The 72,089-nt window shown below is 36.0% G+C and overlaps 2 protein-coding genes and 1 pseudogene across 2 annotated transcripts; 1 reads left to right on the top strand and 2 right to left on the bottom strand.

The window, feature by feature from the left end:
• Positions 1-14,825: 14,825 nt before the first annotated feature.
• On the top strand, positions 14,826-15,779 carry LOC124225811 (olfactory receptor 10G9-like). Its single transcript, XM_046638492.1, has one exon. It carries the CDS (start codon positions 14,844-14,846, stop codon positions 15,777-15,779), a length of 936 nt encoding a protein of 311 aa, XP_046494448.1. The 5' UTR covers positions 14,826-14,843.
• An 11,641-nt stretch (positions 15,780-27,420) lies between these two features.
• Positions 27,421-28,412, bottom strand: LOC124225585 (olfactory receptor 10G7-like; annotated as a pseudogene).
• A 39,204-nt stretch (positions 28,413-67,616) lies between these two features.
• LOC124251687 (putative olfactory receptor 10D4) lies at positions 67,617-68,542 on the bottom strand. Its single transcript, XM_046684479.1, is given in 2 exon segments — positions 67,617-68,125; positions 68,128-68,542. Coding segments are annotated over 2 exon segments (924 nt in total).
• Positions 68,543-72,089: the final 3,547 nt, after the last annotated feature.

Genomic DNA, 72,089 nt, shown 5'->3' with positions numbered 1-72,089 from the left:
CTTCACTCTGAGCCTTTTTATGTTTAGAGCTGTGATGTGTTTCCTGGAGGCAGCATATTGTTGGGTCTTGTTTATTAATCCATCTAGCCATTTCATGTCTTTTTATTGGAGAATTTAATCTATTTATATTTATAACGATTATTGATATTTGAGATCTTAATGCTGCCATTCTATCTCTTGTTTTATGGTTGTTCTATATTTCGATTTTTTCTTTTACCTTGTATTTCTGACTGTCATTTCAGTTTGATGGTTTTCTATGGTAGTTTTCTCTGTTTTCTCTTTATTATGATTTGTGGCTCTGCTTTGACTTTTTGTCTAGTGGTTACCATGAAGTTTTTATAAAAGAGCTTATTGATGAGATAATCCATTTTCTGATAGCCTCTTATGTCCATTAGCCTAAACAGGTTCCATCCCTTTCCTCTTCCCTTTCAGAGTTATTCTTGTCAAAAATTATTCTGTTTTCTGTTGTGGGTTTGTAACTAAATTGAAGTCTTTATAGTTATTTTTGATGCTTTCTTTCCCTTTATCTTTTATTTTATAATTAAGTGTTTGCTAATCTAATCTGATGGATAACTACAATTTTCTCATTCTATCTGTCTATTTATCTCCTTGCTCAAGGTTTTGTAAATCTTTGCTTTTTAGTTTCAGATGGAAGAGCTCCTTTCAATGTTTTTTGTTAGGTTGGCTCAGTGGCAATGAAATCCCTCAGCTTTTGTTTATCTTGGAAAAATTTTATTTCTCCATCGTACCTGAAGGATACCTTCACTGGATAGAGAATTCTTGGCTGAAAATGTTTGTCTTTCGGTATTTTTAGTATATCATTCCATTCTCTCATAATCTCCAAGGTTTCTGCTGAGAAATCTGCTGAGAGCCTGATAGAGGTTCCTTTGTACGTTATTTTCTTCTGCCTTGCTGCCCTTAATATTTTTTCTTTGTCATTGACTTTTGCTTGTTTTTTGTTTTTCTTTTTAAAGATTGGCACCTGGGCTAACAACTTTTGCCAATCTTCCACTTTTTTTTTTTCCAAGGATTGGCGCCTGGGCTAACAACTGTTGCTAATCTTCCTTTTTTTTTTTCCTGCTTTGTCTCCCCAACCCTCCCCCGCCCCATACACAGCTGTATATCTTAGCTGCTGTTCCCTCTAGTTGTGCGATGTGAGATGTCACCTCAATGTGGCCTGATGAGCAGTGCCATGTCCGCGCCCAGGATCTGAACCCTGGGCCACTGCAGTGGAGCGCGCGAACTTAACCACTTGGCCATGGACCCGGCCCCTGCTCATTTTAATATTATGTGCCTTGGAGAAGGTCTTTTTGCATTAATATCATTAGGAGTTCCATTTTCTTTATGTACTTATATGACTGTTGCTTCCCCAGGTTTGGGAATTTCTCAGCTATTATTTATTTGAACAAGCTCTCTATTCCTTTCTCTCTCTTTTCTCCCTCTGGAATACCTGTAATCCCTATATTGCTTTTCCTAATTGAATCAGATATTTCTTGAAGAATTTCTTCATTTAAAAACAAATCTTAGTTCTCTCTCCTCCTCCACCTGAAGCATTTCTAGATGTTTATCTTCTAGGTCACCTATTCTCTCCTCAATAAGATCAGCTCTATTTTTTATGGTTTCAAAATTATTTTTTTCTCATTGATTGTGTTCATTTCCCAAATTTTTGTATATTTTTTAAGGGTTTCAATCTCTTTGGCTAAGTATTCCTTCTGCTCATTAATTTTATTCCTAAACTCATTTAACCATCTCTCTGAGTTTTCTTGTAACTCATTGAATTTCTTTATGACAATCATTTTGAATTCTTTGTCATATAGATTGTAAATTTCTGTGACTTCAGGATTGGTTTCTGGAGACTTGTCATTTTCTTTCTATTCTGAAGTGTTAGTGTAGCTCTTCATGGTGTCTGGTGAATTAATCCTTTGCTGGCACAATTGTGGTAGTATCAGGTTGCAGATTCCATCTGCCACTGCAGGGAGGGGACAGGAGCTGTGGTTTATGATCCCACTTTATCTGCTGGAAGTTGTGTTTTTATGGCTACTCTGCACTTGCATTGGGCTGGTAACAGCCACTTGGAGACATCAGAAATGCAGGTGCAATGAAGCCTCTGTGCTCTGCCAGTGGATCACTGTCATGTGGGGGGGGGGGTGCATGCTGCACTCAACAGGGGACTGGCTAATCTACTCTGCTAGATGGGAGGTGTGCTTTCTTTCATGTGGGCTGGCCTTGTGATTGTGGGTGGTTCAACTGAGCCGCTGTGGTTGGTGGGTAGGGCTTCTTTGTGGGAGCTGAGCTGCCCCCACACCATGGGGAGCATTCTCATGATTGGGGCTACCACATCACAGTGGGTGCTCATGGCCTGGGCTACCACTATGAAAGTATTCACATGCAGCCCAGGCTGCCTCTGCCTCCTCTTACATTCATGCCAGCTGCTGTGTGAAGACCCATGACCTGGATTGCTGCTGCCATGGAGGTAGAAGCATCTGCTCACCTAGTTCACCTAGTTCCAGCCCACTGAACTTCAGATGTATGGCTATGTGGATCTCTCAGTCATTCTGCTGTGCTGTATCAGGAATCTTCTGTTTGTTAATGAATGTCCATTTAGTTGTAACTTAGAGAGGAGAGACAAAGTGAACAACTCACTATGCCATGGTGCTGACATCACCCTACTCACTTTCTCCCCTTTTTAAATCCGTGGTTGCACATAAAAATAGACTATTATATTTCTTATATTTCATTTGTTAAAATATTTCCTACACTTTTCATTTCTAATATTCAAGTTTTAAGGTTCTCTTCATGATGACATTAAATTCTAGAGATTAGTCTTGAAAATTTAGCCTCTTCTATTAGCAATCACTAGAAAAAAGGAATCTCAGAAAATTGAAAACAAGAAAAGTTTCCTTACAGGGAAAGATCCCTACAACCATAGCAACAGTACTATTCCGTATTGTCAAATCCCTCTTGGTAATGATAAATGAAAACATTCACAAAACTGAGTCTTGACAAATTTATAAATTTGCCTTTGTAAATGTTACTTTAGCAATGGAAACTTTTAGGACATTCACCTGGACTGGAGAAATTTGTATATGTCCTTTAAAATGTAACTTTTAGTGCTTAAAATGTCTGGCTTTCTGTTTGGTTGGTTTAGCTGATAATTTGTTGCATTGGTTTTTATATTCAAATTTGAATTTTTCTGAAAATATACTTTAAGTGCTTATTGTTAGTCAGAATTATTTTCCTTTTCTCCCTGTATTTATAAAGGTATAATATAAACCTATTAGAAAATAGTACTATAGTAATATAATTTAGTCATAAACATTAAATTTATTACATGTATAGTTCTCAGTGTTAAACATTATCCACAACCACCTTCTCAAGAATATTTGTTTCACTAATTCTTCCGAGGAATTTAAAAAATCATATTAGATTTTTTTAACGTGAGATTCCAGTTTATTAATTTAGCAAAACCAAAAGTTATATGTCTTAATATCTTATGTTGGCAAAGTTCTTTGTGATATAATTTGGTTTGATTTTTTATTCAAGTATAATTGCCATATATTATATTACTTTCAGCTGTAAAATATAGTGATTGACATATGTACATATTATGAAATGGTCACCACAATAAGTCTAATTAACTTCCATCAGCTTACATAGTACAAAAATTTATATTTTCTTATAATGAACCTTTTAATATTTACTCTTTAACAACTTTCAAATATGCATTAGAGTATTGTTAACTAAAGTCATCATGCTGCACATTTTATGCCCTATTTGTTTTATTAATAGAATTTTATACCTTTTGACCTCCTTCACCCATTTTGCACACCCTCCACCACTTGCCACTAACAACTATCAATGTTTTCCATATCTATGAATTCCATTTTTGTTTTATTGTTCTTGTTGTTTTAGATTCTATGGAAAAGTGAGATCACAAGATATTTGTCTTTCTCCATCTGATTTATTTTACTTAGCAAAATGCCCGCAAGTTCTGTCCATGTTTTTTCAAATGGAAGGAGTTTCTTATTTTTCATGGCTGAATAATATTCCATTTTCTCTATCCATTCATCCATTGATGGGCACTTAGGTCGTTTCCACATCTTGGCTATTGTAAATAATGCTGCAATGAACACAGAGGTTCATATATATTTTCAAGTTAATGTTTTTGTTTTCTTCAGTTAAATATCCAGAAGTGGAATTGCTATATCCAGAAGTGGAATTGCTAGATCATATAATAGTTCTATTTTTAATATTTCATGAATAAATATTTTTAATATTTTAGGAATATCATACTGTTTTCCATGGTGGCTGCAGCAATTTACATTCCCACCAACAGTGCACAAGGGTTCCTTTTTCTCCACATTCTCGTCAGCATGTATTTCTTGTCTTTTTTATAATAGTCTATCTAACAGGTGTGAGGTGATATCTCACTGTGGTTTTGGTTTGAATTTTCCTGATGATTACTAACAGTGAGGACATTTTCATATGCCTGTCGGCCATCCATATGTCTTCTTTAGAAAGATATTTTTTCACATCCTCTGCCCATTTTTTAATGGGGTTGTGCTTTTTCTTTGCTATTGAGTTGCATAAGTTCTTTATTTATTTTGGATATAAAGCCCATGATTTGCAAATGTTTTCTCATATTTTGTAGGTTGCTTTTTCACTTTGTTTCCTATGCTGTGCAGAAACTCTTTAGTTTAATCCAGTCCCACTCGTTTATCTTTCCTTTTGTTTGCCTTTATTTTCAATGTCAAATCCAATAAACACATATTTTGAATATGTATTATTAATTACAATATCAGATAAACTTCTCATTTTGCCAGAGTCCTCATGAAAATTAGGGAATAAATAGAAAAGATCAGAGCTCTAAGAAGTGGAATGGGGACAATTGCCAAGATTTGGATGATGCAGTGCCTGAATTCCCAACCCCACACTGAATTTCTGTACCCAGAAAAATCAGACCCTCCTGCCCTGTCTGATGAGGCTGTTCTTTCCATGCTTTGGGATTCAAATGGCCTCTCATTCAAAGAGGAAGATAGATTTCCTCAGTCACACAGCTCGTGTCATTCCTCCCTCCTCCCTTGCTCCCCACATTAGTCTTATCAGATGAAAATCATTTCTAAAAATGTTTGCCAGGGAGAAAAGACAGTTTATTGATAGCAATAAAGATTTGGATAAATTATCGAGAGGAACATGCTTGTCAGGAGTTCTGCATTCATTCTGCTACATGACCAGATAATAGTAGTCTTATACTGTTAACTTACTGATTGGTTGACTGATGCTTGGACTCAGCAGTGGCTTATGCTAAATAAAGATATAGGGAGGAATCTAATGACTTGACAAATTGGAATGTGGAAGTGAATTTAACATGTGCAACCTATCCACTCATGCACAAACCCTCTGCCTGAAAGGGCCAAGAATTTATTCTTTTGACCAAAGCTCTAAAAATTACATGGAGGAAGCAAAACATAAGCAGCCAAGAATGTTGGTTGGAATTGATGCAGTTGAAATGAGCTTTTAATTTAACAATATTTTAAAGCCTATAAGCGATGGGGTTTAACTATCAGACATGAGGTGGGAAAGTTATCAGAGTGGGTAGTAAGAGCAATGTGGTAGTAAATAGGCCAACCAGCAAGAATTTTTCCAAACCAGGAAGTCCTTCCTTCTTGAATAATATGACAAAATTCTACCACATCTCAAAAATAGAGGCCAAAATTGAGCCACCATGAGTATCATTGGCCTTACCCACTTCCCTGGTTGAGTCAGTGTTCCTTCCACTGAGTAACTAGTCAAGGAAAATATCCAGACCACTTGTAATGTAATGAACACTGGCTTTGTTTGGTGATAAATGGAGCCCTGAATGAAGTCCACCTTGGTAGAATGTCACATTATCCTAAAATTATTTCCCAGTTCATGAGTGTGGAGTTGGGATTTATGTTCTCAGCAATTAAGGGAATCTCCACATTGGCTTTCTGACCCTAAGAAACTAGGAAATATGCTGATAGCAAGTGCTATATGGAAGCCCCAGGTCTCCCCATTTTCAATAAAAGAGTCATAAAAACTTTCATGGCTTTTGGGAGATTCCCGAAGATTAATTCCACTCTCGAAGATTTGAAAGATTCAGGGTGGAAATTTCTATCACTAGCCCATTTAACTCCGCAGTTTGACAGGTGCAGAATGACAGAGAATCGTGGCTTTAATGAAGTAGTGATTAATAGCATAGCTCCTGATCTAGATGTGGTCTTATTAGGATATGTCAGTAGAATCATTTTCATAGTGATCTCCAACTGATAAATGCTTTTAATTTGTAAAAGTTTCCAAATACAAACTGTCATACATAAAATTTTCCACATACGAAACAAACACATATACATATATCCATATATACATACACACATGAATGCAAGCACAGATACATACACATATGTAATCATGATAAGATGAATAAATGTAAGGACAATCCACGTTAAGAATAAAATTACGTAGGAACCACTGCAGCGTCCTCTGTGCTTTTCTCCCACGACATCCTCTTCTCTCCCTATGAGATAATACCTACCCTGAAATACCTGTTAACTTTTCCCTTGATTTCCTTTTATACGTTTACCAGCTAAGTGTTCATTCCTGCTTTGAACTAATATAAACGGAATCACACAGCAGTATTCTTACCTAAAGTTTGTATTTTTGAAACATTGATTTTTGATGGCTGTAGTTTACTCATTTTTTGACTTTCTTAGTTTCTATTTTTTGAATAGAAGTCATTTTTCTCATTTACCTCTCTTCTTTCACATTGAACAACAATGTGAAAACATTTTCCAAACAACATTTGAGTTGCTGTTTTCTGCTATATCTAAGCAGAGCTGTTAAGCATATTTTTATATATGGAGTGAACTATGTCTGTGCAAAATTTATGTAGGTTCCTGGAAAAGAACTGCTGACCTAATGATTTTTACATATTTGTATTTGTATTGATGTTCTAGTGTTTGTACAATTTTCACACTAACTAGGAGGTAAGAGCGCTCTGTGGTACACATCTTTACTAGTACTTGGTATATTCAGATTTTACAATTTTTTTCTTGAAAGTATGAAGTCACATCTTATTGTAGATTTAATATGCATTTCCATGATTACTAATGAAGTTGAGCATGCTTTCTTTGGCTTTCAACCTTTCTTGTTTTCTCTTCTCTGAAAAGTCTGTATGTGACTTTTGCCTGTTACTTTCATTTGTTTTTATTTTGCTTTTGGATGTATATAGCTTTTTCCACGTTACAAATACTAATATTTTTATTTTCTGTTTAGGTTAAGTGATAAATATCTTATCTCAGTGTTTAACTTTTCTCTATCTTTATAATATCTTTTGATAATTCAACTGTATTAAAATTAAGAATTTCTATTTACTGTTTTTTGTGTCTTTTAAAGAAAAATCCTTTCATGCATTCTGCATTCATATACTCAAAACCAACCTTTTATCACCTGTGTGCCAGCAACTGTTTTGGGTCAAGTTTTGCCCTTGTGGTTTTTGTGTAACAATTTAATCTGTGGTGATATTTCCAGTCACAGAATCTAATGATGGTTGAAAATTTGGTAGTATCATGCTAATAGGATGTGGTGGGTGGGAAATAGAAGATATTCCAGATGCCTTGAAAATTCATATGTGTAACATATCATTGGGGAAAAAACTATGAAAATGGACTGTCACCTCAGTGACATTTCTGGAAATCTAGCTGCCTTGGGGTGAACTAGGTTAGTCCACAAAATCTGGTAAAGTTTTGATAATGTTCAAAAATGTCAGCTTATACCATGCTGAAGGTTCTTTTGTTTCATTTACTCTTGAAGCACCAAATAAGTAGTTCAAAGGATCTATATGAGGCATTTACATAGAAGGAAGGACGTGACTTCCCATGGCGTTCCTGTTTTCCATGAAGGGATTCTCCAAGGTTTCATTTTCTGGGCACACTGTACCACAAGAAATATCCATCCTGTTACATGAACACAAATTGTGGAATTACTGGCTTTTATCCCTCTACTGAAGAAAAAATATTTGTACAACACATAAGGTAATAATTTCACTACTTTGCCCTCTTCCTTATCCAGACAGTGAATCTAGGTAATTCCAGGGGTTGCCTCTGCATATAACTATATCCAGAGGTAAAAAGTAATTGTAAATAACTGCAACCTAAATTGGAAATATCAAAACGTGCTTGTGTCTGGCAGAAATAACGGTTTGATTTACCCTATTTGGCAACATCAACATGCTGAGTTTCCTGATAAGAAAAAGCAGAAGTCATTAATGTGAGCTATTACTTCATAACCACTTGCAAAATAAGTGTTGTACCTCCTATATGTATTTTCTACTTTGCTTTGACATGTATGTATTTACATGTCTTAATTTTCTCCCCTCCATTCACTCTATTATTATAGATACGATGTGTTCATGATAACTTTATTATTTTGTCCTTAGATCACACAACGTTAAGTTAGAATTACCTCAGAACCAGAAGTGCAATTGACATCACTCAGAGATTCCAGATTTGGATCTGGATGAAACGAATGGTGATATATTGTAATGGCTCCCTCTGTGAAGGGAGTGACATAAGGAATAAAGTTGCGTTTTATTAGGTGCTGACATTATGTGTGTGTAAATATGAGGGAAAAGATTTATACAAATGGTGTGCATTCAATGTGGTGGACTGTCATGGGTCTTTATTGGTGTACTTCTTTATTCATATATTTTGGCTGTGTATCTTTTAAACTCTTTTTCTGTAAGTGAGATTGCTTTCTTCTATAAAAATACCGGATGCTTTCCTACTCTCGCTAACAAATAAGGAACACGGGCATGGGATCTAGGCTTGACCAATAACATATATCAACCTAGACTTTGAATCTGAAGCAAGGGGCAATACAGGGCACATACAGGAAAGAATTAATTTAGATGATGGGAGTGACAGCATTAGCAACACAGAGTTTTGAAAGGCAGAGCTGTCAGCATGCCAGCAGTGTGTTTAGTGATTTATGCCTGTGGTGATCATGGGCACTCTGTGGAGCTAAGCAGTGAATGGAAACAGTAGTGGGACTCTCACCAGATATTTATTAGGCATGATTTTGCAATAGTTCTGCCTGGCCTTCATGTTTCCTGTTTCTCTTACAAGTTTAATTCTTTGGTTTTTCTGAGTTGTTTCTTGTGTTGTGTGTAAATGTAAGAGTATCTTTTAATTGGTATATACTTGTTTGTTTAGCTTGCTTTTTTCACTTAAAATATATACTATGGACCTCCCTGCAGGTGAGGAGATCACTATCCAATTCTTTTGTTTTCTGGTTTCTTTATGCATACAATGATGATTGTAATTATAAAGAAATTAGATTATATCATATATGCCATATTATTATTTTATTATTTCTAAAACTTTATTGTCTGTTTTCATCACCACCACTCCTCAACCTCAGATTAATAACCTAATTTATTTTCCTTCTACTACTTCTTCTGTGCTCACATAAGATAACAAATTTTCTTAGTTTGCTTTACAAAAGTGGCACAATGCTAACCACGCTTCTGTGCATCGTGTTCCCACCCATCCCCTCACTGAAAATATCTCAAGAAAACCCCTCCAAGTTAACTGGTGTGGTTATAATTCAGTCTTTTAATAGCTCCTTAACATTTCATGATGTAGCAATACCATGACTTATTCAAACATTTCTCTTTAGGAATATTCACTTGGTTTCCAGTGGTTTTGCAACTATAGATTACGTATCAACACACAGGCTTGAATAAATACTTATGTGGTGGTGCTTTTATTTTTATGAAATAGATTTCCGGAGTGGAGTTATTGAATTTAACTCCTAAATTCAATAACTATTTTGGAAGTGCTTTTCCAAAGAAGGCATTGTAACTGTTCACATTTATACCAGCAATATGTGAGATGACGTTTTTCCCTTTATCCAAGCCAGCAATATGTTTTCACTATTTGTCAATTAGATGAGTATGAATTAGCAACTTATTATATTATTTTTCATTTCACTAGCTAGTAATGAGCTTAAACATCTTTTCAAGTCTTTTTAATTAGTCTTCTGTGTAGCGATGATCCATATTCTATGTCCAATTTTTTCATTTGAGAGGGGCTTTCTATTTTTTATTGGTTTGTAGGCATAATTTATTTTTAATCTAACTTCTGAGTCAAATATATGTGCATTGCAAATATTATCTCCCACTCTGCAGCTTTCCTTTTACTTCTTACTGTTGCTTTGTAAAAACAGAAATGATAAATTTAAAGAATAAAAAATAAGAATGAAATTTTTTAAAGATAACATTCACATTAGCACCCAAACCGTTAAGTAATTAAAAGATGTTCAACTTCATTTTTCATCAGGACAATACAAATGACACCACAGTAAGATATCACTTCACACCCATTAAAAGGGCTAAAATTAAAAAGGCAGATGATGCCAAATGATGGTCATACGTGGAACAACTGGAAATTTCAAGCACTGTTCCTGGGAGAATAAATTAGTCCTGTAAAACCGTGTGGCAGTATCTACTGAAGCTGATCATATGCATTTCCTATGACACAGCAATTCTACTCCTAGGTGTATATCTGAGAGAAATGTACATATGTGTGCATATATAAATCCAAAGGTGTATCCAAAAGAAAGGCATATAATATACAATATATAGATTGGCTGAAGAAAATTCCATATATATGTATATATATATATAATATATGGCATATGTATCTATAAACAAAACATGTATTTTAGTTTTTTGAAGCACTATTTGGAAATTATTCAAATGCCTATTAACAATTGAATGAAAAATAAATTGTGGGATATTCACACACAGTGGATTACTATATAGCAATGAGAATGTATAATCTACAACTACACGTAAAAGTGGCTTATGCACTTATAATTTATGCTTGTTTGTTCATGCATATTTAGGCTCAAAATAAAAAACCAAGTATCTATTAAGTATCTAGGTCAGTAGGTCTCAACTATGATTTGGAAATGTCTGGAGAAATTGTTGATTGTCACAGGTACTGCCATCTAGTGGTTAGAGGTCAGGGGTGCTGCCAAACATCTCACAAAGCACAGGAAACCACCCCCAAGACTTGTCTTGCCTCTAATGTCAATAGTGCTGAGGTAGAGAAACCCTGATCTGGATACAAATGTAAGTAAAGAGGTATAAGACCACAACAGAATAAATTACAAAATATTTTTGAGGAATATATAAGTGCTGTTGAATAAATGGAGTATTATAATGTGCTCATAGATTGAAACTCAATATTTTAAAGATTCTAATTCTCCTCAAATTGTTTATAGATTCAATGCAATTCTAAATAAAATTCCAACATTTACTCTGTGTATATGGATACATGGACCTTAAAGTGAATATCAAAACGGAATGCACCCTCTAAATGGCCAGATAATCTTGAAGAAACAAAAACTTGAAGATTCATAATACCTGATATCAAAAGTTGTTATGAAGGTTTTCCCTACACCCAAGGTTACCAGGTTATACTTACATAATATTTTAGTGCTTTCAGTTTTTTCCTCTTTATTTAAATCTGTACTTCATCTGGAACTAATTTTACTTTAGATATGATATAATGATGTTATTTTATTCTTTATAATCAGAGAGTATAGTGGTAATTACTTCATTAACTCAAGTAGTGTATAGGAAATTGGTTCAAGTTCCCAACTGTTTTGTTTTCTCTTATAATCTGATTCTTAAAATCTAGCTTTATTACATATGATCAAAGAAAATTAGCCACAAAATTTATATTTTAAAATACAATCAATTTAATTAAATGCATTATTTTTTATAATTAGCCTCTTTTGTTTGTTTGTTTTCATTAAAATACAGTTACCTAAACCAATGTCATACAGACTACCACAGTTACATCTATAATTCAGGTATAAAAAAATGTTTGGAAATTTAAAGGTATTAAACCATCTTTAAAAGATGAAAGAGAGAGTGCTATTGAGATGGAGAGTGCAAACAGGTGTTGACCTTTTATGGATTCTGGACAATTTTAAGCTGAAAGTAAGCAGTTGTGAGTCTATCTGCGTCACTCGTGAGAGAAAAGGGTAACCGAGTCCTCCTTCTCTGTTAGGTGTAAATATTACTTCCAGAAAGACGTGAACTCTTCTCAAGAGGGTTCAAATAACAAACACATAGGGAAATACATGCATGATTATTAAAAACCTTTCATTAGACTCTTCCTGTTGTTTTTCTGCTCATCCAGGGACCTGAAGACCCAAGAGTAATCCTCTCCCCTGAGACACTAAATCAAGTTAGGCTCCTACCCATCCAGCCATGTTAGTTTCCATTCCCTGTACTTCAACTAGTTGGATCCTTGAGGAGACATGAAACTCTTTGTCAGCAAGGAATCACAGATGTATCTGTTCCTTGAGTAATAATTTGCAAACTGGTGCCTCATCAAAGCATGTAGAAAATAAATATTGAGGGGGAAAAGCCCACAAATGAGTTTAACACTGAAATGAATCACATATTGTAAGGTGAGTTCTCCTAAAGGTAGATTTCTCTTAGTTCCCTCTGCTTTCCTTCTTAAACTTCCATTCAGAGCTGAGATACTTGGGGATTGTTAGACTTCTTTCTAAATTTGGTTATCTAGTCTCTCTCCTTCCATATATACATACAATTAGTGACTGATGGCCTACAAATAGGAACTAAGCTGCTACAGCGTGGACAAACAAGTCAAACATTGACACCTCTGATTGATACTCCTGCCTTAAGTCTCAGATTACCTTGTAATTCACCTGATGAAAATTTTCATATTTCATCTAATCTGCATGTGAGATTATGCTGTAATGGGATCCTGCTGGTGCAGCAGAACTTTCAGAGATACATTTGTTCCACTTCTTGAGTTCTGATATCCAAGTAGGTAGTTAGGATAATCCTTTGTTATTTATTTTCTTATCTGAAAAATATAGTTTTAATATAGCCTAAGCCACATTCCCTGGAGATAGGATACATTTTGTCTGGGCTTTCCGAAGAGCAGAGATTCTTGTTTCTCTCACATTGATGAGTCTGTTTCATAGTCTTATTTCATAGAACAATTAATAACCATCCTGAACTCAACAGTATTTTAGATTAAATCAATAACATTATTTCTGCCTCATTTTTAGTTGCACAGAATCCCAATTTTTCTTTACATCAAGCTAACATAGGTCCTTTTCTTTTACATTGGTTTCATTTTTCCTGTCTCGGGTAGTAGGTTTTAAATAAGAACCATGTATTTGATGGAATTGTCTCCTCTTATGAGGGAATTGCTTGGATTTATAGGTATGAGGACCAGAAGATGAGGGGAGAGATATTTTCTCTAACAAAGCTAATATTATAAAATATTTATATATCTAGGATAGAAGGATATATGTCTGAAAACCAGCCCCTCCCCACTGGATTGTGGTTGGGAGAACATACATGAACTTTATGTTCTTAAAGACTCATTACGGATGTTCTAGTGTAAGAGGAGTAGGAGGCTAGCAGTATAAGAGGCTTGGCAGTTTCTGGATCCTATGGGAGATTGCAGGGATCCTATTATAGAGTTGAGATTTCTAATCTTATTTGATTGAAGTGGGAGAAGTCCCTTTATAAGCAGGTGGTGGTGGTAGTGAGACATCATACTAGTACCAGAGACGAAATCTTCTTCAAAGATATACCTTTGAAATTGATGTCTCCAAAGCACAAAGAGATTTTATTTATATCCATCTTTCTCTCTCTCTCTGTCTTTATATATATATACTATATATATATATATGTATATGGCAACTCTCTAATACAAGGCACAGTGTTAAATGATTTGTTACCATTTATTGAGCAGTTATTACATCCTAGGCGCTGTGCTAAGTAGTTTACATGCAGTGTCTTACTTATAACTTCTCAGTGAGGTAGGTGATGTGATTGCTGCCAAGTTCTATTTGAAGACACAAGAGAATTATTTAGATATACTGTACTTTTGAAGTGCTCTTTGATATCAAGAATTGAATTCTTGATTCTTTAATTTTCCCAGTGAACTTTGGAGAGAAAATATTTTCAAATAGCCCCCCAAGATTCCTGGCCCACGTTGTACACATCTTGTTAAATCATCTCCCCTTGAGTGTGAGTGGGGCCCGTGAATATGGTGGGATATCACCCTGTTGATTACGTTATTTTACATTACATTTTGTCACAGAAAACTGGAAAGAGATGACTTCTTCTCTCTTTGAAGCAGGAAGCTGCCATGTTATCAGATGGTCAGGTGGCTAGGACTTAAGGGTGGATTCTAGAAGCTGATAGCCATGCTCCCTGACAACAGTCAGCAAGAAACCAGAGACCTCAGTCCTAAAGCTGCAAGGAAATGTTTTCCACTAACCTCAATAAGCTTGGAAGAGGATCTTGAGCCTCAGATGAGACTAGAGTCTCAGATGAGATTACAGACCCAGCTGACAGCTTGATTTCAATTTGGTGAGACTTTGAGCAGAGGATCCAGCTGATCTGACTCGAAAAATTGTACAAGAGTAAATTTAAATCGTTTAACACTGATAAATTTGTGGTAATTTATCATACACCAATAGAAATGAATGCAATGAATTTCTCCTGCTTCCTTTTACATATATCTGTATGTGCCTCTATTTGTGTGTGTGTGTATAGAGAGAGAAAGAAACAGACGATGAAATCATTCCATCACCTTTAGCAAAGAAGATTTGTAATAGGTAAAGTTGAGTATAACTCTAGAATTATCTACCATGAATGATGCAGTTGGAACATAGAAAATGGGATCTCAGTTCTCACTTTAGATGCTGGGTGTTCCCTATATTCACACAGGGAGAGAGACCAATGGTGTGGAGAAATGACAAACATGAGCCTCGTGACAAGGTTCATCCTCATGGGCCTTCCCCATGCACCAGCGCTGGATATCCCTCTCTTTGGGATCTTCTTGGCGATTTATATGTTCACTGTGATGGGGAACTTCCTCATCCTGCTGGTGATCACACTGGATTCCCACCTCCACACCCCCATGTACTACTTCCTGACCAACCTATCTTTCATTGACATGTGGTTCTCCACGGTTACTGTGCCCAAAATGCTGATGACCTTGGTGTCCCCAGGAGGCAAGGCTATCTCTTTCCCCAGTTGTGTGGCCCAGCTCTACTCTTTCCACTTCCTGGGGAGCACCGAGTGTTTCCTCTACACAGTCATGTCCTATGACCGCTACCTGGCCATCAGTTACCCACTCAGGTACAGCAGCATGATGAATGGGAGAATGTGTGCCTTCCTGACCATAAGCACATGGCTCAGCGGCTCTCTGCATTCTGCTGTCCAGACCACATTGACATTCCATTTGCTCTACTGTGGGCCCAACCAAATCCAGCACTACTTTTGTGATGCACCACCCATCCTGAAACTGGCCTGTGCAGACACTTCTGCCAACGAGATGGTAATCTTTGTCAACATCGGGGTAGTGGCCTTGGGCTGTTTTCTCCTGATAGTGCTGTCCTATGTGGCCATTGTCTATTCCATCCTGAAGATCCGCACCTCAGAGGGGAGACACAGAGCCTTTCAGACCTGCGCTTCCCACTGCATTGTGGTCCTTTGTTTCTTTGTTCCCTGCGTTTTCATTTACCTGAGGCCAAGCTCCAAGGATGCTGTGGATGGGGTTGTGACAGTTTTCTACACTGTGCTGACACCCCTTCTAAACCCTGTGGTGTACACCCTGAGGAACAAGGAAGTGAAGAAAGCTCTGTTGAAGCTGAAAGACAAAGTAGCATATTCTCAAAGTAAATAAAAGCTCAATGTAGACATGCTCATTCCTAAAAATATTAATATTGTTTGGTCATCAACATATAATTTATTACATGTTTAGTTTTCAGTGTAAAATGTTACCAGAAACACCTACTCAGGAATAGTTTTGTCACGGAATTTTCTGTGGAATTTCAAAAAAAAGTTAATTTTTTTTACAGATTACAAATTACAAGTTACAATGAATATGCTTAAATTTTGATCCATCAGCTCATTTCCCTATAAACAGATTTATTTTACCTTTTTTACAGTTTTATTTACATACAACTGACATATAACATTGTTTTTATCTTTTTTAGAAATATAAATATTCTAAATGGATCTGAGAAACAGAGGATTGAGTTGTTCATATTCAGAGAATTGATAATATGGTTTTTTTGTTCTTGTCTTATGCACACAAACTTGGGAATCATGGGGATACTGTTCAAGGATAGCAACAAATTTCAGAGGTCATTTACTCATGGCTGCAGCTGTACAACTGCCTTGTCAGTTATTTTGGTGACTCTGTGTATGTGTGTGCGTGTGTGTGTATGCGTATGTGTGAGTTTCAAGGTGACAACCCCTCTTCCCTAGCACATCTTGACCCTGTTAATTGCTCCCACATTGACAGAGTTCTAAACTTCTTCCCAACAGCTTGCTATCTCTCTAGCCAGGTCTTCCAGGACAAGCTGTGGCTCTGACGCATTCCTTTCAGTAACCAGGAACAATAACCACTTTACAAGAGCCCTGCAGTTTCTCAGGTCTGGTGAGTCAAATCAGGATGAAGTTATGAGCAGATCATGCTAGTCTCCATCACATATTCTGACCTTGAATTCCTGTCTTACCTGACCAGATGCGCATATTTAGCACAGACCCATTCTATACTAGATCCTTTTAACAGATGGTGGTGGTGGTCCTGCTGCTCAGACGGCTCCTTCTCCCTCCATCTTAGAGCCTTGGAAATTCAGGTACACCAAAAGACAACCTGCTGTGGAACAGGGACACCCCACATTGCAGGCTGGGTCCAATGGTGTGTCCTATTTATAAAGTAGAAAAGTGAAAATATAATTAAGTAACTAGTTATCCTGAGATTTCAAAATAGTTCTTTTACAAATTAGAAAAATAAGACCTGGTAAAGACAAAATACCCTAAAAAAATCTAATACATAGCTGCATAGTTCATACTGGAGGCCATCCACATGCAATGGATGAAGTGCTATAATTGCATGAAAACAGAAACAAATATTGGCTCTAATAAGTTTAGGAACAATTTTATAAACTGTATCTCAATTTTCCATTTGTAAGAGACCCGTTCGCGAAACATTGTTATGAGGGTTAAAGGGGTTAATAGAAATAAAAGTGCTCTAGGTGATATTGATTTATTCTAAATTATTTTTTTTAATTTTTTTTAAAGATTAGCACCAGAGCCAGCATCTGTTGCCAATGTTTTTTTCTTGTTCTTCTTCTCCCAAAAGCCCCGCCAAGTACACAGTTGTATATTCTAGTTGTAGGTCCTTCTGGTTGTGCTATGTGGGATGCTGCCTCAGCATGGCTTGATGAGTGGTGCCACGTCCCCGCCCAGGATCCAAACTGGCGAAACCCCGCGGCTGCCAAAGTGGAGCATGCGAACTTAACCACTCGGCCATGGGGCCAGCCCAACTAAATTCTTAATTAACGTTTTAAAATTCAACCCTGAGTCCACTAGCCAGATAGCCTGATTCTCAGTCATTTTTTTTTAACAAATTATTTCAATGATTAGCCACTGACATAGTAGTTTTGAAGATGCATGAAGATAACTTTCTCTAAATCACTCATAATAAGTTACTGAACGATTAACACCATTATTCATAATGTAGTCATTCTGATTAACTATTTGGATAAATTTGGCATTCTCATATTTACTAGTTTTCAAGGAATTTCACTTTAAAAAATACATGAAACATTAAAGTTAGATCAAATTAAATTATTCTAGAGTAATTCAGAAGCAAAAACAGTAAACATTATTTAGCATGGGATATGCTAAATACTTTATAAGCTAATCATTACAAGAACCCTTTAAAATAAGTATTGTTATTATATAAGTTGGGAACACTGCGGAAAGTTAGGTTACTTGCTAAAATTCACACAGTTAGTGAGGAACATGGTCAGAGTTTAATCTCAGGCTATCTGGCACTGGTATTATAAAATAATAACTGGGAGAACATTATTTTGTAAACACTTCATTGTGTCCTTTTTATGCTCTAAAAGTTACCTATTTCCAAAAGGGGGAAATGAAATTAGAATAAAATAATTCAGCATTGATGTTTGCATTCCACATAGGGAACGATGAAATTCGGGTAAATTTTTCATTATGTGCTTCCACATTTTGATGTATTCTCTTGGGCTTCTCAAAATAGTGGCTCTGGAGTACTGAACTTGTCCACTGAAGCTCGTTAATAGTGCTGTCATTCCCCTGTTGACCTGAAGTTTTAACATATTGTTTGGTAATGGTATGAGGTGTCTGACTGATTCCTTGAAGCTATGTTTTCTGAGTTAACTAGCAGTTGAAAAGGGTCTTAAATTACGGAAGTAAATAGCTAAATTATAAGAAATAAAAAGCTAACACAGGGAGAATCTGACTCAATAAATAGGGTAACTTTTATAATCCCAATGCTGACGCTTGTTCATCAATTCAGCCCTGCTTTCTCAATTAATTAATCAATGCAATAATTCCTTCAGCAATTTGAGTTAAATGACTGTTATATTTAACTCACAGGAGATAGAGAGCATGAAGACATCATTTGTGTTCCAGTGGGAAATACCTAAGTAAACAAATGAATTCTACAGTGTCATAAAGTATATCTGAGGAGCCATGGTAAATAACACAGCATCTAACACAGATTAGGTTGTGAAGTGAATCACCATCTGAAAATAAAGAAAATCACATATACTGGTAACAAAGTCATGCTCTAACCACATAACTCATAATAATTAACATGTAGAGTATGAATAATAGAAAGATCATTTCAGTTTATGTGTTTTGGAGTCTGCCCCAAAACAGAATTAGGTGGACTGCACTAAGTCTTAACTCAAATGTTTACAGGGTGACTTTGTTTTCCTCACTGTGGGTGAAATTAAGACAAAAGCATGTCTCTCCTCCCTTGGTAGAATATGGGGATATTTCAAAATGGGTATTATCATATCCTTACTCAAAGTTATCATCAACAAAATGTTTTCAAGGAACTTTATTCTTATGCAGGCATGCGTCATTTAACAACGTGGATATGTTCTGAGAAATGGGTTATTAGGCGATTTTGTTGTTGTGTGAACATCATAGAGTGCTCTTATACAAACCTAGATGATATAGCCTACTATACACCTAGGCTATATAGTACTAACCTTATGGGAACACCATTGTATATGTGGTTTGTTGTTGAGTGAAACATCATTATCAGCACATGACTATATTTTGGATATCCATACCATCAAAGTGGACTAGAGGGCATGCAGATTAGATGAAAAGGAGCATTTGTGAAACCTTAAAGATTTGCCATCACTCTAGTCATCTAATTCATTCACAGTCAGCAGGGGCAGTAGAAAGCCATAACAGAATTTTGAAAATATTATTGAAATTTGTACAGCAGCAGTTTTGAAGTAGTCAGATGTCCTAATGATAGCACTTAAGATCATTAGATATAAATGATCTACAATGACTCTCCTGGAGTGAAATATGAATGGATAAGACTTATGAGACTTTCTATTACACCTCTAAAACATGCCCACTGGGTGTATATTCACATGATTGATAATGTGGCATTATAGTATTTGAAATCATTAATGAAGTATGCCAAGCCACCATAGATGGGAAAAACTCTAAAAATAAACATGGAAAGCAATTCTATAGTAGGCAGCCTGCTGTATATTCATAAAACATCACTGTCTGAGGCCACACTAAATTCTACTTAGCACTAAGAGTACAACACAAGCGTTATTGATATATTTTCTCTTATGTTCAAAGATGGTGGTAGTAGTCTAAAGGAATTCTTTGCCGTTACAAGTCCACTTCTACCTAGCATGACTTTAAACTTACCCAAGACCTATTGACAAGTGGGACAAATCTTGAACTCATAAAGATATTCTTCATTTCCATTAGAATGTTATTTGATTTTTAGCATTTTCTTTTGATTCTATATTAGAGTTTCCATATCTCTTCTCACATTATACATTTGTTCTTTCATCTTATCTATTTTTTCATTGAGTTCTTAACATATTAATCATAGTTATTTTAAATTCTCTTTCTGTTTTCTTTTTTTTTTTTGAGGAAGATTAGCCCTGAGCTAACTGCTGCCAATCCTCCTCTTTTTGTTGAGGAAGGCTGGCCCTGAGCTAACACCCATGCCCATCTTCCTCTACTTTAAATGCGGGATGCCTACCACAGCATGGTGTGCCAAGCGGTGCCATGTCCGCACCCGGCATGCAAACCTGTGAACCCCAGGCCACCAAAGCAGAACATGGGCACTTAATCGCTGTACCACCAGGCCAGCCCCTAAATTCTCTTTCTGTTAATTCCAACATCTGTGTCATATCTGGGAATGGTCCTGATAAGTACTTTATCTCTTCACACTATTTATTCTTGCCTTTTAGTGTGCCTTGTAATTTTTTGTTGAAAACTGAGTAAATTGTATCAGGTAATAGAAACTTAGGTAAATAGGCTTTTAGTGTGAGGATTTATGATAATCTAGCTAGTAGGTGGATTGTGTTTATGGCTTGTAGTAGCTGTAGGTGTCAGAGGCTTCAGATTCCTCTGGTGTCCTGTTTTCGCCCACCTGGTTACTTTAGGCATCCTTAAGTCTTCAGTATTCTTTCTCAAACAGAGTCTGTGTCTTTCAACTGTAACAGCTATAATCCACTATTACTATAATGGAGCTATGTGGGTGTGGTTGTAAGGTTGGAGGGAGGGAAATTATTCTATAACATTCTGATTCAACGCCAGTGCTTTTTAGTGGTCTTGTGTCTATGGGGCTGTGACCTTCAAATTGTTTCTTCATTCCCCGCTCCATTTCCCCTACTACCTTCCTCAGCTCCAGCATTCTCAATTTAATTTCCTGTAGTTCTCACCTCTGTTGACCATGTTTTTCCCCCTTTAGGTAAGGCAGGAAGACTACATAGGTCACACCTTTGACAGGGAGAATTGCCCTTCTCCCAGTTGGGATAAGACTCTGGCAAAGTCTTTTTCCCTAGAGAGAGCAATTCTTTGTTATGGAGAAAGCTCTAGGTATATTTTACAATGGTTACTTTTCCCCTAACCCTACCAGAGCCAAGAGGAAAATCTTCTTGGCTCTTCACCATGAGAAACTGGTGGGGTCCTAGAGGTAAAGTTCATGAAAGTTTTGGGGCTCCCTAAAGATTGCAGCCCTCAGGAGTTTCTCACTGTCGTGTTAGTCCACATTCAGCCTCTGCTAATTGTCAAAATTATCATTTAGGGGTTCCTATTATTTTATGACTCCAACAGCTTCTGCTCTAGGTGAGCAGATCTCTCATCTATGTCTCTGGTCATCCCTTTCTCTTCTGATTTTGGAGTGATAAGTTGCCCTGTGATCTCAATTCTCTGACGCACCAAGAAAACATTTCTTTTTAAATTTGTCCAGATTTTTCTTGTTGTAGAATTTCAAGTGACAACTTCCAAGATTTTTACATGTTGGAGTTGGAACCAGAAGTCACAATTTCCTGACTTGGAAAGATCAACAGTTCTTTTTAATGATACGTTATTTGTAATGATATTCTTAACGACTTACGTGTTTAATTTTTTTAACTTTGTATTCCTTCTTGTATCTCAAATATTCCTTCCTGTATAAATTTTATTATTGCATTATATTTTTTTAAGTTGCTTGCTAAGGGCCTATTAGTGGTAAATATTTTCAGTTTTTACGGTCTCCAAAATCATCATTTCACACTCATTCTTGATAGTTGCTTAGTATACAATTTTTATTGACAGTTATTTTCTCACACTCTTTGCTCTTTATTTCAATATTTGTTGATCTGCATCATTACTGAAGATCAATTAGCTGTTAAAATATTATTTCATTGAAGAATGATTTACTAATAGCAATTATCACGAGTCATATATTTTGAAGCTATTTTGCTAAGTTCATACAAATTTGGAATTTTAATATCTTCCTGTTAAATTGGTCCTTTTATGTTTATAAAATGACTTTTGTATCTCTTACTTCCTACTTTAAAGTCGACTTTATCTGTTACTAATATAGACATACAGGGGGTTTTTTTCTGATATTTTTGTGGTATACATTTTTCACTCTATAACTTTCCATTTTTGTGTGTGTCTTTGTATATAATATAAATATTATGAACTAGATATAATCAAGCATTTTTTAGGCTCTCTGGTAATATTTTTATTTTTATCGCCTACTGTACCTATAATTAATGATATAACTAGGTTTAAATTTAACATTTTCCTATTTGTTTTCAATTCATACCTTAAATTCTTTTTTCTTTATTCCTGTCCTTTCCATTTTGGTTTGTATTATCAAAGTACTTAATGTATTAATCACATTTTTTCATTATTTTATTTCCTTTTTAATTTTAACTATTTTCATTATTCTATTATCTTTTTAAGATATTCAATATAATTTTAATTTTATAATTTAATTATATTAGTGCATTTGCAATATCCTAATTAATCCAAGACCCTTACAATCATTTAACTTCATGTAACAGCTTCCTATATTTTTAAATTTTATTTCCAAATGTGTTATAAACCTCACGGATATTATTATTGGTGGTTTAAATAGTCAATAGCCTTTTATATTTACCTGTATATTTACCCTTTCCAGTTCTATTTATTTCTTTTTGCTTTTCCATCTGGCATCATTTTGGAATTTGCTTTAGTAATTTTTATAGTGAGGTGTTATAATTTATGCTGTTTGTACATAAATGTTTACAGAGGGAGGTTAACCCTGATACCAGCTACTTTGTCGTGGCTGTGTAGAAATAACAGTTTCCTTTTTTTTTTTAAATTTGTGATTTGACTTTTCTCTTTGCCTCCTTTTAAAAATAAACTTTATAGATGTTAATTTACATACACTAAAATATATACATTAGGTTCACAGTTTCATGTGTTTTGGCAAATGTTGTTTACCACCACAATCAAGATAAAAAATCTTTACTCTACCGCAATAGAATACCTTGTGTCTCTTTTTAGTCATTCCCCCACCACCCTGAGACCCAGACTGATCCGCTTTCTCTCACTATAGGTGAGATTTGCCCTTTTCGGAGTTTCCTATAAACAGAATGATATAGTATATAGAGTTTTGTGTCTGACTTCCTTTGCTCATCCTTCTTTTCCTTATTTATCTCTGTATTTGTGCATATCAATAATTCATTTCTCATTGAATTGTGATCCATTGTATAAATATGTCACAATTTATCACCTATTTTTTAACATTTATGTTTATTCTTGTTTGGGTATATTATTAATAAATATGCTATGTAGATTTATTGCAAATATTTGTGTGGACATATGTTTTCCATTCTCTTGGGTAAACATTGAAAAGCAGAATTGCTAAGTCTAATGGTAAGTCAAATTACAAGTGTACGTTTAATATTTTAAGAAACTGTCATTGTTCTGCAAACTGGTTGTAATGTTTTATATATCCAAGAGCAATATATAAGTGTTCCAATTGTTCTGCATCCTTACTCATATTTGAAGTTGTTAGTTTTTAAATTTTAGCCATTTGATTATATGCGGTAATATCTTACCATGGTTTAATTTACATTTGATTGAAAATCAACCGAGTGATATGTGTGGGTCTGGACTCCACATTCTGCTCCATTGGTCTCTATGTCAATGCTTATGACAACTGTTCACACTCTAGATTACTATGATTTACAATACTTATCACTATCTTTAAAGACACAGGTTGTATGTTTCTGTGGCTACTACGTGCACTACGTGCCTACTATTTGTACCTTCATCCCCCAAACCCGCCAGCTAGCCCTTCATTATTCAAATTAGTGCTTGGACAGTTCATTTCCTTCCAATCTTCTTCAAACACTCCCTTGGTGCTATTTGTATGTGATCTCTGTAGGGGAATCGTTCAATAGCATTAGGGAACTGCAAGAGCAAAAGTTTTGGTTCTTTCATCCCTTGATATCTCCTAGGACTGTGCCCTTGAGAAGTAGCTGCTTTTATAAATGGTGTGTCTAGGCCTCTTTAAGTTTACAATCTCTCTAAAGGTCTTTGGGTATTATTGTGAGAAATAATTCTATAATGTTCAATAACAGGTTTGTATAAATCCCCCAAAGACTATTTTTCTTGGGCTTACTTTTGAAATGTGGGAAGGGTGATGGTTACCCTACTGATCTGGCTCCTCTTTATGCTACTCGTTAAGAGAAGTTTCCTTCTTCATGTTTAGGAAACAGATGTTTAACAGGCAGCACAAAGGAAAGAACCTAGTGAGCTGTCCTCTTGCTTATTTAACTGTAAGCTTTACCTGCCTTGTCTTTTAAGCTACACTGTCAACCAGATCATTTTACCTGAAACTGTCACAGGTACTTAACGCAAACATTTCCAAAATTAGATTCTTCATTCTCACCCTTATTAGTTCTCTATTTTGTTGAACTATATCCTCACTGCCAAAGCATGCTAAACTGCTCCATAAACTTCACCTCTTCACACAATTTGCTGTTCTTTGCACGGCATTGCACCACTCTCAATTCCTACTGCTACTGCCTGAACCTGGATTTTCATGTTTTTTCTTTTATTCTGATAAGCAGGTGAAAAGTCTCTTTAGTTGATCTTTCTGCCCTAAAGCTTACCTTCCTCCAATCTGTCTTCCATGTTCCCACTAATTATATCTCTGAATATAAAGGCTATCATATTACTGTCATATCTGCTGTTTTTCAATAACTCTTCCAAATTTACAAGATAAAAATTTGTCTTCCTATTGTTCCTATGCAAGTTTCTTCATAATTCTCTAATTTTTCTGACTCCTTTTCTTATGTAATCTATGCTTCTTTTATATTGGGACTATAAGCTCCTTGACAAGGGTTTATGTCTGTTCAATCTTTGAACTCATAGTGCATAGCATGCAATAACCATTTAATTCATGTTTGTTATTAAATGGATAAATAGGTGGAAATAAGAAAAAGAGAAGATAAAAAATGTAAACACCTGGGCCAGCCTGATGGCATAGTGGTTAAGTTCACGTGCTCCACTTTGGTAGCCTGGGGTTTGTGGGCTTGGATCCTGGGCGTGGACCTACACACAGCTCATCAAGCCATGCTGTGGTGGCATCACACATACAAAATGCAGGAAGATTGGCACACATGTTAGCTCAAGGATAATCTTCCTCATAAAAAAAATAAACAAAAAAATCAAATATAACTCAAAGTGTTTTATCTAACCATATAACAATTAAAATACTAATATTGGATACCTTTATTCAGTGGTCACTATTCATATTAGCTAAAAAATCGCCACACAAGAGATCTTTATAGTCTTGGAACTGTTCAATATCTTGACTTTAGTGGTAGATACACAAACCTACACAGGTCTTAAAATTGTGTACTACTTCACACACGCATGCACACATGAACAAATAAAACTGGGGAATTCTGAATAAGATCTGTGGATTTTATTAATATCAATATCCTGGTTGTGATATTGTACTATAGTTTTGCAAATTTTTACCACTGGGAGAAACTGGGCAAAGGTATCAAAGGTTCTCTCTGTATTATTTCTTACAACGTTATGTTATTCTACAATTATTTCAATAAAATTTCAATTAAAAAAATACTGATATTGGGGCCAGCCTTGTGGCCTAGTGGTTAAGTTTGCATGCTCCACTTCTGTGGCCTGAGTTTGGTTCCTGGGCACAGCCTGACACCATTCATTGGGAGCCATGCTGTGGCAGTGACCCACATACAAAATAGAGGAAGATTGGCACAGATGTTAGCTCAGGGTAAGTCTTCCTCAGCAAAGAAAAAAAAATACTGATATTTACCTTATATGTCATCATTAAAAATTTAAATTGCTTTCAACATGGTTTCATTTAATACCTATTATTATTGTACTTTGAATTACAATGTGCACTTATCACAATGAACCCTGGATGATGCTACACTTGCTTTTCTCCCTCAGCAGACCACGGCCACCTTGAAGGTAGAGACCTTGTCTGTTCTATTGTTTATCATGTGCCTTAATACTCAGTAAATATCCCATAACATTTTTTTATGGTGAGTTAAATAAAATAGTGTGACTACAAGGAAGTGAAAAGAATCCAAGTGAACTCAATGGCTAAGTAGTTTTGGTCTAACATGTCCTCAGTTTTCTCCTTTGCCAAATGAGTAGGATTATATAATTGTCCATACTAGACTTGGTTTAATGGAATGAACACTAATAATCAACATCTTACATAGGTCACTATTTCATGGTTAATATAGGTCATGCTTTCAAAATTAGTATGATTCTCTTACCAGCATAGCTTCATAGCCTACTTAGAGGAAGATATGCCAAGCTAGCACAGAAGGGATGCTTTGCTAAAGCATCTCTGGAAGGCAGCTGCTGCAACTCTGAGGAATTTGAGAAGCATTCTCCACTCCTAGCAGCTACCTACCCCTTTTCTCTTCTTGATATGCTATGTGATATTGACATTTATTGCATTAACATGATATGTGTGACATTTGAATTAAGCATTTATTTTCAGAAAAATTAATTTACACTTTCGATATAGGTATATATTTGGATGACTGTTTGTGAGGTTCATTGCCCATTCTTTACCACCCCAGATGGTGTCCATAATCCATTTTATACTTTAAGTCAAACAAACGTGAAATACTGAAATAGTCTAATTACAAAGGAAGTACTTCTTAGGACCTGGTTTTAAAATCGTGAGATACAATCAATGTTTTTTAGTGATATAGATTTGCCCTAAGGTTGTTTGTTTATTTTTCATATATTTATTATTTGTTCCATTTTTCCTTACAAAAATAGTTTTAAGATTGCTAAAAATAGAAGCTTTGCATTTTGGAGAAAAGACCAGGAACTCTGTAACTATAGAAGGAAAATCTACATAGCTGTATCAGCAACCAATATACTATAAACTAATATAGTGTAAATAGACAAATGTTTACTTTCAAGAATCTTGGATGCAACAGTGAAAAAAATTAAGGAGTTACACAGTTTTCATTAGCTCATAAATGTTAATAAAACCAGTCTTTTTCACAATCAAGCATTTTTGGTGATATTTTCTAATCTAAAAATTTCACCATATGGATATTACATTATATAATGTACTGTGAATATTATAAGTGACTTTTTCAATATGGAAAGTTTGCAAAGGGAAAGAAATAGCTTTTTATAAAGCCTTTATTTAAATTACACAAAATAAAATACAATAGCATTATATTGGATAGCAATTCTTGAAAATACGTATGTAGGAGATAGAAGTAAACCACTTCTCTGATGATTTACTTGATAGAACACCAAAAGAGGAGAATGGGCCATTTTTGTTTCTCTTAGATTATCACGGTTAAATAGATGCTTAAACAGGGCTCCTTACAAGCATTGCACAAGGAAAAGAAATTAAATTCATTAAATATTCATTACAAATTATGATTGGGTAATTGAAATGTTCCTTGAAACTATAATATTCATATTGGTTTTTTAATTGAATTATAAATAAAGAAGAACCTAGTCATATCCGGCCTTTCTAATTTACTGTGAATGAATACCGACTCACTTTTCATCTTGAGCAGAGCTTTCCTCACATTCTTGTTCTTCAGGGCATACACCACAGGGTTTAAAAGGGGTGTCAGCACAGTGTAGAAAACTGTCACAACACCATCCACCGCATCCTTGGAGCCTGGCCTCAGGTAAATGAAAACACCAGGGCCAAAGAAACAAAGGACCACAATTCAGTGAAAGGCACAGATCTGAAATCCTCTGCATCTCCTCTCTGAGGTGCAGATCTTCAGGATGGAACAGACATTGGACACGTAGGACAGCGCTATCAGGAGAAAACAGCCTGAAGCCACTACCTCGATGTTGACAAGTATCACCATCTCGTTGGCAGAGGTGTCTGCACAGGCCAGGTTGAGGATGGGTGGTGCATCACAGAAGTTGAACCCATAGTAGGGAAAAGGGAATGTCAGTATGGTCTGGACAGCAGAGTGCAGAGAGCAACTGAGCCATGTGCTTATGGCCAGGAGGGCACACACTCTCCCACTCATCATGCTGCTGTACATGAGTGGGTAACTGATGGCCAGGTAGCGGTCACAGGACATGACTATGTAGAGGAAGCACTTGGTGCTCTCCAGCAGGTGGAAGGAGTAAAGCTGGGCCACATAGGTGTGGAGGAGATAGCTTTGCCTCCTGGGGAAACCAAGGTCATCAGGATTTTGGGCACAATGACTGTGGAAAAATACATGTCAATGAAGGACAGGTTGGTCAAGAAGTAGTACATGGGGGTGTGGAGGTGGGAATCCACCATGATCACCAGCAGGATGAGGAGGTTCCCCACCACAGTGAGTATGAAAATCACCAAGAAGATTCCAAAGAGCCAGGTGTTCAGCGCTGGTACATGGTGAAGCCGTATTAGGACAAATGTTGTCACGAGGCTCACATTTGTCATTTTTCGACACATTTGGTCACTCTCCGCATAGGAATATAAAGAACATCCAGCATTTAATTGAGAACTGAGAACCCATTCTCTGTGTAGCAACTGCATCATCCATGGCAGATAATTCTGGAGTTATATTCAACTTTGCCTATTGCAAAGCTTCTTTGATAAGTAAGATGGAATGATTTCATCATCTGCCTCTCTCTCTTTCTCACATACACACAATAGAGGCAAACACAGATATATGCAAAAGGAAGTAGGAGAAATCCATGGCATTAATTTCTATTGATATCATAAATTACCTCACATTTAATGGCATAAAACAATTCAGTTTTACTATTGTGCAATTTTTTCAGTCAGGTCAGCTGGGTCCTTTGCTCAAAGTCTCATCAAGTTAAAATCAAGGTGTAAGCTGGGTCTGTAATCTCATCTGAGGCTCAGGGTCGTCTTCTAAGTTTATTAAGGCTTTTGGCAAAATACATTTCCTTGAAGCTTTAGGATTGAAACCCCTGTTTTCTTGCTGGCTGTTGCCAGAGAACATCTGAAGCCACACTTAAGTCTTAACCACCTGACCATCTGACAACATAGCAGCTTCCTTCTTCAAAGCCAGCAGGAGAATCTCTCTCCAGTTTGCTGGGCAAAAGGGAAATGCAATGTAATGTAAGTGAGAGAGTCATATCCCACCATATTCACAGGTCCCACCTTCACTCAAAGGGAGGCTATTTAGCAAGGAGCATACACCAGGGGGCAGGAATCTTAGGAACTATTTGAAACTGTATTTTCTCTCCAAAATTCATTGGGAAACGTAAAGAACCAAGAATTTAATTGTTGATAGCAGTGAGCATTTTGAAAGTCTAAAGTACACCTAAATCATTCCCTTATGTCCTCGTAAATAACATGAGAGTAATAGCATCTACCTAATTAAGAAGTTATAAGTATTAAGTGAGATACTGCATGTAAAGTACTTAACACAGTGCCTGACATGTATTAACTGCTCCACAAATGATGATGAATCCTGTAATACTGTCCCTTATATTACAGAATTTCCATACATACAGAGAGAAGTAGAGACAGAAACAGACAGGGAGAGAAAGAGATTGATAATAAATAATAAAAATAAAAGTCTCTTTGTGCTATAGAGACTTCTCAATTTCAAAGTTAGATCTTTGAGGAAGATTCATCTCTGGTACTGATACTGCTACTGATGCCTCAGTACCACCACCACCTGCTTATAAAAGGACTTCTTTCACCTCAATCAGAGCAAATTAGAACATCAACTCCATAATAGGATCCCTGCAATCTCACATATGATCCAGAACATACCAAGCCTCTTACACTGCTGACCTCACACTTCTCTTACACTAAAACATCCTTTATGAGGCTCTAAGAACATAAAGTTCACATGCATGAACCACAACCAATTGGGTAACGGACAGTTTTCTAACATACATTCTTCAAACATAGATATCTACATATTTTCTGAAATTGCCTTTGCTAGAGAAAATATCCCTTCCCTCTCCTTCTGCTCCTCATACTCATAAATCCAACCAATGCTCTCATAAGAGGAGACAATTCCATCAAATATATGGTTCTTATTTAAAACCTACTAACTGAGACAGGAAACAATGAAATCAATGTAAAAGGAAAGGACATAAGTCAGCTTGATGTCAAGAAAAGTTTGGATTCCACACAGTGAAAAGTGAGGCAGAAATGATGATATTGATTTAATCCAGAATACTGTCAAGTTCAGGATTGATATTAATTGTTTTATGAAAGAAGACTCCGAAACTGCCTCACCAATATGAGAGAAACAAGGATCTCTGCTCTTAGAAAAACCCAAACAAAATTTATCCTATCCCCAGGCAATGTGGCTTACAATACATTAAAGCTGTATTTTTCAAACAAGAAAATAAATAACGAACAATTATCCTAATCACCTACTTCAATATCAGAACTCTAGAAATGTAGCAACTATATCTTTGAAATTTCTCCTATACCAGTGTGATCCCATCACCAGAATAATCTCACATTCAGATTAGATGAAATATGAAAATTTTATTTAGGTGAATTACAAGGTAGCCTGAAACTTAAGGCAGAAGTATCAATGAAAGGTGTCAATGTTTGACTCGTTTGTCCACGCTGTAGCAACTTAGTCCCTATTTGTAGGCCCTCAATTACTAATTATATGTATATATGAATGGAGTGGGAGACTAGATAACCAAATTTAGAAGGAAGTCTAACAATCTCCAAGTATCTTAACTCTGAATGGGTGTTCAAGAAGGAAAGCACAGGATATAAGAGAAATCTGCCTTTCTTGAATTCATCTTACCATATATGATTCATTTCAGTGTTAAACTCATCTGTGTTTTATTTTCTCTCAATTTTTCACTTTTTACATGCTATGACAAGGCTCTAGTTTGCAAGTTATTATCCAAAGAACAGATACACCTATGATTCCTTGATGAGAAAGGGTGGTTCATGTCTACTCAAGGACCCAACTAGTTGAAGTACAGGGAATGGAAACTAATGTGGCTAGATGGGTAGGAGCCTGATTTGATTTAGTGTCTCAGGGGAGAGGATTACTCTTGGGTCTTCAGGACCCTGATGAGCAGAAAAACAGGAAGAGACTAATGAAAGGTTTTTAACAAACATGTAATTATTTCCCTCTGTGTTTGTTATTTGAACCCTCCTGAGAAGAGTTCATCTCATTCTGCAACTAATACTTATAACTAAGAGGAAAGGAGGACTCAGATACCCTTTTTTTCTGACCAGATAGACTCACAACTGATTACTCTCAACTTGAAATTGTCCAGAATCCATAAACAGTCATCACCTGTTTGCACTCTCCATCTCAAAAGCACTCCCTCTTCCACCATCTTTTAAAGACAGTCTAAAACATTTACATTTCCAAAGCTTTTTTATGGCTAAATTGTAGATATAACTGTGATACTATTTATCACATTGGTTTAGGTAAATGTATTTTAAAGAAAACAAACAAATAAGGCTATCTATAAAAGATAAAATATTGAACTACGTTGATCGCATTTTAAAATATAAATTTTGCAGCTAATTTTCTTTGATCACATGTAATAAAGATTATAAGTAGAGAAAACAAAACAGTTGGGAACTTAAACAATTTCCTAAACACCACTTCCATAAATGAAGTAATTACCACTATACTCTATATGTTGAATGTAATACCATCTTTATATAAAATCTAAGGTAAAATTAATTCCAGATGAAATAAAGATTTAAATAAAGGGGAAAAATCTCAAAATACTAAAATTTCAAAATGCTAATATTTGGATTTTAATCTGATAACTTGGGTGTAGAGAAGACTTGCATCATTACTTTTGATATCTAGTATTGTAATCTCCTAGTTTTTACTTCTTCAAGATTAACTTGACCATTTGGGGGGGCCCATTCCATTTCAATATACACATTAGGATCCATATGTCCATATCCACGGAATAAAATCCTCGCATTTTAGTTAGAATTGCGTTGAATCCATAAACAATTTGAGGAGAATTAAAATCTTTAAAATATTGAATCTTTTAACCATGAGCACATTATAATCGTCCATTTCTTCAGCAACTTGTAGAAATCTCTCAAAAAATGTTTTGTAATTTCTATTGCTATGGTCTTACACATATTTACTTGCATTTATATCCAGATCAGGGTTTCTCAACCTCAGTACCACTGATATTTTGGGCAAGACAAGTCTCGCGGGGGCTTCCTGTGCTTTGTGAGATGTTTAGCAGCATCCCTGACCTCCAGGCACTAGATGTCAGTACCTGTGATATAAACACTTTCTCCAGACATGGCCAAATGACAGTTGAGAGACACTGATCTAGATATTTAATAGATATTTGAGTTTTTATTTTTAATTTAAACATGCATAAACAAACGGGCACAGATTATAAGTGCATAGGACATTTTTACGGGTAGTTGCAGATCATACATTCTCATCACCATGTACCAATCCACTGTGTGAATATACCATAATTTATTTTTAATTCAACTTTTGATAAGTATTTGAATAATTTCCAATTTTTGCCTATTAAAATTAGTGCTGCACCCCTAGGTTCATTGCAATATTCTTCACAACAGCCAAGACTGGGAAACAACCTTAGTGCCCATCGATGGGTGAATGGATAAAGAATATATGGTATATACATGCAATGAAATACTGCTTAGCCATAAAAACAGAGGAAATCTTGCCATTAATGACAACATGGATGAACTTGAGGGTATTTTGCTAAATGAAATAAATCAGACAGAGAAAGACAAATACTGTATGATTCCACTCATGTGTGTAAGATAGAGAAACAGACACATAGAACAGAGAACAAATTGGTGGTTCCATGGAAGGGTTGCCAAAGGGGTAAAGGGACACAAGTGTATGGCAATGGATGGCAACTAGACTTTTTTTCTTTTTTTGAGGAAGATTAGTCCTGAGCTAACTACTGCCAATCCTCCTCTTTTTGCTGAGGAAGACTGGCCCTGAGATAACATCCATGCCCATCTTCCTCTACTTTATCTGTGGGACACCTACCACAGCATGGCTTTTTGCCAAGCGGTGCCATGTCTGCACCCAGGATGCGAACCTGTGAACCCCGGGCCGCCAAGAAACCGAACGTGCAAACTTAACCGCTGTGCCATCGGGCCCACCCGGCAACTAGACTTTTGGTGGGGAACACAATATAATCTATACAGTATGTGAAATATAATGATGTACATCTGAAATTTAACAATTTTATAAATCAATCTTACCTCAACAAAAAATTTAAAAATAGTACTATAAAAAACTAGAGTACATTTTTGTGTGTATATATATACACATATATTTATATATGCCATATATATATATATATATATATATATATATATACACGAAATTCCCTTTGGCAAATCTATATGTTATTTATTACATACTTTTCTTTTGGATACACGTGTGTACATACACACATACATTTCTATCACACATATACCTAGGAGTGGAATTGCTGCATCATAGGGAATGCATATGATCAGACTCAGTAGATGCTGCTACAAAGTTTTACAGTACCAATTTATTCTCCCAGGAGCAGTGCTTGAAATTTCCAATTGTTCCATGTATGACCATCATTTGGCATCACCTGTCTTTTTATTAGCCCTTTTAATGGCTGTGAAATGATATCTTATGGTGGTGTAATTTGTATTGCCTTGATGAAAAATGAAGTTGAGCATCTTACTTGACTTTTTGGGTGCCAGTGTGAATGGTATTTTTTAAAAATTTCATTCCTATTTTTATTCTAAAATTTATCATTTCTCTTATTACAAAGTGACATTAAGAAGTAAAAGGCAAGCTTCAGAGTGGGAGATAATACTTGCAATTACATATATTTGACAAAGAAATCAGATCCAAAATAAATTGTGCCTACAAATCAATAAAAAATAGAGAGCCCCTCTCAAATTGGAAAATTGGATAAAGCATATGGATCTGTAATTCCCAGCAGAATAAATTAAAATGGCTTGGAAAGATGCTCAAACTCATTCCTAGTCAGTGAAATGCAAAATAATGTGACAGGTTACTAATTCATACTCATCAAATTGACAAATAATGAAAACATCTGTTGCTGGCTTGGATTAAGGGAAAAGTGTCATCTCACATATTGTTGGTATAAATGTGAATAGTTACAGTGTCTTCTTTGAGAAAGCAATCCAACGATAGTGATTGAATTTAAATATATATAGACTCTTAAATTCAGTAATTCCGCTCCTGGAACCTAGCTCCAAAAAATAAAAACACCACTACATAAGTTATTTATTCAAATATGTGTTGATATATAATTTATAGTTGCAAGTGAATATTCTTAAAGAGAAATGGTTGATTAACTTATGGTACTACTACATCATGAAATATTAAGCAGTTATTAAAAGATTGAATTATAACCACACCACTTAACTTGGAGGAGTTTTCATAAGATATTTTCAATGGCAGGGCAGGAACAAAGTACACAGAAGTGTGGTTAGCATTGTGCCATTTTTGTAAAACAAACAAAGGAAACGTATATAATATGAGCAGAAAGAAAGGAGTAAGAGGAAAAAACATCAGGCTATTAATCTGAGTTAGAGGAGTAGTGGTGCTGAAAAACAGACAAAAAAATGTTTAATATGGCATATGTGACATAATCTAATTACTTTATTATTGTATGCATTAGTGTATGTATAAAGAAACCAAAAATAAAAGAATTGAATATTGATCTACTGACCTGCAAGGAGGTACGTAATCTACATTTTAAGCGAAAAAAGCAAGCTAAACAAAAACATACTTTTCAGTTAAAATGTACCCCTCACACGCACAAGTTACACAGAAAAGCCAAAGAACCAAACTTGTAAAAAGAACAGGAAACATAACGGCCAGGCAGAATTACCGCAAAGTCATGCATAATAAATTTCTGATGAGGATCCCACTGCTGTTTCCAAGCACTTCTCAGCTCCACAGAGTGCCATGATCACCACAGGAGTAAATCTCAAAAAGCACTGTGGGCATGCTGCCAGTCCTGCCTTTAGAAACTGTGTTGCTAACAGTGACATTACCATCATCTGAATTAATTCTCTTCTCTATGTGCCTTTTATAACTCCTTGCTTCAGACCCAAAGTATAGGTTCACATATCTTAATGGGCAAATCTAGATTCCATGTCCATGTCCCCTACTTGCTAGAGCGAATGGGAAAGAATCTGATATTTCTATATCATAAGTCAGTCCTACTCAAAGGAAGAGTGTTTAAGTAAAATACAAGATAAATAAATGTATAAATAAGTATGCCAATAAAGATCCATGACAGTCCACCACACTGACAAAATACCATTTGCACACATCCTTCCCTTCATATTTACACACAAACAATGTCAGCACTAATACAATACAACATGTTTCCTCATGTCACTCCCTTCACAGAGGGAGCCATTCCAGTATATGACCATTCATTTCATCCAGATCCAAATCTGGAATCTCTGAGTGATGTCAATTGCACTTTGGTTCTGAGATAATTCTAAGTCAACATTGTGTGACCAACAGACAAAATAATAAAGTTACTATGAACATATCATGTATACAATAATGTAGTGAATGGAGGGGAGAAAAGTGAATGTGTACTTACATGCCAAAGCCATGTAGAAAATACATGTAGGAGGTACAGTACTTATTTTACAAATGGATCTGAAGTAATAGCTCACATTAATAACTTATGTCTTCTTCAACACTTTTTCTTATCAGAAAACTCAGCATGTTGGAGTGACCAAACAGGGTGAATCAAATCACTGTTTCTGCAAGACACAAGCACATTTTGATCTTGCCAAATTAGGCTGTAGTCATTTATTATTAATTATTTTCTCTGCATACAGTTATATGCAGAAGCATCTTATGGAATTACCTAGATTCATTGTCTGGGAAAGGAAGAGGCCAAAGTAGCAAAATTACTGCCTTTGTGTTAGTGCCAATATTTTGTTCAGTAGAGGAATAAAGCCAATAATTATATAATTTTGTGTTCATATGACAGGCCAGATATATCTCACCATGCAGTGTGCCAAGAAAATGAAACCTTGGAGAAACCCTTCGCGTGAAAATAGGAATGTCATGGGAAGTCACGTCCTACCCTCTGTGTAAGTACCTCAAATAGATCTTTTGAAGTATTTATTTGGTGCCTCAGGAGTAAAATGAAATAATCTTCAGCACACTACAAGTTGACATTCTTGAACATGATCAAAATTTGACCAGATTTTATAGACAAGCCTAACTCACCCCAAAACAACTAGATTACCAGAAATGTTACTGAGGTGACAGATTGTTTCCATAGGTTCTTCTCCCATGATATGGTACACAAATGAATTTGCAAGGCACCTGGGATATCTTCTATTTCCCATTCACCAGATCCTATTAGAAGGACATTATCAACAGAGTCGACCACCATGATATCCTGTGAGTTCGTGAGTACGCAAATCACAACAGAATAATTGTTACACAAAAACCATGAGGGCAAAAGATGACCCACAACAGTAGCTGGTACACAGGTGATAAAATTTTAGTTTTGAGTATATGAATGCAAGATGTAGGAAAGAATTTTTCTTTTAAAGAGACCAAAAAAAGTAAATAGACATTCCTAATTTTAATATGATTGAATTATTAAAACCTATTATAAAGACAAAGAAATGTAAGTTACACATATGGTCTAAACGAAAAATAAAATTGTTAGTATTTTTGATATAGAAAAAATTATATACATTGATAAGTAAAATAAGAACAAACGAACATAATAGGATAAAATCACAGATTTCTCAGAAAAGAGAAAACAAGAAAGTTTGAAAACCAAAGAAAGCATGCCTAACTTCATTAGCAATCATGGAAATGCATATTAAATGTACAATTATATGCAATTTCATACATTGAAGAAATATTTGTAAAATCTGAATATATCAAGTAGTAGCAGAGATGTGGACCAAAGAGTTCCCTTACCTCCCAGTTAATGTGAAAGTTAGTACAAACACTAGAACATCAATACAATTACAAATATGTATACTGTTCAGTCCAGCCGTTCTTTACCAGAAACCTACATACATTTTGCACATACACAGTTCACACCGCATATAAAAATATACTTAGCGTCTCTGCTTAAATACAGCAAAAAACTGATAATAACTCCAATGTTGTTTGGAAAATGTTTGTGTTTTCACACTGCTGTTTGACGTGAAAGAAGAGAGGCAAAATAGGCAAAAGGAAGGGAGAGAAAAATTTGTTTTATTCATTATAGATACTAAGAAAGTAAAAAGAATATGTGTATTACAGCCATCAAAGTCAAAGTTTTAAAGAAATAAATTTAAGGTAAGAATACTGTTGTGATTCCACTTATACTAGTTCAAAACAGGAATGAACGCTTAGCTAGTAAACTGATAAAAAACAATCAAGGGAAGGGTTAACAGAAATTGCAGGATAGTTATTACCTCTCGTAGGGAGAGAAGAGTGTCATGGGAGAAAAGTGTAGAGAATACTGCAGTGGTTCTTATGACATTTTATTCTTAAATTGGATTGTGGTTACATGCATTTTGTTTTTATCATTATTATATATGTGTGTGTATTACGCACGTATGCATGTATGTAAGTATATATGTATATGTGTGTATGTATATATGCACGTATGCATGTATGTATATGTTTTGTTTGTGGAAATTTTTAAGTATGACACTTTGTATTTGGTAACTTTTATAAATTGTAGCATTCATCAGTTAGGGATCACCATGCTAATGGTTCTATTGATATATTCTAATAAGAGCAAATCCAGATCAGGAGCTAGGATATTAGTCACTACTTCATTAAACCTACAATTCTCTGTCATTCTGCACCTCTCATACTGCAAAGCTAAATGGAAATGTGATAGAAATTTCCTTTTGAATATTTTAAATCTTTGAAGTAGTATTAATCTCCTTGAGCTCCCCAAAGAGACAAACGTTTTTATGACTCTCTTATTGAAAGTGAGGAGACTTGGGGCTTCCACATAGCCCTCTCTATCAGCATAGTTCCTAGTTTCTTTAGGGTCAGAAAGCCAATGTGAAGATGCCATCAGCTACTGAGAATGTAAATCCCAACTCAACACTCATGAATCAGGAAATAATTTTAGGGTAATATGACATACTACCAAATACGATTTGGTTTTGTGCTCCATTTATTTACCTGACAAAGCTAGAGTTCATTACATTAAAAATAGTCTGGATAGTTACTCAGTGGAAGTTACTTGACTAGTTACTCAATGGAAGGAACACAGGTCCATTAGGAGAAAGTTAGGAAGAATATTCAGAGGACATGCTTATTACTGTAGGGAGCACCTGGCCTTTCCTTTTTGAAAGTGGCATTGAATCAATGCACTAACTCAACCAGGGAAGTGAGTAAGGGCAATGACACTCAGGGTGGATAAATTTTGGCCTCTATTTATGAGACATGGTAGAATTGTGTTATATTGATCAAGAAGGAAGGACTTTCTGGTTTGGAAAAATTCTTTGGTGTTTGGCTTCTTTACTACTGCATTGCTCTTACTACTCACCGTGATAGCTTTCTCCACCTTTTGGATGATAGCTATGGCCCACTACTTATAATCCTTAAAATATTATAAAAATTCAAAGCTCATTTCATCTGCATCAATTCCAACCAAAATTCTTGGCTCCTGATGTTTCGCTTCCTCACTATAACCCCTAGAGCCTCGATAAAAAACAAATTCTTGGCCCTTTCAGGTCACATGGTTTGTGAATGAGTGGGCAGGTTGTGCATGATAAATCCACTTCCACACTCCGATTTCTCACATCATTAGACTACTCCCTATATCTCTATTTAGCATAAGTCACTGTTAGTCCAAGCGTCACTCAACCAATCAGTAAGTAAACAGTGTAAGAGTACTATTATGTGTCAAGTCAGCACAGTGAGGGCAGAACTTCTGGAAAGCATGTCCATATTGGCAATTCATCCAAATATTTAATGACATGATTTTCTCCTTGGTAGAACTCTTTCAGAAATTACATTTATCTGACTAAACCTACGTGGGGAGCAGGTGAATTGAGGAGGGAGAAAGGACACTTGGGTTGTGTGACTGAGGAAAACCATCCTCCTCTTTGAAGGCGAGGTCTTTTGAATCTCCAAGTATGGGAAGAGCAGCCTCATCAAACAGGGCAGGAGGGGCTGATCTTTCTACGCAGGGAGATTCAGTGTGGGGTTGCGGATTCAGGCACCACATCATCCAAATCCTGCCACTAGTCCCCATTCCATGCCTCAGAACCCTGTTCTTTTCTAATCATTCCCTAATTTTGCATGAGAGCCCTGGCAAAATAAGAAGTTCATCTGATATTGTAATTAATAATTCACATTCAAAATAATTGCTTTTTGGATTTGACACCAAAAACAAAGCTAACAAAAACAAAAGTAAACAAGTATGACTACATCAAGCTAAAGAGCTTCTGTACAGCATTGGAAAACTATCGACAAAATGAAAAGGCAACCTACAAAATGGGATAAAACTTTTGCAAGTCACGGGCTTAATAACCAAAACATATAAAGAACTTACACAACGAATAGCAAAAAACAAACAAACAAACCAACCACAATCCAATTATAAAATGGGCAGAGGATGTAAAAAGATATTTTTCTAAAGAAGACATACAGATGGGCGACAGGTACATGAAAAGGTGCTCAACATCACTAATCATTGGGGAAATGCAAATCAAAACCACAATGAAATATCAAATTACACCTGTTAGACTACTATCAAAAAGACAAGAAATAACAAATGTTGGCAAGTATGTAGTGAAAAGGGAACCCTTGTTCTGTTTGTGGGAATGTAAATTGTTGCACCCACTATAGAAAACAGTATTGAGATTCCTCAAAAATTTAAAAATAGAGCTATTATATGATCTAGCAATTCTACTTCTGGGTATTTTTTGGAAGATAACAAAAGGATTAACTCGGAAAAACATATGCACCTCTGTGTTCATTGCACCATTGTTTACAATAGCCAAGATATGGAAACAACCTAAGTGTCCACAGATGATGAATCAGTAAAGAAAATGTGATATATAGATAGCTAGGTAGCTGGATAGATAGATAAATAGATAGATATAGATACAGAAACAATGGAGTATTACTTAGCCATGAAAAAGAAGAAAATTTTGACATTTGCAACAAGACAGACTTTGAGGACATTATGGTAAGTAAAACAAGCCAGACTGAGAAAGACATATACTGTATGATCTCACTTATATGTGGAATATAAAACAACAACAAAAACACAAACAGAAACTGAGCACATAGATACAGAGAAGAGATTGGTAGTTGCTAGTTGAAGGTGGTAGAGGGTGGGCAAAATGAGTGAAGGAGAGCAAAAGTTACAAACTTCCAGTAATAAAATAAAGTCATTGGTTGTAGTGTACAGCATGATGACTATAGTTAATAATACTCTATTGCATATTTGAAAGTTACTAAAGAATCGAGCTTAAAAGTGTCATCACAGGCAAAATATTTTTTGTAACTAAGTATGGTGATGGGTGTTAGCTAGACTTGTTGTGGTGATCATTTTGCAATATATACAAATATCGGTCGTTATGTTGTACAGCTAAAACTAACACAATGTTATACGTCAATGATACCTCATTATAAAAAAATCAAATCAAATTTTACTGCAAAGAATTTTGACAACATAAGATATTATGATATAAAATTTTTGATTTGCTAAATTAATAATCTGTAATCTCATGTTAAAAAAATCTCAGGCACTTTTTTTAATTCCTCAGAAAACTGGTGAAACAAATATTCCTGAGTAGGTGGTTTCCAATAATGTTTAACATTGAGAACTATATATATAATAAATTTCATGTTGATGACAATTATATTACTATATTGCTATTTTAATAGGTTTATATTATACCTTTATAAATACGGGGAGAAGAAGAAAACAGCTCTGCTTAATAAGAAGCATTTAGAGCATTTATATTTTCAGGAAAATGCAAATTTGTATTTAAACACAAAAATTAGCAAACAAATTATCAACTAAAGCAACCAAATAGAAAACCAGACATTTTAGGTGTTAAAGTTACATTTTAGAGGACACGGAGCAATTTCTCCAGTCTAGGTAGACGTCCAAAAGTTTCCATTGTTAGAGTAACATTTACAAGGGCAATTTTGTTTGTTTGTTTGAGGAAGATTAGCCCTGAGCTAACTACTGCCAATCCTCCTCTTTTTCTGAGGAAGACTGGCCCTGAGCTGACATCCATGCCTATCTTCCTCTACTTTTTATGTGGGAAGCCTACCACAGTATGACTTTTGCCAAGCAGTGCCATGTCTGCACCCGGGATCCAAATCCACAAACCCTGGGCCGCCAAGAAGCAGAACGTGCGAACTTAACCGCTGCGCCACCGGGCCAGGCCCTACAAGGGCAATTTTATAAAAATCAAAACAAAAAGTACAGCACTACACATTTTCTCAAGACTCAGAGTTTTGTCAATGGTAAAAACATTTATCATTTTCTCAAAAGGGATTTGACAATACAAGATGGTACTATTGCTACACTTACAGGGATATTTCCATATAAGAAAACTTTTCTCTCTTTCATTTTTCTGAAATTCCTTTTTCTAGAGATTGCTAATAGAAGAGGCAAAATTTTCAACACTATTCCTAGAATTTAACAAGTTAGCATAAAGAGAATCTTAAAACTTTGAACATGGAAAATGAAATGGGCAGGAAAAAATTATAAGTGAACTACGAGAAATATAATCATCTGTTTTTACTTGCAACTAAGGATTAAAATGGTGGAGGAAGTAATTAAGTTATTTCTTCCATCTATCAATTCCAAGTCTACTCAGTATTTTGGGCTTGGAGAAGACAGAATGATATACAGCAGGCATGTTTTAGGAAAAACAGAACCAAAAAGGATGTGTCATGGGAAACCAGAAAAAGAAAAATGAGTAGGAAAGGTAGAAGCAATTTTGTTTCTACCCCTGGAACTAAGACAAAAGAACAGGTGCTTTTCTCTGTCCTTTCACATCAAAAAACTTTCAGTCAGATTTATTGCCAGAATTTCAGTCAGAAATCCGCTCTATTTTTCCCTTTTGTTGAAATTAAAGCTTGGTATTATATTATCATCACATAATTTCTAGGCTAAAATCCTTGAGGCTTCTTGATAAAGGAGATCAAGCCCTTTTCTAGGAAAAAGACATCCAATTCCTGTCTCTTGTAGCTAAGCGGAGCAGCAAGGAGGGTATGTACGGGCTAACACAGATACTGTATTAGCATCAGAGCAGTTCTGCATTCTGTAAAGGCAATGTGGGGTCCTGTATGCCTTTGCCAGGCATATTTCTATCAAGGCTTTCTCTCTTCTCGCCTAAATTATTCCTATAGAATACACACAACAGCGTATATAGCGGCACCAACATGTAAAAATGACAGTAAAATGATTCATGCACGGTAGTGTCATCAGAAAAGCATGAGCCTCACGGAACTCTCTCAGTTCTAATCATCATTTCAACCATTCTTTATCCTACCAGTTCAGTTCCAGAATCCATATTCTTGTCAAAGACAGAGCAGAGATGAATCTAGCTTGTCGGTGCCTAATAGTGCCATCTGCCGGCCTATATGGGACATTTCATCTTGATTCAGAGGCCGTTTTCAAGGGCAGAATTCAAAAGGAAAAATACTACTACTGCAAATTGACCCGCAAAATCATAAATTAGGAGACCTCTGGACATTTTCTTGTTTTTTTCCCCCAAGAAATGACCAATTCCTTCTTAAAAAAGAGTTCCGATGATGGCACACAGATTTTAGCTGTGAAAGAATCCTCAAAGATGACGTAGTCCAACCTCTTCATTTTATAAACATTGGAAATCAAGAAAATAGAGGCAAAATGTATTGTTCAGGGCCACAGAGATTATTATTAGTGGAACCACTGTTAGAACTGGTATTCTTCTGATTTCTAATTAAGCGCTTGTTGCACTTTACCTCCTGGGGAAAAGACATTTCTATTCTTTCCTACTTCCTCATCTGAAACCACTATGAAAGATCACTGCTGTTAATACATTCTTCCACCAAAGGAACAGTAATACTAACGGGGACACACTCCCTCACACACACTGCCACAAAATGACATTCTTTTCTTTTTTTCTTTTAGTTCTCGTATTACTTTTCACCTAATGGTTTTTTTCCCCTTTTTTTATTGAGGTAAATTGGTTTATAACATTATAAGATGGATATACTTATAATCAGAAATCCTCCTAAGAGGAATTTTTAAAAATCTAAAGAAAAAAACCCAAAACAAAAAATCAAATTCACCGAAAAAGAGATCAGACTTCTTGTTATCAGAGATGGACGGTGGGGGGAGGGGAAATTGGAAGAAGATGGTCAAAACGTAGAAACTTCCAGTTATACGATAAACAAGTCCTAGGGATGTAACGTACAACATGATGGCTATAGCTAACTCTGCTGTATGATATATAGGGAAGTTGTTAAGATAGTAAATCCTAAGCGTTCTTCTCACAAGGAAAATGTTTTCTTTTTTTCCTTTCTTCTTTCTTTTCTTTTTTATTGTGTCTATATGAGAAGGTGGAGGTTAGCTGAACCTATTGTGGTAATCATTTCATAATATGTGTAAATCAAACCATCATGCTGTACACCTTAAACCTACACAGTGATATATGTCAATTATTCTCAGTAAAACTGAAAAAGACCAGTAATCCTTGTGAAACCATTATTAAGTCTCTTAGAAATAGACAAGCCTATACAAATAAAAATTATTAAAAATATAACTATTGTCTTTACTTGAAACTGTTTCTATCAGGCAAGAACTTTCTTAAAAATCTTCAGCAGACAGATATTTCAACAAGTAAGCAGAGTAAAAGAATAAGTAACTAAACCTCATTTTTTTTTGTAAACATAATCCTGACTGATTTTGTTCCAAAATAAAAGGTAGTTTTTCATGTATGTGAACATACTAACTGCTACAAACTAGATTGGTGGTCTAAAATGCCTGCTTCGTAGAAGGTAGTTAAAGACATGAGAGAAGAGATGAAGTAGAGTGGGTTCCTCCATGGGGAAGCAAAATGAACTAGATAACCTTCAATGACCTTTTAACTCTCAGTATCTTAATTCAGTTTTTCTGCATGGTAAATAATCTACTTGGGACATAACTTAAATCAGTTTATTAGATGGGAAGCAGGACTGGAGGAATGAGTATCATATGAGAAGCTAAAACAGGTAGAATTAAACGGTACCACAATTATTTTGTGCCTTTAAATATTTGATAACATTTCTGCAAGATTTTCCTTAGTAAGTAAGCCATTTTTCCTTTCCTCTTACTGAGAACCACAGAAGTATCTTATCCTGTCACAGTGAGGAAATAGTCCAGCCCTCTCACCTCTTCTCTGGATTTATCACACAAGACTACAAAGCATGTCCAATACATTATTCTTCTTTGTATTAATGTTAATTGTCAGGATGGCTTTGTGATTTTAAGTGATATCTAGATAGCAGTCTCCGAATTACCCTTTATTGATTTCGCATAAGGTATCTATGAAAAATCAGAAACCAAAATATGCTTTGGAAGACTAAAATATACTAGCGACTTTCAAATTATTTTAGAATTTGAAAGAATATCCTCTAAATAGGAAAAATGGAGCTAAATTGTGAATCACAACCAGTAGCTGACCAATGCAAACTTCCAGAGATAGTATTCTTGCCACTGTAAAAGTGGGGATCAGGATGCTACAAGGACCAAAGCTAGTAAGTGTTAAATCAAAGATAAGATAAAAATATCACGGGTTTTCTGCAACTAGGATATCATTGTGTTTAATATACATTGGTTAGTCAGCCCAGAAGTTTGTGTTTTGCAATCTAATTTCAAAATGAATATCTTTGTTAGTCTTTAAGAAATTTCTAAACATGGTAAGTGTATTGGGGAACTTTGGAAGATGCAATAGCCATCTATTTGCCCATATCAACTGATAATAAGTTTAGATCGAGCTTTTCCAATCTATACCAAGCTCTTAAATCTTGACCTAGAAAGCCTGCACCCACTCTCATTGCACTGTGGTGCAGCTGATTATAAGAAAAACATCCTGTAATTGGTTTAGATTTGCCCTTCAGCTTTTCTTCCCATGTTCTTCTCCTCTTAACATTTTGTTTTTACTAGATGCCTTTCAACTATTTTCATATATAAATCAGGTCTTAGAATCTCAGAAACCAATTTAATCGTTCTGTGGCTTAATGAAATTGAGTGAACTTTCTACTCTTTCTGCTTACCTTCATTTCAGATTGTTTGTTCATCTTTAAGTAAACAAAGTAAGCTTCTTCCAAAGCTAATGGGTCTAGAAAGGGAAGGAGACTTATAGAGTTCCAAAATCTGATTTTGTTTATCCTGGAAAGATTGAGTCACACAGTTAGATACAAGGATTGAGTTGTTTGTACCTATTTCCCTTTTTCTCCTTATCTTTTCCCTTATTTCATGATAACCACTCATCTCTCTGTCTTGTATGCTGGGGATCCACAGCTCATTTCTTATGCCATGATCTCTGATCCACATTTCCTTTCTCTTCCTGCAGAACATTGCATGATTCCCTCCCACCCTACTTCCGAATCAAAGTAAACTCCCTGGAATTTAGTGAATTTCTTTAGCATGTAGCCCCACCACCCAGGGTATCTGAGTTAGGCTTAAGGAACTGGGAAAAGCAACTCACTGAAACCTCAAATGGTAACTATGACACAGAGCTGAATATATACTTGGGAACTAATGAGTCTAGCCCTGGAAACACAACCCCGGAATTGGGAGAATGTGACCAGACAGAGTTTTGGTTATTTACACTATCGCATGTAAGATCCAAGACCTTGGTCTGTCAACTGAAAGAAATGTGTGAATGTATGTTGTGTAATTAAACTCACTAAGCAATTCAATTTATTAAGGATAATGTTAATACTGATTATTGGACCCTAAAAATGTCAAGTGAGAAAACAGAACAAAGTTGGATCATTATGCACACGTTTTCTTTTTAAATTTTTTGTTGTTGGTGAGGTCACATTGGTTTTAACTTTATGTGAATTTCAGTTGTATATCATTATATTTCAGCTTCTGTATAGACTGTATCGTGTTCACCATCAAAAGTCTAGTTTCCATCCGTTACCATACATATGTGACCCTTTTCCCCTTTCGCCCTCCTCCCACTTCTTTCCTCTCTGGTAACCGCCAATATATTCTCTGTATCTATGTGCTCATTTGTTTTTTTATCTTCCACATATGAGTGAAATCATACAGTATTCGTCTTTCTCTGCCTGACATTCGCTTAGCATAATATTCTCAAAGTCCATCCTTATTGTCACAAATGGCACAATTGTGTCTTTTTTATGGCTGAGTTGTACCCCATTGTGTGTGTGTGTGTGTGTATATATATATATATGTATATATGCACCACATCTTCTTTATAGATTCACTTGTTGATGGGCACTTGCATTGCTTCCAAATCTTGTTCATTGAATAACGCTGCAATGAACATAGGGATGCATGCATCTTTTCAAAATAGTGTTTTCATGTTTCTTGGATAAGTACCCAGAGGTGGAATAGCTGGATTATATGGTACTTCTATTTTTATTTCTTTGATAAATCTCCATACTGTTTTCCACAGTGGCTGCACCAATTTGCATTCCCGCAAGCAGTGTATGAGGGTTCCCTTTTCTCCACATCCTCTCCAACATTTATTTCTTGTCTTTTTAATAACAGCCTTTCTGACGAGTGTGAGGTGATATCTCATTATAGATTGATTTACATTTTCCCAAAAATTACTGATGCAGAACATATTTTCATGTGCCTATTGGCCCTCTATTTACTTTCTTTGGAAAAATCTCTGTTCATGTTCCCTGTCCATTTTTGATTGAGTTTTTTGTTGTTGTTGTTATTGAGTTGTATGAGTACTTTATGTATTTTGATGTTAACCCCTTACTGAATATACGATTTGAAAATATTTTCTCCTAGTTGATGGGTTGTCTTTTTGTTTTGTTGATGGTTTCCTTTGACGTGCAGAAGCTTTTTAGTTTGATGTAGTCCCATTTGTTTATTTTTTCTTTTTTTCTCCTGCCTAAGGACACATGACATCCAAAAAGATTATGCTGGGACTGATGTTGAAGACTTGCTGCCTATGTTTTCTTCTAGGAGTTTAATCGTTTCAGGTCTTACATTCAAATCTTTAATCCATTTTGAGTTAATTTTTGTGTATTATGTAACATAATGGTCTACTTTCATTGTTTTACTTGTAGCTGTCCAGTTACCCAAACACAATTTATTGATGAGACTTTCCTTTCTCCAGTGTATATTCCTGGCTCCCTTGTCAAAAATTAGCTGTCCATAGGTGTGTGGGTTTATTTCTTGGCCCTCAATTCTGTTCCATTGATCTGTGTGCCTGTTTTTGTACCACTACCATGCTGTTTTGATTACTATAGCTTTGTAGTATATTTTAAGTCAGGGATTCTGATGCCTCCAGCTTCGTTCTTTTTCCTCAGGATTGTTTTAGCTATCCTGGGTCTTTTGTTTTTCCATGTGAATTTTAGGATTCTTTGTTCTAGTTCTGCAAAGAGTGTCATTGGGATGCTGATTAGTATTGCATGGAATCTGTAGATTACTTTAGGTAGTATGGACATTTTAACTATGTGCATTCTCTCTCTCTCTCTCTCTCTTTTTTTTTTTTGCTGAAGAAGATTCACCCTGAGCTAACATCTGTGCAAATCTTCCTCTATTTTGTAGTTGGGTCGCCACCATAGCATGGCCACCAATGAGTGGTGTAGGTCCATGCCCAGGAACCGAACTTGAACTGCTGAAGCAGAGCACACTGAACTTAACCATTAGGCCATGGGGCTGGCCTCTATGCTTATTCTTCCAACCCACGAGCATGGAATGTCTTTCCATTTCTTCATATCTTTTTCTATTTCTTTCAATGACGTCTTATAGTTTTCAGCATATAGATCTTTCACCTCCTTGGTTAAATTAATCTTAGGTATTTTATTCTTCTTGTTATGGTTATAAATGGGATTGTATTCTTGATTTTTCTTTCTGCTACTTGCTGTTAATAATGAAATAAACTGACTTTTATATGTTGATTTTGTACCCTGCGACGTTACTGTATTCGTTTGTTATTTTAATAGTTTTTTGGTGGATTCTTTAAGGTTTTCTATATACAAAATCATGTCATCCACAAATGGTGACAGTTCTACTTCTTCTTTTCCAGTTTGGATTCCTTTATTTATTTTCCTTATCTAATTCCTCTCACTAGGACTGGAAATACTATGCTGAAAAAGAGTGGCAAGAGTTGGCATCCTCGCCCTGTTCCTGTTCTTACAGGAATAGCTTCACTTTTTCACCATTGAATATGATGTTGGCTGTGGGTTTGTCACATGCGGACTTTATTATGTTGAAGTAATTTCCTTCTATACCCATTTTATCCAGAGTTTTTATCATAAATTGATACTGAATCTTGTCAAATGTGTTCTCTGTGTCTATTGAGATGATCATGTGATTTTTATTCTTCATTTTGTTTATGTGATGTGTCACATTGATTGATTTGCAAATGTTAAACTTTCCCTGCATCCTGGAATAAATCCCACTTGATCCTAGAGTATGATCATTTTAATGTATTGTTGTATTCTATTTGCTAATATTTTATTGAGGATTTTTACATCTATGTTCATTAGTGATTGTGACCTATAATTTTCCTTTTTGTGTTGTCCTTGTCTGGATTTAGCATCAGCATAATGTTGGCCTTGTAAAATGAGTTAAGTAGCATTCCATCCTCCTCAATTTTTTGGAAGAGTTTGTTAAGGATGGGTATTAAATCTTCTTGAAATGTCTGGTAGAATTCACCAGAGAAGACATCTGGTACCGGACTTTTGTATTTTGGGAGGGTTTTAGTTACTATTTCAATATCTTTACTTGCAGTTGATCTATTCAGATTTTCTGTTTCTTGATTCAGTTTGGGGAGGTTGTATGGCTCTAAGAATTTGTCCATAAGGTTTGGTATGTTGTGTTTCATTTTCATTTGTGTTTCATATATCATTTGATATATGTGTTCATATGTTTCACATATAATTTGATATAGAGTTGCAATTTTCTGATTCTCTCTATTTATCACCTTGCTCAAACTTTGTAAACTTCACCTTTTGTTTCAGGTAGGAGGGCTCCTTTCAACATTTCTTGTAATGCAGGTCTAGTGGTGATGAACTCCTTCCGTTTTTATTTGTCTAGGAAAGCCTTTATTTCTCCTTCATATGGGAAGGCAAATTGTGCTAGATAAAGTATTCATGGGTGATAGTTTTTGTGTTTCAATATTTTGAACACAATATTCAATATTCAAAATATTCAATATTTTGAATATTCTCCTAGCTTGTAGAGTTTCTGCTGAGAAATCCATGGATAGCCTTATGGAAGATGCTTAGTAAGTTTTCTTCTCTCTGGCTTCCCTTAATATTCTTTCTCTGTCATTAACTTTTGACAGTTTCAATATAATATGCCTTGGAGAAGATCTTTTTGCTTTGAGATAATTAGGAGTTTTATTAACTTCGTGTACTTGTATATCCAGCTCCTCCTGCAGGTTTGGGAAGTTCTCAAAAATCATTTATTTAAATCAGCTCTCTGCTCCTTTCTCCCTCTCTTCTACTGGGATCCACATTATCCTTACATTGCTTTTCCTAATTGAGTCAGATATTTCTTGTAGAATTTTTTAAATTCTTGGTTCTCTCTCCCCTTCCACCTGAATCATTTCTAGATTTTAAACTTTTATCTTTCTAATTTTCTCTTCTGTATGTTCTGCTCTATTTTAAATGCTTTCTACTTTATTTCTCATCCCATTAATTGTGTTTTTCATCTCCAGAATTTCTGGGGTTTTTTTTTAGACCTTCAATCTCTTTGGTGAAGAACGCTTTCTGCCTTTCTGTCCTTCTGCTTGTTAATTTTATTCCTGAGCTCATTGAACTGTCTTTCTGAGTTTTCTTGTAACGTTGAGTTTCTTCATGAGAACTATTTTGAATTCTCTCTCAGTTAAATTGTAATCTTCTTTGACTCAAAGTTTGGTTTCTGGAGACTTGACATTTTCTTTCTGCTTTACCATGTTACTGTAGTTCTTCATGGTGTTTGTTGAGTTGATGGTCAGCTGATGCACCTATGGTAGTAAACACCTTTGTTATTTGGGTAAAGCTTTGATTGCTTTGATTGTGAGCTGCTTCTACTTGTATTTGAGAGCCTGCACTTTTCACCCTCCACTGTCTCTGCCAGAGGCATTTATCAGTGCCCTCCTTGTGCTGCTTGTGCCTCTGAGGTCACTGGTGCCTTGCTGCTTATGATGTCACTGCAGTCTCAGGTGTAACCACTAGGATCAACTGCCTGTGAGGACCTATGCTGTTCCTGGGGTCATCTGGGTCTTGTGTTCCCCCATGGGCTCTCTGCAGGTTCTCCCAGACTCGAGTGCCACTGGTCTATGGACCACCTTTGCTGCTGCTCCCAAGTTGCCTTAGGATGCTGCCAAAAACCACTTCCAGGAGTGTTGGGTTCATGGGTGTCACAGTCACTGTCAGGGCGTGGAGTTATGCAGCCCCTGATGCTGGTAGAGCCAGTGTTGGTGAAGGTGCCTCTAAGGGCTAATTTGCTGGTTCTGCTGTGGTTCCTGAAGCCTCAGGTCACAAGTGCCACCTGCCACAACTGGCAGAGGGTCAGCAGTTAAGCCACAAGTGCTCTTGCTGCTCCTGCAGCCTCTGCTTGCTGGCACATGCTGGTGTGCTTTTTAAAAACTCAGGACAGGGTCCTATAGCCCCTGCTGGTGCTATCTGTGTTTTGGATGCAGCCCTTGCTGCTGGAAAGACCAGGGTCAGAGTTATCACTGTCTGCGGAAAGTGATGGGGCTGATTCACCAGCATGGCTTTCTTTCCTAGATCCTCAGGTCATGGACACCACCTGCTAATGCTGTGGGGGGCAGAGGTTAAACCACAAGTGCCATTATTGCTCCTGCTGCCTCTGGTTACTGGCCTGTGCCAGCGCACATTCTGAAACCTCAGACCCAGGCACTACCACCCCTGCAGGGGATATGCACATTTTGGATGCTGTCCCCAGGGCTGGAAAGATCAGTGCCACTGCTGAGGAAGGGGAAGGGGAAGGGATTGGGTAGTAGGTACCACTGTGTTTTCTGAAGCTTAAGATGATGTGCATCACCAGGCACTACCAAGGGCGGGGGCAGGGCTAAGCCAAGAATGCTGAATTCCAGGTCTGCTCTGATCACCAGCACATGCCAGTGTTCTTGAAACCTGAGGTCAGGGCACCACTGCCCCTGCCAGGAGCATCCACATTTTGGATTGCTGCCAACAGAAGAGAGGGAGGTGGCTGCTCCCCTAGTTCCACCACCTCCAGTCCAGTCCACCCACCATCAGAATATATAGATGCATGGATCTTTCAGACATTCCGGTGTGCTGTGCAGGAAGTCCTTTGCTGGTCAATAGATGTCCCACTGGTTGCAACTTAGAGGGAAGAGACCAAGGAAACAATTCACTCCACCAGATGTTGATGTCACTTTTGGATCCTTATGTAAAGATAAAACTAATTCAATTTATTTCAAGAATATCATTTACTCCCCCTGTGTTCCAAATACTGTGGTAGATACCTTAGATACAGTCTCTGTCCACAAAGAGTCTATTGTATAGTGTTCATGTAAATGCGAACTGGAGGGGGTTACATTAACAAATTTCAAATCACTATTTTAAGTTGAACAATACTTACATGCTAGAAACAGTGATAGCACAAACAAGGAGAAATCAGTGCAGCTGAGCTGGATTAGGGAGAGTTTCTCAGAAGACAACTGAGCTATACTGGTAAGAATGGGAATAATAAAAAGTTAGCTCTTTTAGAAAGCCTACCATGGTCCTGATATTGTATAATATGCTTTGTACAAATTATTCCACTTAATTCTTACAGCAACTAGGAAGCTATGAAATATTATTCTAATTTTACAGGTTATGGATCTGACACTTGGAGTGATGAGGCTAGAATTTAAAGGTACAATCTCTGGTCTCCAAATCTTATATGATTGTCCCACCATATCCATAACATGGGAACTTAAAAGTGGAAATGAAGGATGCTTGTGGAAAGATATAGAGACACATATCATAAAATAACTCTTTTAGAGTTTTAGTATTGTGAAATGGCTGAAGTGTGTGAAAGGAGTGATTGTGCATGAGAATAGACAAAAAGACTGGAGGTTGATCTATGAAGGGATTTGAACACTTAACCTTAGGTCATGTTTTTTGTCATAACTTTATACTAGCAAGTGACGAGCATGCTCTAGAATGACATTATGTTGAGGGCTTTGAGGGTGATGGGAATAGGCACCAAGAAAACTATGCCGAATACAGTAGAAAGTAGAAGCACAGGAGCTCTATATTCAAAGAAGAATAGAGAAGAAGGTAAAACCAGGAGAAAACAGAGGGAAAGTATTTATGGACAAGAGATGTCATTGAGGTAGAAGAGAAAGTCTAGTGGGAGAATAGACTGATGTACCTGGAAGACAAGGAGTTTATATACAAAGTGCACTATTCAAGTTCAAAAGTTCAGAAGTGGCACAGGTAAGGAAGATGACAGATTCCAAAGAATGATCCCAGATTGGGATTCTGGAGTAAAGTAGAAGTAATGGCACATGCATGAGAGCTTTGAGGCTACGGTCAGTAATGATTTATCACTGAAGATTTTAAAATCACCTAAGATTGAGGTAGACTTGGGTTGGAGGAAGAATGTTCTCTTACTACCAAAGATTTCAGTAAATGTTTAGGCATGATAATGAAAATAGCTGATCATAAAGGATGAGTATAAAAGAGCTGATTGGACTTTTACAAGAGAAATGTTTTTGCAGAAGAATAGGGGAACTAAAGAAGTTCAAACTTGACTCTCTGTGAGTAGGCTCTGGACAATAATTTTTTTATATTAAATTATTTCCAACATTTAAAAGTTGAGACACTCTACATAAGCATCTATATTTCCAGGTTATCTAAAAAGTCAGAGGCACTAGCAAAAATTAACTTGCTTACTAACGTGTCAACTAACACAACTAGCTTTTGCTACATGTGGAATTTTCAGATGAAACAAATACAAATTCTGCTTGAAAGAAAGAATTTTCTTTCAGTTAAGACAGGGAGTGTAAATAACATTCTCAAGAAGATAAGGATGTACAAGTCTTTATTTGCAATAAAATACAAAGAAACTTATATTTATCAGTATAAACTGGGCTATGCCATGATAACAAATAAACCAAAAATTTCAGTGGATAAACACAACACATTTACTTCTTCATCATAAAAAGTCCTAGATGAGATCAGAAACTCCTTCAATGGCTTCCAGAATCCTCATGTCAGGAAGAGTGGAGAGGAAGGTCACTAAGTTTATTTTCATAAGCTATTCCTGAGAGTGGTTTGCATCCCTTAAGCCAATATCTCATTCATCAAAAACCAGTACATGGCTCCAACACAACTATCAGGGAAGCAGAAATACTCTCTTCTTTTGTGCCCAGGAAAATAAAAAATAAAACAAGATTTGGTATACGTGTAGAATGGTCTTTGTCCTAAGAGTTTTTCAGAAGATAATAGGAAGGATTAAAAAAGAAGTCATCACTGCATGGGATTATCGTTGTGAAGGAAGCATAGAGCAGCGTGAGTATGTGAGACCAGGGGAAGGCATAGAGCTTATGGGTGGAGTTAGGGGAGGGCTTGCACTTATGGTGGTGAAGAAGAATAACTAGGATGAGAGTCATGGTAGGATTATAGGGACCTAAGGTTTCATTCAGGTGCAAACAGGTGATACCGGAGCCTTGGTGCAACTAAGAGAAAATAGCCTGATATGTGAAGGACTTAGGTTAATAGAAGCTGAAACTTCTGTAGTGTCAAAGTCCAGGTGATTCCCAAAGGTAGAAATCTCCCCATTCATGCATAAATACTATGAGGTCTCAAATAGTCTTGGCTTGAAAAAACACAGTTACTTTTATATTCAGCAAATGTTTTTGCTTAGGATTATTTTTAAAAGGAAGAAAATAAGAAATTTTTTACACAATTGCTAATGTGATAAATAGTTGACAAATGTTAGAATGTAAAAATATCTTTAATCAATTCCAAAATATAGGACGAAGTATCCATATTTTCTAATTACAAATGTGTAAAATAATACTTTAAAAAACAAAGTTTAAAAAGTAATAAAACTCTTTATAATTAAACATATGGGTGAAAACATCATAAATATACTTACAATTTTATACAAAGTAAGAGAAAAGAAATGAGTTATATGAAAGACAAATGTCAACAATATTGGAAGGAGTGAATAGCAAAAATGAAACCAAATACCTTTCTCGGGACAACCAATGTCAAGATAATTGATACACGAATTCAAAAGCTTTCCTTTCAGGAAATAACTGAATAAAAGGCAAACTTTTGGCAAATCTAATTTTGTAGAAAGGGAAAAAGTGCAAAAAAATACAGTCAGAATGGGGATATGATAAAAGATAAAAAGAAAATAGTTAATGTAGTTATTCAGATAAACTTGAAAATACAAATTAATCCCCTAAGTGTGCTTGTTAAAAATATACATTTCTGGTCTTCTCTCCAGACCCCATGAATCAGAATCTCTGGAGGATGACACACAGGAACCTGCATTTTTAAATTATAATCTCTAATTCCATAGATACAAGGTGATTTAGGTAAATAAAATGCGAAAGTCACTAACTTAGATAAAATAAAAATTTTCGTTAGAAAAGTATTCCATCACATGAGCAGCTCAAGAAAAAAAATAGAAAATCTGAAGAGATTAATGGTCATGAAAAAACTGGAAAACATTTTTCAAGAATTACTTACAAAAAGCACATTACTGCCAGATGACTTTATAGATTATTTCAAGAAACAGATAATCCTTCTGTGTTCTCTTTTCTAGAGCACACAAAATTTAATCAGTAGATTTATGTGATTTATTTTATAAATGTAACAAATGAGACTGAAAATTTAATTTCAAAAACATGCTATCAGATCCATAAGTAAATTAGATGTTAATCTCTGAATAAAAATTAAGCAAATGAAATCAGAGGATATGCTAAAAAGCCCAATTTCAATGCCTATTTAGTTTGCTCTAGTATTCCACAGATAGGTTAACAATAGGAATGCACTAAAATATTAAATAATAACACAAGAGGTTGGCTATTATAAAGATAAGGAAAAATTAAATTTCATCTTGTAATCAAGTAAATTCCAGATATATTAATGAGTTTATTTTTTAAAAAAACGCTAGAACTCTATTAAATATTTATGAGAGGAGTTATAGGAATTTCTATGTTTACATACAATAGGAAAAAGAATGAAAAAGAAAAAACATTGATAAATTAGATTACACAAAAAAGAAAGACTTCTCTACATAAAATATAGCAGTCAAACAAAGATAAATAATAAAATGAGTGAACATGTAACACGTGAGAAGTTAATACTCTAAATTTAAGAGGAACACAAGAAGATGATAATAAAATTCCCAAGATTCCATTAAACACCAACAAAGAATGATGACTAATTTTGTAATGAAGAGTATGTTCAAGTAAACAGATAAAATGATACAGCCTCATTTGTAATAACAATGAACAGTCTAAGAATAAATTATTAATTTAACAAATTTTGTGACAGTCTCTTTTGTAATGAAAGGAAAATGTATTTCTAGTGGTGGTTATTTCTGTAACATCATTTATACTTATTTATTTATTTACAGTTATTTCTTTATTTCTGTAAAGTATTTTGGCAGAGGGCATAAAACAAACAGATAAAAAAACTTGTATTCTTTAATCCAGTAATACCACAAATAAAAATACATACGAAATGTGGGAAAAACTTTAACCATCAAGAAGTTCACTGTAAGGTTATGCTAATGGAGAAAAACGAATCAAATTATAAGTTTGATAATGCAGGAATCATTAGGATGAGTATATTAATTGATAAACTGGGATATCACGCAGTCTTAAAAAATACGCCCATTAACATTTTATGGTGTGGGGGATTTTTAGCATGACAGCTTGAGGAGCTCTGTGGACCTCCTCCCAGAAAAACTGGTAAGGATCAAAATAAAGAACTATTTAAAGTCTCTGGAAATGGTCCTAAGAATATATACCAAATAAAAAGAAACATTTATTCAGGAAAATGCACTATAGGGGCTGGCCCAATGGTACAGCAGGTAAGTTCACATGTTCCACTTCAGCAGCCCGGGGTTTCCAGGTTCGGATCCCAGGTGCAGATATGGCACCACTTGTCAAGCCATGCTGTGGCAGGCGTCCCACATATAAAGCAGAGGAAGATGGGCACAGATGTTAGCTCAGGGCCAGTCTTCCTCAGCAAAAAGAGGAAGATTGGCAGCAGATGTGAGCTCAGGGATAATCTTTCTCAAAAAAAAAAAGAAAGAAATGCACTATAATTCGTTAACAACAAATAAAGTCCCTATTCAATCTAGTGAAATGGAAACTCTACTTCAGATGGGTGCAGCTGAGAACACAGGGTTCCCTTTCTCCCCAGCTCCAAGGCACAGCATATCTTTCCGAGATGAGCAGGATGTCAGCATTTCTCATCTTGTCCCCAGCTAGGTGTTGCTACGGCTAAGTCCCAGGTGACTGTGGCCAAATGCAGAGGCTCCTGTCTTGTGTCAAGATCCCTTTTATGAGGCAGAGACTTTACCTCGGGTTCAACACCACAGAGAATATTGGGACCCTGACTATCCTTGCCCCATCTCATAAGGTGAGGGTTCCACACAAAGAGGGGCAAGATGAAGTGATATGAGGAGATTGCCCATTCGCCATTTCCACTGAGTGCTCAGCTTTTAAAGTATGGATGTCCAAAGAGAACAGCACATTATTGTCCCCAGTTCTAGTTCCAGAGCCCTGGCTCAGAAATTATGTCTGGAGAAGGAAGCATACAACCCGGGGGAAAACAGCTGAAAGGAACTTGTGTGGGGTCAAAACAAATCACAAACCCTGACCTCATGAACTACTTCTAAAAGGACATGAAAAGTGATTGAGTTAGTCTTCAGAGCAATTTAGGTCCCAGGAAATTGTTAAAAAAAAAAAATAAAGCAATCAATCAGAAATTAGTGGAGCCGAAGAGCTGTGTTGGTCAGGGAAAGAGACCATGGAAGTGAGCCCTGCCAATGCCAGTGTTATCTGAGGATGCCTGTGGGAATACTCATGGCTGTACCTCACTCTGGGAAGCAATGTCATAGGTTTAACACTACGAGGGAAAAAACAGACTTCATTAAAATGATTCAGCCAGGCACTAAACAAACAGAAAATAATAACATGCTCTGGAGAGAAGTAGGAACCAGTACCCAGCACTGCTAAAGTATAATATCTAAAACGTTCAGTTTTCAACAAAAAATTATAAGACAACCAAAGAAACAAGAAAGCATGACCCCTATACTAGAAAAGAAAAAGGAGGGAAAATAAACTGCCTGTGAGAGTAATCAAATTTCAGATTTTAATAGGCAAATATTTCAAAATAGTCATTACAAATATGTTCAAAGAACAAAGGAAGCCATGCTTAAAGAAGTAAAGGAAAGTGCAATGACAACATTGAATCAAATAGAGAATATAAATAGGTAGAAATCATAAGAAAGAACCAAATGCAAAAGCCATGGTAGAAAAGTGAAATACCTGAAATGAAAAATTTACTAGATGGCTCAACAGTAACTTGCAGAAGAAAGAATTAGCAAACTTGAAGATAAGTTGATAGAGAGTATACAAGCCAAAGGATAGAGAAAAAAATGCAGAAAAGTGAACAGAACCTCAGAGAAATGTGAGACACCATCAAGTGCATCAACTTACACTTAATCGCAGGGCCAGAAGAAGAGAGAGAGAAAGGAGTGTTAAGAAAAATTCAAAGAAATAATAGCAAAAACTTTCCAAATTTATAGAAAAGCAATAAACTATGCACCCAGGGAGCTCAATGAACTCCAAGTAGGATAAGCACAAAAAATCCGCAGACATCATAGTAAAAATACCAAAAGCCAAAAAGAAAGAGAAAATGTGGAAAGCATCAAGAGAAAAATCTCTCATCACTTACACAGAAACCCAATAAGACAAATAGCTGACTTCTCATGAGAAACAACGGAGGTCAGAAAGCAGCAGGATAATTATTTAAGTGCTCGAAGAAAAACATCAACCAAGATCCTATATACAAAAAAGCCATCTTTCAAAAATGGATATGAAATAAAGACATTCTCAGAAAAACAAAAGTCGGGAGATTTGTTTCCAGAAGAGGCACCTCACAAGAAATACTAAATGAAGTTCTTCAGGCTGAAAACATGTAACCCCAGAAGATATTCCAAATCCACAAGAAAAACTGGTAAAGATAAGTATGTAATTATAAAAGACAGCATAAATGCATGTTTGTCATTTCTATGATCTTATTATTGGACATACAATATATAGAAATGTAACATATTTGCCTATAACAGCAACAAAGGGGTGGGTGGGTGTGAAGCTGCAGTGGGCTAAGGTGATGACTCCAGATGGTAATTCAAATCCACAGAAAGAAATGCAGACAACCAAAATTTGTCTAACAGTAATACCATGGAAAGGGGGAAAGGAATAGAGCTGTTTAGCAGTAGTATTTCACTCTGGAATTAAGTTAGTATAAATCAGAAGCTGATTTTGATCAGCTAAGTCGTAAGACGGTAAGCCCTAGAGCAATCACAAAGGTAATGACTCAAAAACTTTAGTAAAAGCAACTCATTAAATAAATGAAAGCACTACCTTAGAAATTATTGAAAAAGAAAAAATAAAGGAAGAAGGGAACAAGAAAAATAGAGATGAAATTAAACAAAAAATAAAACTGCACTTGTAAATCCAACTCTAATGATATTAACAAAAATGTGAATGGATTAAAAATTCAATCAAAAAGCAGAGATTGTCAAACCCCGTGATCCACAAACTGTCTATAGGAAACACGCTTGAAATTCAAAGATACAAATAGAATGAAAGTAAAAGCGTGGAAAAAGATACACCATGCAAACAACAACCACAGAAAAGCTGAAGTGGTAGACTAAAAGACAAAATTGCCTTTAGAAAAATGTTACTAGAGATAAAGAGGGACATTTTATAATGATAAAAGAGTCAATATATCAGAAAGATATAATAATTAAAAACATAGATATCTAACAACAGTACCAAAATGGCTGAAGCAAAAGAGGGCAGAAATGAAAAGGGAAATAGACAATTCAACAATGCTCAGTTTCAATAATGGATAAAATAACTAGACAGAAGGTCAACAAAGAAATAAATGAGTTGAACAATGCTGTAAACCAACTAGACCTAACATATATCTATAGAACATTCCACCCATCAATAGCAGTTGTCCTCAAGTTCACATGAAACTTTCTTCAGGATAGATCATATGCTAGCCCATAAAACAAACCTCAATAAAAGAATTGAAATATCCAAACTGTTCCTAAGTACAATGAAATGAAATTAGAAACCTACATCAGAAAGAAATTTGGAAAATTCACAAATATGTGAAAGTTAAACAATATACTAAAAATAAGCAATGAGTCAAAAAAGAAATCAAAATGGAAATTACAAAATACTTTGAGATGAAAGGAAATAAAGATACAACATACCAAAACTTATGTAATGCTGCTAATACAGTGCTTAGAAAAAAATTCGTGCTTTGAATACCTATAGTAAGAAGAAAGTCTTGAAGTCAATAACCTAACTTTCTGCCTTAAAACCCTGAAAAAAGAAGAGCACAGTAAATCTAAATCAAGCAAAAGGAAGAAAATAGTATATATAAATTAATGTGATAAAAAATAGAAAAGCAATAATAGAGAATCATAAAACCAATAGCTAGTTCTTTGAAAGGATCAACAAAATTGACAAACCTTTAGATGGATGGACCAATTAAAAAGAGAGGAGACTCAAATTATCAGAATCAGAACTAAAGGATGGGACATTACTGCCAACCTTACAGAAATAAAAAGGATGATAGAGGAATAATGTGAAAAACTGTATGTAAATAAATTAGATATCTTAAATGAAATGAACAAATTCTTTGAAAGATATAAAGAAGCTACCCAAACTGACTCAAGAAGAAATAGACAATCCGAATATGAAATAAAGATTTGAGTTAGTAATCAAAAAACTATCCACAAATCAAAGCCTGAACCCACATGGTTTCGCTATTAAATTCTGTGAAACACTTAAGGAAGAATTAATATCAATTTTCACAAACACTTTTAAAAATAGAAGAAGGAGGAACATCTCCAGGTCATTCTGGGAAGCCTGGATTACCCTGATACTGAAAACCAAAGACATTACAACAAAACAAAACAAAATATAAGTCAATATTTCTTCTGTCTATAGAGTAAAAATCATCAGCAAATATTTACAAACGAAATCCACTGACCTACTAAAAGAATTGTACACCAAGACGAAATGGGAATTTATCCCAGGTGTGCAAGTTTGTACTGACATCTCAAAATCAGTTAATGTAATAAACCATGTCAAAAAACAGGGGTCAGCCCAGTGGTGTAGTGGTTAAGTTCACAAACTCTGCTTTGGCAGCCCAGGCTTTGCAAGTTTGAATCCCGGGTGTAGACCGAGCACCTCTAGTCAAGCCATGCTTGGCAGCATCTCACATAAAAAAAAGGAAGATTGGCAACAGATGTTAGCTCAGGGCCAATCTTCCTCACAAAAAAAAGAAAACCACAAAAAACACATGATAATCTCAATCAATACGGAAAAATCACTTGACAAAACCAACACACTTTCATAATAAAAACACTCAACAAACCAGGAATAGAATGGAACCTCCTCAACATGATACATGGCACTCATGATTAGCTCACAGCCAACATCACGCTTAATGATAAAAGCCTAGACGCTTTCCCCCAAGTGAAGAAAAAGACAAGGATTCTTCTTCTTTTTAAGCATTGGCACTTGATGGGGCCGGCCCAGTGGCGCAGCAGTTAAATGAGCACGTTCCACTTCCACGGCCCAGGGTTCACCGGTTTGGATCCCGGGTATGGACATGGCACCACTCAGCAAGCCACACTGTAGTAGGCATCCTACATATAAAGTGGAGGAAGATGGTCACATATGTTAGCTCAGGGCCAGTCTTCCTCAGCAAGAAGAAGAGGATTGGCAGCAATTAGCTCAGGGCTAATCTTCCTCAAAAAAATAAAATAAAATAAAATAAAAATAAAGATTGGCACTTGAGCTAACAACTGTTGCCAATCTTCCTTCTTTTTTCTTTTCCTTCTTCTTCTCCCCAAAGCCCCCGAGTACATAGTTGTATATTCTAGTTCTACGTCTTTCTGGTTGTGCTATGTGGGATGCTGCCTCAGCATGGCCTGATGAATGGTGCAATGTCCACGCCCACTTTCCGAGCTGGTGAAACCCTGGGCCCCCAAAGTGGAGTGCTCGAACTTAACCACTCAGCCATGGGGCTGGTCCCAGAACAAGACAAGGATTTTTGCTCTTAGCAGTTCTACTCAACATTGGGCTAGAATTTCTAGACAGAGAAATTAGACAAGAATAAAAAAAACACTAAAAGTAAATAAAAAGAACAGAAAAGCATCCATATGGGAAAGAGATAGTAAAACTATGTCTATTTGTCAGTGGTATGATCATCTATACAGAAAATCCTAAGGAATCCAGTAAAAACCTATTAGAACTAATGAAGGAGCAAGATTTCAGGATACAAGATCAATATACAAAATCAGTTGTATGTCTATATACCGGCAATCGAAACTCTTCAAAGGATATTAAGAGAACAATTCCATTTAATAACATCTAAAAGCATAAAATACCTAGGAATGAATTTAACCGAGAAAGTGAAAGACTTGTACACTGAAAACCAAAGTATTGCTGTAAAAAAAGTTCTGGATGAATGGAAAAACATCCCTTGTTCATGGATTAGAAGATTTAATATTGTTAAGATGACAATTCTCCCCAGGTAGATCTACACATTCAATGCAATCTGTATGAGAATCTCAGTTGTCTTCTTTGTAAACATTCACAAGCTCATTTTTAAGTTGATATGGGATTGCAAAGGAACTGCACAGAGTATCCAAAACAATCTTTAAAAAGAAGTAGAAGTAGGGGGACTCACCACTCAATTTCAAAACTTTCTACAAAGTAATGATATTCAAGACAGTGTGGCAGTGGCGTCAGGATAGACATATAGATAAATGAAACAGAATTGACTTCAGAGCTAAACCAACCTGTGTCTGTATGTCCAACTGATTTTCAATAAGGGAGCCAAGACCATTCAATGCGGAAGAATAGTCTTTCAAAAAATGGTCTCGGTACAATTGGAAATCCACGAGTAAAGAAATAAATTTGGACTCATCTCACACCATATACAAAAATTAACTCAAAATAGATCAAAAACCTAAATGTAAGAAGAACTAAAACTGTAAAATTCTTAGAAGAAAACTTAGAGGAAAACCTTCATGACCTTGGATTTGGCAATGGTTTCTTAGATACGACTTCAAAAGCACAAGCAACAAATGAAGACACAGATAAATAGGTCACCATCAATATTTTAAACGTTTGTCCATAAAGTGCACTATCAAAAGGTAAAAAGACTACTCACAGAGTGGGAGATAATATTAGAAAATCATATATTTGATAAGGGTTTAGAATCCAAGAATATATAAAGAACTCTTACATTCAACAATGGAAAGACAAACAGCCTGATTTAAAAGTGGGCAGGGCTGGCCCCGTGGCCGAGTGGTTAAGTTTTTGCACCCTCCACTGTGGAAGCCCAGGCTTTCGCTGGTTTGGATCCTGGGCATGGACACGGCACTGTTCATCAGGCCACGTTAAGATGGCATCCCACATGCCACAACTAGAAGGACCTGCAAATAAGATATACAACTATGTACCTGGGGGGATTTGGGGGAGATAAAGCAGAAAAAAAAAGATTGGCAACAGTTATTAGCTCAGGTGCCAATCTTTAAAAAGAAAAAAAAAAAGTGAGCAAAAGATTTGTATAAGTTTTTCTTCAACAGTGCATGAAACAATGCTCAACATCATTAGTCATCAGGGAAGTGCAAATCAAAACTACAATGAGCTATTACTGCATGATCATTAACATGACAATAATCAAAAAATGGATAATGATAAGTGTTAGCAAGGATGTGGTAAAATTAGAACTCTCATACGTTGCTGATGGGAATGTAAAAATGGTATAGCCACTATGGAAAATAGTTTGCTGATTCATAAAAAGGTTAAACATAGCATTACCATATGACCCAGCAATTCCAATACTAAGTACAGACACAGAAGAATTGAAAATAGGTGTTCAAACATAAATGTACACACTAATGTTCACCACAGCACTATTCACAACATCCAAAAGATGGAAAAAACTCAAATATCTATCAAATGAATGGATAAGCAAATTGTCATATATCAATACAATTGAATAGTATTTAGGCATAAAATGAAGCATGTTAGCCCATAGAATGGACAACACCAAGAGTAAACCCTAAGGCAAACTATGGACTTTGGATGATTATGATTTGTCAATGTAGGTTCACCCTTGGTAAAAATGTACCGTTCTGGTGAGTGATGTTGATGATACGGGTGGCTATGCATGTGTGGAAGAAGAGAGTATATGGAAAATCTCTGTACTTTTCTCTCAACTTTGTTGTAATCCTAAAACTGCTCTTAAAAATAAAGTCTTTTTGTTGCAATTGTAAATGGGATTGTATTCTTAATTTCTCTTTCTGCTACTTCGTTGTTAGTGTATAGAAATGCAACCGATTTTTGCACATTGATTTTGTATCCCGCAACTTGACTGTATTCCTTTATTATTTCTAAAAGTTTTCTAGTGGACTCTTTGGGGTTTTCTTGATATAAAATCATGTCGTCTGCAAAGAGTGATAGTTTCACTTCTTCTTTTCCAATTTGGACTCCTTTTATTTCTTTTTCTTGCCTGATTGCTCTGGCTAGGACTTCCAATACTATGTTAAATAAGAGTGGTGACAGTGGGCATCCTTGTCTGGTTCCTGTTCTTAGAGGGATAGCTTTCAGTTTTTCTCCATTGAGAATGATATTTGCTGTGGGTTTGTCATATATGGCCTTTATTATGTTGAGGTATTTTCCTTCTATATCCATTTTATTTAGAGTTTTTATCATAAATGGATGCTGTATCTTGTCAAATGCTTTCTCTGCATCTATTGAGATGATCATGTGATTTTTATTGTTCTAATGAAAGAGGTGAAAGATCTGTACACTGAAAACTATAAGACATTGTTGAAAGAAATGGAAAGATATTCCACGCTCTTGGATTGGAAGAATTAACATTGTTAAAATGTCCATACTTCCTAAAGCAATATATAGATTCAACGCAATCCTTATCAAAGTTCCAACAACATTTTTTACAGAAATAGAACAAAGAATCCTAAAATTTATATGAAACAACAAAAGACTCTGAATAGCCAAAGGATTCCTGAGAAAAAAGAACAAAGCTGGAGGTATCTCACTCCCCGATTTCAAATTATACTACAAAGCCACAGTAACCAAAACAACATGGTACTGGCACAAAAACAGACACACAGATCAATGGAACAAAATTGAGAGCCCAGAAGTAAACCCACACATTTATGGACAGTTAATATTCGACAAGGGAGCCAAGAGCATACGATGGAGAAAGGAGAGTCTCTTCAATAAATGGTATTGGGGAAACTGGACAGCCACATGCAAAAGAATGAAAGTAGACCATTCCCTTACACCATGCACAAAAATCAACTCAAAATGGATTAAAGACTTGAATGTAAGACTCCAGACCATGAGACTTCTAGAAGAAAACATAGGCAGTATGCTCTATGACATTGGTCTGAGCAGCATATTTTCAAGTCCCATGTCTGACCAGGCAAGGGAAACAAAAGAAAAAATGAACAAATGGGACTACATCAAACTAAAAAGTTTCTGCACAGCAAAGGAAACCATCAACAAAACGAAAAAACAACCTAACAATTGGGAGAAGATATTTGCAAACCACACATCAGATAAGGGGTTAATATCCAAAATATACAAAGAACTCATACAGCTCAACAACCAAAAAACCAACAATCCAATTAGAAAATGGGCAAAAGATCTGAACAGAGATTTGTCCAAAGAAGATATACAGATGGCCAACAGGCATATGAAAAGATGCTCAACATCATTAGCTATCATGAGGTATCACCTCACTCTAGTCAGAATGGCTATAATTAAGAAGACAGGTAACAACAAATGTTGGAGAAGGTGTGGAGAGAAGGAAACCCTCGTTCACTGCTGGTGGCAGTGCAAACTGGTGCAGCCATTATGGAAAGCAGTTTGGAGTATCCTAGGAACATTAAGGATAGATCTACCATATGATCCAGGTATTCCACTGCTGGGTATTTATCCAAAGAACTTGAAAACACAAAGGCATAAAGATACTTGCACCCCTATGCTCACTGCAGCATTATACACAATAGCCAAGACTTGGAAGCAACCTAGGTGCCCATCAAGGGACGAATGGATAAAGAAGATGTGGTATTTTTACACGATGGACTACTACTCAGTCATAAGAAATGATGAAATCAGGCCATTTGTGACAACATGGATGGACCTTGAGGGTATTATGCTGAGTGAAATAAGTCAGAGGGAGAAAGTCAAATACCATATGATCTCACTCATAAGTAGAAGATAAAAATGACAAAATAAAAACCACATAGCATTGGAGATTGGACTTGTGGTTACCATTGGGGAAGGGGGGAGGCGGAAGGGCAAATGGGGTGATTAGGGTCACATGTGAGGTGATGCACTATAATTAGTGTTCGGGTGGTGAACATGATGTAATGTATCCAGAATTCGAAATATGATGTACATCCGAAAAAAATAAAAATTTAAGAAAATTTTAAAAATAAATAAATAAATAAAAATAAAATAAAATAAAATAAAGTGTTTCAGTGGCCAGCCCAGTGGCATAGTGGTTAAGTTCATACACACTACTTCACTGGTCCAGGGCTCATGGGTTCAGATCTCAGGTGCAGACCTGCACATCATTCATCAAGCCATGCTGTGGTAGTGTCCCACATGCAAAACAGAGGAAGATTGGCACAGATGTTAGCTCAGCAACAATATTCCTCACCAAAAAAAAAGAAAGTCTTTTAAAAAAATAAAATAAATGGTGTCAGGAAGTCAAAGTAACTGGAAACATTTAGGCCACGTATGATAAGAACTGGAAACAAAAAAAAAGTAACATGGTACAACTTGAATGAACCTGGAAAACATTATGCAAAGTTAAAGAAGCCGGTCAAAAACCTCCCACATATCACATGATCCCATTTATATGAAATGTCCGGAACAGGCAAATCAATAGATACAGAAAGTAGGTTACTGATTGTTTGCAGCTGAACATGATGGGGCAAAAGAGGGGTGATAGTTAAACGGTGAGGATTTCTTTTTGTGGTGATGAAAATGCTCCAAAATTGTGGTGGTGGTTGCATGTTTATATATTAAAAACTAGTGGATTACACACTTTAGGTGGGTGAATTGTTTTGTATATCAATGACATCTCAAAAAGCTGTTGAAAACTTGTGGTGATTGAAAATGCTTAATACACTCAAAACAAGATAATAACCCACAAAACAGGATTACAACTGTATAAATCTCTACACATATATAGATAAACATAGATATAGGTGGTATACATGAAATAATTCTAAACAGGAAGTCAGAATCTCTAGTTTCCATTTAGTCACTAACGAGAGAGGGGAGAAATGCCCGTGTTAATAGTGGCTATCTTTGGGTGGTAGGATGTGTGAGTGATTTCTATTCACTTTACTTTTTTACAGTTTTCCTATTTTCTTCGAACCTATTTATTTACATGAGAAAAAAACTATTATTATCTTTGAGGTTTCAGGTATTCTGGAATTCAAATTCAGCCTTTGACTTAAAGAAAGGAAATCTGCCATTTTGATTACAAAGTCCAAGAAACTGTCGTAAGGACTGAATATACTTAACTGGGAGGGCAAGCTCAATGCTAATATAGGTTAATAGATACATAGATATCACCTGGCTCCTAAAATGAAACCAAGTTCCTTACATCAGACTCAAATACATGTCATTCATTAAAATATAGACTACAAAACAATAGAAATCAATGAAGCAGATTTAACAGACTGGAGATTTTTTGGCAAGTTGGAGGATATTCTATGCTAATTGAAGAGAAGTTTCCAGGAGAGGTAAATATTTATGCTATTTTTCATACAATACAGAGGCAGCGTTAGCACTAGGTTAAGATCCTTTGTTCACATCCTAGCTTAGCAAGCTTCTAACTCTGTGACACTGGAGAATTGTCTTAAACTCTCAGTGCCTTAATATCCTCCTCAGTAAATTGGGACAATAATATTACCAACTCAATATGATAATTATTGTAATTATACATTTCAGTATTTGTGAAGTGCTTAGAATAGTGCCTACATAAAATAATAATCACTGTAAAAGATTTTGTTGAGCAAACAATTCTATAAATATGTCCACATAAATCACATGATAATCTATTCAATTTCACCTATTTGTTCCAAATCCCACTTAGCAATCACAACAACTATAAGAGACTACTTGCCCCAGGTAAATACAAGGCTAAGTTGTAAGGACAGATAATGACATGAAAGCTTATGCCCCACAAGAATGTACTCCTGGGATTAGTGCTTTTCTCAGAGCCAACTTCACATCCTTGTTTCTCAAAGCATATATCAAAGGATTCAGGGAAGGACTAATGATATTATTCAACACCGGAACCACAGAATCCAGCCAAGGGCTGGAAGCAGGCCGGAGGTAAATGAAGACTACAGGTCCATAGAAGAGCAGGATGGAAGTCAGATGGGCACTGCAGGTTGAGAAGGCTCTGTGCCTGCCTTCTGAGGAGCTGATTTTCAATATAGAGATAACGATGCGAGTATAAGAAGTGAGGATAAGAAGAAAACACATGAGTGAAACAACACCTACATTGGTGAAACTCACCGTCTGAGCCAGAGAGGTGTCTGCACAGGCCAAGGGCAGCACCACAGGGATATCACAGAAGAAATGATCCACCTCATTGGGGCCACAGTAGGGTGACTTAAAGATGAGGAATGTGAGGACAGATGCATGCAGACAGCTCCCCATCCAGGTGCCTAGAGTGTGCACAGCCTGTGGTTCGTGATAACTGTATATCGCAAGGGGTGACAGATGGCTGTAAAACGGTCATAGGCCATCACAGTGTACAGGAAACACTCAGTGCAACCCAAGAAATGGTAAAAGAAGACTTGGGAGGTGCAGCCCTGGTAAGAGATGGTCCGGCTTTGCCCCATCAGGTAGAACATCATTTTGGGGGAACTCACTGAAGGGAAAAATATGTCAAACACTGCCAGGTTTCCCAAGAAGAAATACATGGGAGTGTGGAGGTTGGAGGAAGTGAGGATGGCCAGAAGAATGAGCAGGTTCCCCAGCAGAGTGAGCAAGTAGAAGGCCAGAAAGAAGACAGTTAGCACATTTTCCAGCCCTTTTGTGTGAGGGATTCCCATGAGGAGGAACTCAGTTACAGGAGTGTGATTCCTCATCTTCACTTCTAGTTAGACCTGGAAGATCAAAGAAGGCTTCATGAGATGAGCTTATGCAATAAACGAATACCTTCATAGAACCTATTGGAAATTGATAATATCCATATATTATAAAAAAATTTAACAGTAATCATTGCAATTCTGTAACTAATTACTGTGTGACTTTGAGTAAGTCATTTATTTAATTTTTATCTATTTCCTCAGAAGGAAAATAGGGATAACAAAAGAGATAGAGTAGAAAGAGGGTAGAAAATAAAACTTTCAGTTGGATATATCTGAGTTTAAATGTCAAATCTACTCCCTACTCTGTGACTTGGGATAATTTTGAAAAAAAACCTAAATCTCCTCTGTATCTGTATATGTAGCATAAAACTATCTTATGATTCTTGTGAGGATTAATGCTTTAATGTATCTTAAGTCCCTAGTGTAATGCCCTACTCCTACTCGCCCTTGTTAAAAAATCCATTCAAGACACTAATATTCTGATTTTTATGAGCCTTTATTCCACACTGTATTTCCTTTAGGTCAACTTTCAGCAGTCCTGAGATCATCTATTTATGTGAATGATTCAGGAAACTGCTTTTTCCATCACCAGCCACACAACTGAAAATGGAGAATTGTCCGTTACCAATATTTTAAATATGAAATTTAATTTCACTATTTCAATGTTCAATTAGGATTAATATTCAATTAAATTCTAATATTCAATTAAATTCAATATTTCAATATAAAGTTTAGTTTCTCAATAGCAATTACGTCTACAATACAACTGAATACATACAATCCGCATTAAGGTTTTTAAGGTTAAGCTTCATCAGTTAGAGAATATCTTAAGAAAATACCGAGGAGTCAACCACGTCAGTATTCACCCAAACTCAAATAGAGCCAATTCCCACATTTTTCCCACCTTCCTCTAGTGCATATAACCCATCAGAAGATGAGAAAAAGAAAGCACTCTACACAGAAGGCAGTTACACACCAGACTGAAGGGAAACAGCTGGCTCGGGCTGAAGCAGGCCCCACATCCACCCTCCCCTGTTTCATTTCCTTTTAGATGCTGTGGAACACGAGGGCCAGGCTCTGAGGCCAGAAAAGCTGAGAAATCCTCTTTCTCAGACTCAGTCTCTCAGGCCTGACAGTCTAGATCCAACAGTGCCTCTGGACCCTGAGTGAAGGAGCAGCATTCATTCCCCCAAGAGAGAATAAACGTCTTTAGTGTTCCTTTGGGACTCCGTTCCCTCGTGAGCACCAACTCAAAAGTCTTCAGAACAGAGGGAGCAATTAGACTAGAGATGTTTCTCTCTTCCCTCCCTCCTTCTTTCTCCCCACTGCCTCTCCCTCATTATTTCTTAGACTAAAACAATTATGTAGCAGCATTTAGTAGTTTTTAAATCTCTCATTAGCAATAACTCTTGGGCATGTTTTTCCACTGCTGGAGCACCATCCATTGGGTTCCGATATTTGAAATTGCCCAGTGATCCTGGCCTTGGAAGATGTACGTTTGAAGAAAGCGCTGGGGATTAGGAAAGTAACTACTTAAAGAAAACAGGCAAGAATCCCATCTTGGTGTTAAATAAAACACACCTACAACTGTTTTCCCCATAATTAGCTTTATAATTCTCCCAGTGATCACTTCTTCAACTGCCAGAATTCGTATCTTACTATTTTGTAAAATCTCTTCTCTTTATTTTCCCATTAGACTGCTACTGATGTTTCTCTCAGCATGCTTTAGTTATTGCAACTTGGTTCAATTTCTTTTTAAAGAATTCAGTCTTCTGACTGCAGTGTGGAGAATGGATCCCAGAAAACAAGAGTAGAATTTGGTAGGGCTGTTAGCACATTATTTTTACTGGCCATCTAAAGAAACAAGCACATGGACCTACTAAAAATGCTATGTCTAACCATTTTAATAATTGTGATAACAGGAAAGCCACAAAATGACAAACTTTAGGTACTTTTTAAAACATTCTAATACTCACTGTCCTTTTTCATGCCAGGGAATTCAGAAGAGAGTTCTGTCTCCATGGTTTTGAAGTCATAATTACATCTTACTGAGAATCTCCTTTTTTTTTTTTTAACCAGGCTGTTCAAGGCCCTTTTATTTCATCCTTGCATCAACCCCATGAGCTAAATGCTATTTTCTTTTTAAGGATGAAAGTAGGTTTGAAAAAGATCAAGTAATTACCAAAGTCTACTCCAAAAGTCAGTCACTGACTTTGGATCTGAAGTTTAGTCGGTCTGCATTTAAAATTTATGTTCAATTCCTAGCAAATAGAATAAATATTCTGAGTCTTAATTTAAAAAGTAAACATGCTTGGTGACGTATTTCTACCCATTTTTCTGTTCTTTAGCTTTGCTTTAAAAATGAAGCTATTAAGAGGCTGGCCCAGTGGCACAGCAGTTAAGTTTGCACGTTCCACTTTGGCAGCCAGAGTTTGCAGGTTCAGATCTCAGGTGTAGACCTACGCACTGCTTGACAGATGTTCCACATATAAAGTAGAGGAAGATGGGCATGGATGTTAGCTCAGGGCCAGTCTTCCTCAGCAAAAAGAGGAGGATTGGCCGTAGTTAGCTCAGGGCTAATCTTACTCAAAAAATAAATAAATAAGTGCTCAATGATTTAAAGGAAAAGTGAATATAATGAGCAGATAAATGGAAGATATACAAAAGAACACAGAACTTCTGGATGACAAAAATGTAATGTCTGAAATTTAAAAATTGAAGGAAGCAATTGCTAGTATATTAGGCACTGAAGAGGAAAATATCAGTGAATCTGAAATCATAACAAAAGAAACTGTCCAAAATGAAGAACAGAGAAAAAAGTAAAGGAGGAAAAAGAAAAAAAAAAAACAATCTCAATGACTTGTGGGACAATGTCAAGAAGTCTGTCATAAGTTACCAGCACCTGAGAAGGAAGGGAAAAATAGAAAAAGTGTTTAAAGAAATGATAGATAAAAAATTTTGAAATTTTCCCTTTTTTTGTTTATTTGAGGAAGATTAGCCCTGAGCTAACATCTGCCACCAATCCTCCTCTTTTTGCTGAGGAAGACTGGCCCTGAGCTAACATCCATGCCCATCTTCCTTTAATTTATATGTGGGACACCTGCCACAGCGTGGCTTGATAAGCAGTGACTAGGTCCATGCCTGGAACTGAATCCATGAACCCCGGGCCACTGAAGCAGAGTGCACAAACTTAACTGCTGTGTCACCAGGCCAGCCCCTAAAAATTTTGAAATTTTGATGACAAGGATAAACCAAGAGATCCAAGGAGCTGAATAAACCACAGACAGGGTGAAAAGAAAACTGCTCAAGTTTATATTACAATAAAATTGATGAAAACCAATGATAGAGAAAAATATCTTAAAAGGAGCCAGGTTAAAAAAAAAATAGATGCTGAGTATAGAACAAAGATAATAATGAAGACATAGTTACCATCAAAGTTGTGCAAAACAGGAGGCAGTGGAATCACATATTTAAAAGGCTGATATTAAAAATGTCAACTTAGATATCTATATCTACCAAAATTATCCTTTGAAAATGAAAGGAC

This window comes from Equus quagga, chromosome 14, assembly GCF_021613505.1.
Source record: "Equus quagga isolate Etosha38 chromosome 14, UCLA_HA_Equagga_1.0, whole genome shotgun sequence".
In the NCBI taxonomy this organism is placed as follows: domain Eukaryota; kingdom Metazoa; phylum Chordata; class Mammalia; order Perissodactyla; family Equidae; genus Equus; species Equus quagga.
Note: the sequence above shows the minus strand (reverse complement) of the source record. Positions and strands in the feature narration are given on the sequence as shown.

Bases quoted from the DNA above. Each gene is read 5' to 3' on its own strand.
- LOC124225811 (XM_046638492.1), top strand. From the start codon at position 14,844: ATGACAAACATGAGCCTCGTGACAAGGTTCATCCTCATGGGCCTTCCC.